Consider the following 72,089-nt stretch of genomic DNA (forward strand, 5'->3'; position numbering starts at 1 on the left):
GTATTCTCCTTTCTGCAAGAAAGGGAGGTTTTATGGCAGGCTGCTTTCTTTGGGATTTTTTTGGGGGATTTGGTTGGAAAGAAACAATAGAATATTCGTGTTTTTTGGGACCTAATAAGGTTTAATGTCTCTTTATGGGGTCTGTTTCGAATTTGTTTTGTAATTATCGGTTAGGTACTATTCTTTTGGATTGGAAGCCCTTTCTTTAGGCTGGCTTCTTTTGTTTGGGCTGTTGTTTTTGTATGCCTTTGTCTTTGTTGTTGTTTTCATTTGTCTCAATGAAAAGTTCGGTTTCTTATTAAAAAAAATAGTGATCCATCCTCTTTATCCCCATATAGATTCCTTTCTGCTATGACTCTCAAAGTTCCATTTTTCTAACTTCAAATGTGCCATGGCCATAAAATTCTGGAACAAGATCCTCCAATCAAAGGATTGGTCAACCACCCTGCCTATTGACATCATCGATTTCCTCTCCTTTGTTTTTGTGGGACACCCCTTCAAGAAAGATAAGGAGACCATGTGGAAGCATTTTATCCGTTCCTTTCTATGGATTTTTGGGAATGAAAGAAATCATCGGCTCTTCCTAGAAAAGGAGCTCTCTTTCAACACTCTTTTTGATAATATCCTATTTACTGCTATGTCTTGGTGTAAATCATCTCCATATTTTCAATCTTATAGCTAGCATGACCTCTCTTTGGAGAAGTTTTCTGTAACTCCATTGGTCTTTGTGGGATTTTCTTCCCCTCTTGTAATTTCACACATCAATGAAATTGTTTCTTATAAAAAAAAAAGAAAAAACTTCAAATGACAGTTTCCAATTTTCCTCCATTTAGCAGATAGTTCATCATGGCTCAAGACTCTACCGTCTTCCTTCTTCAATAGAACTTTATCTACTTTGAATGGGTTAATCAAACAACTTTAAGAATATTTTTCTTTTAAAGCCAAAGAAATCTTCTTTTAATTATCATGGGCGCAGCATTTTGAAACCAGCATCATATTGTCCCAGTCGATTTCCCACACCTCTTTTTCCTTCTGAACCCAGTGATCAGAGTTCTTCTTCTCCTTATGTACTGGCAGATTGCTTTCCTTTCCTTCCACACGATTTGCTTTAGTTACCTTTGCATATGTTTTTTGGTTGCTCGAATGTACTAATCTCTGGTCTTCCTTCTGTTTGTCTGAGAAGTTTCTTTGCATATTCCAAAAACTCAACCATCCATTCTTACTAGAACCAACCATCCATTCTTACTAGAACCAGGCGGACTTGATTCCTTCCCTGGTGGTGGGCCAAACAACACATTCTAGATACCATACTTTATTAATTCTGAGTTTTAAATGCGGCAAGTTCCAAAAACATTCTATTTTGATAAAAGAAACTAAAGTGAACTGGAATCTATAGTAAATTGACCAAATGGTTCTCAAACAATAAAATTTGAGATGAATGCAGAGGCATCGGAACTTTTCTACTCACATCCTCAACCATAAAAATATCATTTTCAGCCCAAAACGCAAAAGAAATTTTTATCAACACGGCAGCTACAAATCTCCATCATACTAAATTAACTGAGAGCTGATTTTTTCTACAACACCCTGAAGAAATCAATCTAAAACAGGAGGAGGCTCTTCACCACGATCTTGATGAACGGGCTGCAATCTGATAACCTAATAGAGAGGGGGAGAGAGAAGAGAGCATACTTACCTTTCACTAGTACACCGTGTTAATGATACCTGACCCAAGCTCATATCTCTCTTTTCGTAAATTGCTTCAACCAATTTGTTTTGTTTTTTTTTTGGTGTTACATTTAGGCACATGGTGCTGATCTCAATGCTGCTGTGAATGCATATTTCAATGAAGGAGATAGAAGTTCATCTGTAAAGTATGCTACTAGTTCAATTTCATTCCATGTTTTTCTTTTCAGAAGTTCTTTTTTGCTTTAAAAAGGGATTGTTACCTATATATTCATTTTTTTTTTATCTAACAAAATTCTTGATGTTGAACTTGGAACCATCTTCCCATTATCTCCAGCGCACGTCAAACCTCTGTTTCTGGTGAATATGATTTCATGGACATTGATGATCCAGTTGAAGTTGTACCCCAGGGACCTACTCAGTCTCTTCTGTCTACAGCTAGAGAGATCATGAATCCATTTTCAATACTTGATCAACATCTCCACCAGGGGTTATTTGGCAGTGCCTCTGATTTTACAAGTTCTGCTCCAATTGTGACTCATCCAAGAGAAGTGAGAGAGATTCCCATAGAATTTAGAGATGGTAATCGTCCATCTGGCCAATCTGGCCATGTGCCGACAATTGAGGATATCACTGGCACTATAGATGTTCATGGTCCAGAGGTTCATGGAAATGTAGTAATTGATGACAAGGAAGATGAAGAGGCTCCAGTCACTTCTATAGCACATGCACCAGATTTAGAGCATCGGGCTATTGAGAGTAACATATCTCATGACAGAAATGTTATATCCAGTGCCTTTGAGAGTGACGAGTTTCAGGACACAAATGACATTGAGGAAGAAATGATTCGTGCTGCAATTGAGGCTTCAAAGAAGGATGTTGTGCAAGGTTATGTAAGTGATCAGGTAACTACACACAGTGTATGCTACGCAATAACTCTATAAACATGCTGGATTCTTTTTATTTTCTGTGGAGTCATTGCAATGTGTTGTATATATTGATTTGTTTTTTATCTTGATCCAGGATTTAAGTAATCTTAGGCCTCGAGAACATCCTTCTCACTTGAATGATTTTGAATTTTCACCTGCTGATTCATCTATCAAGGTTTGTTCTCATCTTATGCCTCTATTATCTTAACTTCTACACCATCTTATGGTTAACTTGAATTGAAAATACAGCCAGATGAAGAATTCCCTAAGCTAGGGGAGAACATTGGAGGATCAAAAGTAGAAGCTTCTACGTTAAATGGAAGGTACTCTTTGTCAACTGTGCTGGTTAGAGTTGATGTATAGTATTATTTACCAACTTGTTTATTATGAACCTACTGAGAATGGGAGTCTATACTTTGTGCTATGCTGTTCGAGAAAACAGTCTGATGAAGTTACATTGGAAAAACTTAGGATGGAAACGGGAAGCACCTCTGCTCAAGATGAGGTTGAAGACCTAGAGCAAGATAATTTAGTTAGGCATCGGTCCAAACGCAAGTCCTCTGGCTATGTTGAACCCGCAAAGGAGGTTGAAGCTGTTGATGTAAGCCTTGCATCAAGTACAAATCCTCATGATACTAGTGATAATCCACAGCACAATGGGAATGCCTTTCATTCTGATGAGGTATAGAGTTTAGCGTGTCCATGTTTTAACCTTAAATTTCTGTGTCGTTAAAATGAAAGATTTTTCATCTCGGTTGTTGATTTGTAACTATCCATTTTAACTATTGATGCTTCTCTATGAAAGTGGGGTGGAATTTCTTCAGAGGAGCATGATGAAGCAGTCATGCTTGAGGCTGCTTTATTTGGAGGTTCTGAAGGCAGTTCATATCGATTTCCATCTGCACCTCACGATTTCATGAGAAATCAAGGTTCATATATACAGCCTGCCCCTCGCCCTCCTTCGCCCTCTTTAGTAGCTCAGCGTTTGATAAGAGAACAACAGGTTTGGCTTTTGTGTTTCAAGTGGAAACTATTCATTTGGTTATCAAATACTATGTGCCTAATTGAAGGTCACTTACCCATGCAGGATGATGAGTATCTAGCAGCTTTACAAGCTGACAGAGAAAAGGAACTAAAGGCCATAGCAGAAGCTGCAGCTGTTCTTGAAAAAGAAAGACAAAGAGAGGAAGAATCCGTCAGAAATTGGATGCTGAGAAGGTAGTTCTGGCCATATCTGTAGCTTTCTGTTGAGATTTATTTTCCCATCCATTATAATAAATTCACAGAATACTATATATATTTGAGAGATAACTCCACTATGTATTGTTTTTGGTATGTTTGCCTCTTCTGCTGCTCTCGTGGAATTCAGACTCAATTCACAGTTCATTATACTCTAATCTCTGCATACATAACATCTTACTGCTGATTGTTATATCATATGAACTGTATCTTCTAAAGCATAAAGGACAAACCAAACTCTTCACTTTGGATCGTGCCTGTGTTTGACACATCAGTTACTCTTCTATTTGTTGGACACGTGTTGGATATTAGTTGCTGTCAAATTGAACACATGTTTGACACTAGTGCAATGTATCCCTAACACTTGTAAAGCATGATAGAGCATGGAGCATTTCATTTGCTGTCAAATAATTGTTGGACAATTCAACTAAAAATGTTTACACTTATATTTATTTATTTACTTTTATAATAAATGGACGTTAAAAGAAATCTAGGAAAACATAATAAATTTAAGAGTGAAAAACATCATACTTGATTTTAGAAAATATAAATGCATAATCATTATTCACTCTGGATTTTTTTAATAGATGTTTATCTTTAGAAAAAGGTAACTTGTTTCTCCAACCACTCGAAGCAGTATTGCATATTTCATTACATATTCAACACTTCTTTTACAAGGTCTCTTCTCTTGTATGAAAATATCATCAACTACAACATTATTAGTGTGAGAATCATCAAAATGCATAAAAGTTCGGAGGTAAAACTACCATTTTAGTCTTGAGTTTTCACTCAAGGTCACTTTAGTCTGAGCTTTCAAAAGTTGCACTTTAGCCCCTAAATTTTGAGTGGTAGGTTTAAGAAGACCCTTCACTAACAAAATCGTTAGTCTCATTGATGGAAAGCTAACTAGGCTTTACAATAGGCTGATGTGGCAAAAAATTATATAAATCTTTTTTACTCTTCTTCTTTCTTCACTCTCTCTGTTTTTTTTCTTTCTCTCGACTGCCCCTCTCCTTCTGATGCCTCCTCCTCCCCCTTCTGACACGTCCTCTCCTACTCTTCCTCCCACCCTTCTGGCACGTCCTTCTCTTCCTACTCCCCCTCCCATTGAACCTAATCAATGGCAAAATACCTGATAGAGCTTTTGCATTGCAAACCCTGACTTCCTGACTCATAGCATTTAGAATAACAAGCAAATAGCATTATTGGTAATCTCACAAGCCTTCTCCGGTTGGATATATCATCTAATGGGTATTCGTGAGAAATTCTTAATGTATTTTACACCAAAAAATTTTATGTACTTTGTTGCAAAGGTTAATTGGTTTAGTGGCCAGATTCCAATTCCTTGTCAAGTTCTGCTTCACTCACTGTCCTCAAATACTTTATGTTTGGTTTCTAATTTGCATTTTGCATAGTTTGAACTTGAAGGCCAAAATAATCTGACTTTTGTTAGATTTTTTGGTGTGTTGAATTTTCTTTGAAATAGAAATAAACCCTGTGGAACACAAATCTCAAATACTATAAAGTTAAATAAATAAAAATCAGATTTGGTCTATGCAGATATGAAGAAAGAGTGTACTTAAGTGGGTGTGGAGAAGGAGATGAAGTTGCTTGTGGCAGTGACGGCGTAGGGCCTAGATTTGGTGTGCTATGGAGGATGAGGAGGAGACAGAAGGGGGAGGAGGGGGACGACGATGAAAGGAGGGGGGCCTGCGATTAGGGGGAGGTATAGGGGAGGGGAGACACATCAGAAAAAAAAATATAAAATATATTTTTTTTTTGCCATATCTGCCACATCAATCTACTATAATGCTTTGACATTTTTTCCTCTGTGACACTAATGGTTTTGTTAGTCAATATACTTTTTTTACTATTATCATTTTTGTTTTCTGAAGAATTGTAGTAACTTGATAGAAATGAGCTGGTAGTTGTCATTTTCTCTCTACACAAACTTTTAGCACTTTCTTGTTTATCCAAACGATGCTGTTTAATGGTCCAAAAATAGTATTTGGGCTACATTAGCATGGTGCAAACGATCACTCCATGATTGTTTTCTAAATCGCAGGAGCTTGAAAGACACTTAGCAGAAATAGAAGCTTCTCTTCCCAGTGAACCAAGAACCGATGATGAGAATGCTGTGACACTGTTAGTGCGCATGCCAGATGGCAGTCGCAGGGGCCGTCGGTTGCTCAAGTCTGATAAGCTACAGGTGAATTTAGTAAAGGTTGGCCAAAGTTGATACCTATTCTATGCTCCCTCTTTATCTAACTCGATGGTGATATGTTTTGTAGTGTCTCTTCGACTTCATTGATATTGGCAGAGTTGTCAAACCTGGCTCCTACAGATTGGTGAGTACATTACATATTTTAAGATGAGCGAAGTGCCCTGTTTCTCTGCCAAGATTTTCTTTCCTCCTAGACAGTCTCTGAATGCTTGTGCTTATTTGAGAGTAGAAACAAAATTTGGAAGGGGAATGATTTGGGTTTACCTTCTCTTTTGGTTCAAAAGTTTAGTCTCCATAAACTTTCAAACCCTAAACTTTGCATAAAGAACCAGGAAATTGTTTTAAAAGAATCCTAACATAGACCTTGTTTATTTTTACGTGAAGGGTAGACATTTACCCGGACAATTATTTGAAATAACATGTATCTAAGCTAAGATCAAAGCCTAGAGATGGAATTTAAACGAATGATGGAGATTTCATCTGATATATTTCTTTATCCATGGAACAGGTGAGGCCATATCCTCGACAAGCCTTTGGAGACGGGGAGAGGTCTTTAACGTTGAATGAACTCGGACTTAACAGCAAACAAGAAGCTTTGTATCTGGAGTTGATTTAATGGTTTGGCCAACTGTTCTACCGGTTCAGAATCGCTGAAATTAAATGATATATACATGAAAATTACATCTTCCTCTCTGTTGGAGCTTTCTTTGTGTGGGTGAAATAGAGATGGCATTTGAAGGTATAAATAGACCCATGAATGCAGAATAATGGTCTTGAAGTGCAAAACATTTGAGCATTGTGCCGTGGAGATCTTTATGCAGCTTTCTTGTTTATATGACGATTTTAGGAATCATATTGAATTCTATGGCTGCTTTGTATATTTAGTAGTTCTATTCATTTTAGAAAAGGAACATTGCATATATATTAGATGGCTAGCCACAATAGAAAGCCTTCCATTTAGAAAGCTCCATAAAATGGTTTTTTTTTTTTTTTTCCTCCTTTTTTGCCTTTGGTTCTTTACATTGTTGATGTTATCATATCCTTCGGAGGTTTGGAAAGTCGGTCACAAAATTAGCTCTTGGCATGGAAGGAGGAGAGGGGACATAATAGGGCACAGTGACCTATATTTCGGTCACACCCGGTCTCTTGCGAGTTTTTTTAGGCGTCGGTTATATTTTGGTCACACCCAGTCTCTTACAAGATTTTTAGGCGTTGGTTACTAAGGAGTTTTGTTCTTATTCATTAGCTCTTATTATTTTGAATTGGAGTTCCTACACAGTAGTCAGCTTTTGGGTTTTTTTCCTTTTGTATGCCACTGTGGTCTTTGTTCTCTTTCATCTTTTCTTGATGAAAGCATAGTTATATATATATATATATATATAAACATAGGTGGTCTTAGTTTTGTTGCAGACCCTTGAGAAATCAGCTCTTCTCTTGTTTGGAGGACTCTTCTTGTCCCAACCTTCTCTGGTGTATATCTTGTGTAACAACTCCATGATTCGAGATCAAAATGAGCGTATTTAGACTAAATTTGGGTTCATGTCACCCATTTATAGAAGTGTTGAGTTTTAGGAACCCTTTTGTTTTGCCATACCACCACTATGCCGATTAATGAGAGCTACGGTGTGGTGAATCCTTTCTAACCCTGGAGTGTAAGATCAAGTTGGACTATTTTAGCTCAAATAATGTCTTAGAGGATCAATCTTGATCTAGGATCGGTATGGCCATGCTAAAGATTGGTTTTCCAGCTTCGTTTTGTGGAGAGGGAGGGGTAAAATGAGCCATTAGGAGACGTTACTCGAGTTCGAAGATGCAATTCAATCACAAGTTTTTGTCTAATGAAAGTGGAATTTGAGGTGAACATTTATGCGTGGGACGAGCCTCGAGCTCATTCTAAATTCTTTTTGGTACTTTAAACTTTTAAGAGTCTAGTACAAATTGGCATTAAGATTCAGGGGGCGAAGAAAAGAATGTTCTTTGAGTGATGGAGTTTTTGATTCAATCACCAAAAGAAACATTTTTTTTCTTCTTTTTTTTTTTTTTATAGCCAAACTAGCTTTTTATTCGTAGGCATGAGTACGTTTTCGTTTGACTATAAATATTACTTTTACTAGTGTATTTCTCTGTTTTGATATCTACTTTTTATTTTTAAGATCGTAGTCAGATTTTGAAGGCTGAAGAAGAAGGTTTTTGTGCAAGTGTTTTCTTGTACCAAAGAAAATGTTAAGAAAGCAAAATAAAATCGTTGTCAAATTGGGTGTAAAGCAAATTTGATTTCTGTTTTGTCCTAATATTAATTTTGATCTCTAATGTTGCCTTTTATCTTTCAATTTCTGCTTTAATGTGTTGAAAATTGTCAACTAAGTCGCTGGACATGGCAAGAAACCATTTTTTAGATTGAAAAAATGTTTTCTTATTTGGGAACTTTCAATTCCTGTAGTATGTGAAATTTCTCTTCAAATTCCTATGATGAAGATTACTTATTATTATTATTATTTTATGCTCTTGATGTAGAAATTTGCTTTGGAAGATTTTTGAATGACTTCTATGTCATCCATAATTAATTATTCAGCGTGATTGTCACTCTCATTATTATTATTAAGTATATAATGTTAAAAATATAAAAATATCAACCACATAATGCTTGCCATGCCAAAAACTGTCCCATTCTAGGTTTAAAACCCAATGTATTTTATTTGGGGTTTTGGGCTAAATAATCCTTTTACCGAGATAATATTGTTTTTTTTTTGTCAGTCCTGTCAAATGACCGTCCATGCCCTTCCCTTTCTTTTAGATTTTTTTCCCTCCATTATTTCCCCATTCTCTCTCTATTTTAAATTTATATTGTCTCTCTCTGTTTTCATTATCTTTTACAAAAACCCAAAATTTATATCGTTATTGAACTTCGATATTTCTCCTTGCTTCTCTGTTTACGATTAGGTCTCCTGCCTGGATCTAGAGTCTCCCTTCTGATATTGGAGTGGATTTCGTTCGAAATGTAGTCTATAACAACTGTCCTGCATTGGGTTTCATATGTTGTTATTTGTTCATTATACATGGGTTGCTAAAGCAAGTTTGAATTCGTCGTGCATGAAACCAAACAGGAGCGAGAGCGAGAAGCATTGAATAGTCAGATAGAGTAAGCGAGCACTAGATCGAGAGGTTGAGCCAGATCGAGATAATGCGAGAGTGAGAACGAGAAAATTTGCGGTGGAGAGCGAGAGAGAGGCTAATGCTGAGCGAGAGTGAGAGCAAGGGCTTTGAAAGACTTATCAAGATCGAAAGTGAGCGGGAGCGAGAGCAAGAGCGAGGGAAAAATAGGGTGAGATACCGAGAGCGAGACATTCAACCGAGCAACAATTTGTTGTTATTCATTTTGTTTTAAATTAGTTATTTCTTTTATTATATCCTTACAACCATGCTCACTGTCATCGGACTCGCAAAATGGAAAGGAAACTTGTTGACTGAGAATGAACGCTCCGAACACTCTACCCAACGGCGGCAGGAGATCAACGTCGTACATGGAAGACAGAGGGGCAACGAGAAAACAGAGACGTGAGTTCAATGTTGAGGACGAATTGAAGTTCCAACGAATGTGAGTGAGAGAAGATGGAAAAAAGGAGGGAAGTTTGAAATTTCATCTATTCGTACTACCCGAGGAAAGGGAGGAGCATGGACGATCATTTGGCAATGAGTCTGACATAAGCAAACAATTACAAAACATAAGTTTTTAAAAAAGTGCTTAGAATCAATAGTTTTTAAAAAAGTGCTTAGAAACAATATTGACTTGGTAAAAGGGCTATTCAACCCAAAATCCCTTCTTCTATTTGTGCTAAATTACAAATTTAGTTTAGTTTGGTTTTTTTTTTTTTTTTTTACATTTAAAAATGTAGTTCTCTGAAGTTTCAATGATGTATCTAAAATGTTCTTCACCTGTTATACATTTTTCGCAAAATTGGAAGGTCATGAATCTAAACATAGAATTGAAAGTAAGTAACCAAACTTGTAATTTACACTAAACTTTCTCTTTGGTCAAATTGAATCTTATACCCAAATAAAGGCTAGAATTTTTACTTTATGTTAGGCTTTCGTATGAATGATTATTAAATAAAATATCTTTGAGTGCAAAAGATTACAAAAATGGTCAACATGAGAATAACTAGTGGTAACTGGTATATACTCCTTCTCTTGAGGTCGAAAGTTCGATCTCTACATCCCCAAATCGTTGTACTAACAAAAATAATTACAAAAATTAGTGAGATTTAAGATAATTTTATGTTCAAATTAGTAGATGAATGAAACAAGAATCGAATATAAGAAGATTTTTGTGTTTTTTTCCTTTTCTTTTTTTAATTGAAATTACTAGGTCGAATTTGCAACATGTGTAAGTCTAAAAGTGCAGTTTGATTGAATGGAAAATGTAGTATAAAAATTAATTAATTTTGCATTTAAAGGTTGGATTTTTTTTTTTCTTTCAAAAAGTTAAAAGAACAAAACAGGTAAATTCAGCTAAATAAGATGTTTCATTTTATGTTAAAATACTGTTTTATCCTTGTACTCCCAACTTTGACTCATTTTAGTGTCGGTACTTTAAAAAGGTTTACCTTGATTCTTGTACTTTAAAAAATGGTTCATTTTAGTTTAATCCAAGTTAAAAACGACACATTGATGATGTTGCATTGACTTAGAGCTTAGTTGTCAAATAGACTGACTTTGGTTCATTTTGATCAAAACCGGTACAAACAGCGCAACGTCAATGTGTCACAGTGCTGACGGGCTGGCTGGTAGTACGATTTGGTGGTAGAAGTGAGGCTTCGGCGATACCGATGACAAAATTGGTGTTGAGTTTGGCATTTGGGGAATTCTTTTGCACAAAGTGGGGGTTCCTGGAGCTCTCTGTTCTCACTCTCTTTGCCTAGGTTCTGATCAAAATTAATCTAATTAAGCTTATTTGGAAATTAAATTTGACGACTAAGCTCTAGGTTAATGCCACATATTGTTAATCGTTTAACGGTAGGTTAACAGCAAGAATCATAATGAATTATTTTTAAAAATAGATGGACCAAAATGAACATTTTCAAAATATATGAACCAAAATTAAAAGCGTAGAAACCAAAAAAAAGTATTTTTATATGATTTTTCTTAAAAAAAAAAAGAATATAAGCTTCTAATTGATCAACAAATTATTGTTTTTCAACTAATGTTTTAAATTAAAAATTCACTAATTATAAAAGAAAGTGTTACAGAAAAAGAAAGCTCATTTTTATAGTAATAGAGATGAAAAATAATACAAATTTTGGAATTATAAAACTTTTGAAATTCTATTACAAATTATAATTAAATAAAAAAACTTAATCAATAATTAGTAGATTAATTATTTAATAATTAATCTACTAATTATAATTAACTATTGAATTTTTTTGTCAGAGATTGATGCCCTGACCAATCGAGCTAGTATAAATTATAGATGAAAGATAACTTGCTAACAAATTAAATGTTTTTTATTACAATCTTTGTTGCTTGAGATGAAATCATCTAAAGAAGAACCATTACAAACATGTATGAGAAATTCACCATCGGTATCTACTCAATTATATTTACATTCACAGTTTTGCAAAAGTTTGATAGAGGCTCACAAAACTAACCTATTTTCCAAAATACTTTACCAACACTCCATTTTGATCTATTTTCCAATTTGTTTGTTAATTCAAGGAAAGTACATTGTCGCAACGTCATCGCGACACGGAACGGCCGGCGTCATTCCCTGAACAGTCTCTTTCGAGATAAGAGTTTGGAGTCGCTACCAATCATCTACGAGGTGTGATTGATCACCTATTTTAAAAACATGGTCTACAAAAAACAGATTTTAGGTTCGGGAGTCGACTGAGCGTAGGGAAGGTAGCACCCTACTACACCCATTCGAACACGGTACCATATTTTATCATAAATTATCCTATTATATGATTTGGTCCAAAATATATATATATATATATATATATATATATATATATATATATATATATATATATATATTTGTGTTTTTATTTAAATGTCTCATATTATATTAATTCACATTTTGTAATAAGATATGAATTAATAGGTATAAATGGCACGAGGGCCATTAGAAAAATTTTGACAGGAAGGTTCCAATTCCCGTCATTGGAGTTTTTGAAATAATCATTTAGTAAAAAAATAATAAATAAACAATAATTTATTTTATGGCACATTGAGACTTAAACTTGTGATATAAATGTTAACACTCAAACCTCTTACCAATGCAACACCTTAAGATCCAAACTAAGTTTCCTTCTACAAATACAAAACTTTTAATTTATTTTTTAAAACTAAAAAAAACTTATGAAGATTTTTACCTCAAACAAATAAAAAAATAACTATCTTTTTATTTATTTTAAAAGTTCATTTTAATACATTTTTTAAAGTTGAGTTTTATAACTTTTCTTTGTTCAAGTCATGCTACTAAATATTTGAAAATTTGAAAATAATAATAATAATAATAAAATTTTATTCTAAAACAAACTTCTATCCTAAAATGATTTTTTTAAATCTTCCTTTTATATCTCCTCTCTTAAAAAACTCTGCAAAAGAGGATCTCGTTTAAAATTGAAAAAAAAAAAACAAAAAACAAAACTATGATGTCAAACTTAGTGAAAAAAAAAATATATTTACTTTTACACTTTTAAAAAAAATTATTTAAAACTTGGAACAAAATGTTATTTTTTTAAGCTTTATTTATTTACCTTAATTAAAGAAAAACTATTTAATTTTAAAACAAATTCTATTCATCAAAATCTTATTTTTAAAGCTAAAAAAATTTAAAAAAAAAAACAATAAGATTCACCTGAAAACTTAAATTTAAAAAAAAAATTATTTTCCACACGGTACTACCAACAAAGACAAGACTAAAATAAAATAATAAGCCAAAAAAAAAAATCTACCCTCAAAGTCTGCAATTTTTACAAATACAGCTCGTAAACCCTTCCACAGTTAGCAACAAAAAAGAAAAAAAAATAGATAGAAAAAAATATAAATAAATACAATCGTCACAAACGTCGCAAACGTAACTGAGCCCACCTTGCTTACCTATGTGAGAAATATTATGGGTCTATTAGTTGGAGTGGGAGCGGATAGAGTCGTTGAGTAAAAGGATTATGATCCACGAGGAGGTGATTATGGTAGAGTTAGGGGAGAGGAGTAGAAATTTCCTTGTTTTCTCCTTCTTTTTTCCAAACTAAACAGAACCCTATGAGTGCAAAAAAATAATGGTAAGCTGCAGAATTGAAGTAGGAAATGTGGTACTTTTGGTGGAATCAAGACTTGACAAAATAAAAATCTTGTAATTAAAATTAATATAAAATAAAATAAAATCTTTAAAAAAACAAAACAAAACTAATTGATAAAACCTTTTTCTCTTCATAAAAACAAATCTAACTTGAAACTTTATTTCATAGAAATAAAACTAACCAAAATAAAATAAGATATAAAAAAATAGATAAATAACAAATAAGTGAATAAAATATAATAATAATAATAAAATCAAATTCTTTTTTAAAATAAAATCTATTTTTTATTTAATTAAAACTTTACCTTAAAACCAATAATAAAGTAAAGTTATGTTACTTTTAACCAAACTAAATAAGATAAAACTTAATAAAAATAAATAAATAAATAAATAACAAAAATTAAGCCGGACCAAATACGGTGTTTACACAGCTTACCCCCCTTTGTGTATTCTTGAAGAACTGAAAGGGTAGACAAAGGAAAAAGACAAAGTATTTGGGAGGCAAAAATTTTATTAAAGGATGCAAGATAGAGACAGACCCAGCTTGACACTAGGCAGGATGTCAAACATGCAAAAGACCTCTACTTGACGCAGGCTTTAACCTCGTTATTGGATCGGGTTCTATTTCACAAACATGATAAGTGCAATGGACCTGGCTTGACACAGGCTTCGACCTCGATTTTGGATCGGGTTCGATTTAACCGAAGAATAAAAAAGCAAAGGACCTGACTTGAACACAAGCTTCGACCTCGACTTGGATCGGGTTCGATTTAATCGAATGATAAAATGCAACGGACCTGGCTATAACACAGGCTTCGATCTTGACCTGGATCAGGTTCGATTTAACCTAATGATAATGTAATGGACCTGGCTATAACACAGGCTTCGACCTCCAACTTGGATCGGGTTTGATTTAACCGAATGATAAAATGCAACGGACCTGACTTTAACAACAGGCTTCGACCTCGACTTGGATCGGGTTCGATTTAACCGAATGAAAAAATGCAACAGACCTGACTTTAACAACAGGCTTCGACCTCGACTTGGATCGGGTTCGATTTAACCGAATGATAAAATGCAACGGACCTGACTTTAACAACAGGCTTCGACCTCGACTTGGATCGGGTTCGATTGAACCGAATGAGAAAATACAACGGACCTGGCTTTAACAACAGGCTTCGACCTTAATCTTGTCGATTTAACCGAATGAGAAAATGCAACGGACCTGACTTTAACAACAGGTTTCAACCTCGACTTAGATCGGGTTCGATTCAACCGAATGATAAATGCAACAGACCTAGCTTTAACACAGGCTTCGACCTCGACTTGGATCAGATTCTATTTAACCGAATAAATGTTTGATCACAAAAATGACCAAGCTTGCGAGTTTGGCTTTAACATAGGCTTCGACCTCAACTTGGTTCGAGTCGATTTAATAAAATGAAAAAATGCAACTGACCTGACTTTAATAACAGGCTTCAACCTCGACTTGGATCGGGTTCGATTTAACCGAATGAGAAGGACCTGGCTTTAACAACAGGCTTTGACCTCGACTTGGATCGGGTTCGATTTAACCGAATAAGAAAATGCAACGGACCTGGCTTTAACAATAGGCTTCGACCTCAATCTTGGATCGGGTTCGATTTAACCGAATAAGAAAATGCAACGGACCTGGCTTTAACAATAGGCTTCGACCTCCCGATTTAACTGAATGATAAAATGCAACGGACCTGACTTTAACAATAGGCTTCGACCTCGACTTGGATCGGGTTCGATTTAACCGAATGATAAAATGCAACGGACATGACTTTAACAACAGGCTTCGACCTCGACTTGGATCGGGTTCGATTTAACCGAATGATAAAATGCAACGGACCTGACTTTAACAACAGGCTTCGACCTCGACTTGGATCGGGTTCGATTTAACCGAATGAGAAATGCAACGAACCTGGCTTTAACAACAGGCTTCGACATTAATCTTGGATCGGGTTCGATTTAACCGAATGAGAAAATGCAACGGACCTGACTTTAACAACAGGTTTCGACCTCGACTTAGATCGAGTTCGATTTAACCGAATGATAAAATGCAACGGACATGACTTTAACAACAGGCTTCGACCTCGACTTGGATCGGGTTCGATTTAACCGAATGATAAAATGCAACGGACCTGACTTTAACAACAGGCTTCGACCTCGACTTGGATCGGGTTCGATTGAACCGAATGAGAAAATACAATGGACCTGGCTTTAACAACAGGCTTCGACCTTAATCTTGTCGATTTAACCGAATGAGAAAATGCAACGGACCTGACTTTAACAACAGGTTTCAACCTCGACTTAGATCGGGTTCGATTCAACCGAATGATAAATGCAACAGACCTAGCTTTAACACAGGCTTCGACCTCGACTTGGATCAGATTCTATTTAACCGAATAAATGTTTGATCACAAAAATGACCAAGCTTGCGAGTTTGGCTTTAACATAGGCTTCGACCTCAACTTGGTTCGAGTCGATTTAATCAAATGAAAAAATGCAACTGACCTGACTTTAATAACAGGCTTCAACCTCGACTTGGATCGGGTTCGATTTAACCGAATGAGAAGGACCTGGCTTTAACAACAGGCTTTGACCTCGACTTGGATCGGATTCGATTTAACCGAATAAGAAAATGCAACGGACCTGGCTTTAACAATAGGCTTCGACCTCAATCTTGGATCGGGTTCGATTTAACCGAATAAGAAAATGCAACGGACCTGGCTTTAACAATAGGCTTCGACCTCCCTATTTAACCGAATGATAAAATGCAACGGACCTGACTTTAACAATAGGCTTCGACCTCGACTTGGATCGGGTTCGATTTAACCGAATGATAAAATGCAACGGACATGACTTTAACAACAGGCTTCGACCTCGACTTGGATCGGGTTCGATTTAACCGAATGAAAAAATGCAACGGACCTGACTTTAACAACAGGCTTCGACCTCGACTTGGATCGGGTTCGATTTAACCGAATGATAACATGCAACGGACCTGACTTTAACAACAGGCTTCGACCTCGACTTGGATCGGGTTCGATTGAACCGAATGAGAAAATGCAACGGACCTGGCTTTAACAACAGGCTTCGACCTTAATCTTGGATCGGGTTCGATTTAACCGAATGAGAAAATGCAACGGACCTGACTTTAACAACAGGTTTCGACCTCGACTTAGATCGAGTTCGATTCAACCGAATGATAAATGCAACAGACCTAGTTTTAACACAGGCTTCGACCTCGACTTGGATCAGATTCTATTTAACCGAATAAATGTTTGATCACAAAAATGACCAAGCTTGCGAGTTTGGCTTTAACATAGGCTTCGACCTCAACTTGGTTCGAGTCGATTTAATCAAATGAAAAAATGCAACTGACTTGACTTTAATAACAGGCTTCGACCTTGACTTGGATCGGGTTCGATTTAACCGAATGAGAAGGACCTGGCTTTAACAACAGGCTTCGACCTCGACTTGGATCGGGTTCGATTTAATCAAATAAGAAAATGCAACGGATCTGGCTTTAACAATAGGCTTCGACCTCAATCTTGGATCGGGTTCGATTTAACCGAATAAGAAAATGCAACGGACCTGGCTTTAACAATAGGCTTCGACCTCCCGATTTAACCGAATGATAAAATGCAACGGACCTGACTTTAACAATCGGCTTCGACCTCGACTTGGATCGAGTTCGATTTAACCGAATGATAAAATGCAATGGACCTGACTTTAACAACAGGCTTCGACCTCGACTTGGATCGGGTTCGATTTAACCGAATGAAAAAATGCAACGGACCTGACTTTAACAACAGGCTTCGACCTCGACTTGGATCGGGTTCAATTTAACCGAATGATAAAATGCAACGGACCTGACTTTAACAACAGGCTTCGACCTCGACTTGGATCGGGTTCGATTGAACCGAATGAGAAAATGCAACGGACCTAGCTTTAACAACAGGCTTCGACCTTAATCTTGGATCGGGTTCGATTTGACCGAATGAGAAAATGCAACGGACCTGACTTTAACAACAGGCTTCGACCTCGACTTGGATCGGGTTCGATTGAACCGAATGAGAAAATGCAACGGACCTGGCTTTAACAACAAGCTTCGACCTCAATCTTGGATCGGGTTCGATTGAACCGAATGAGAAAATGCAACGGACCTGGCTTTAACAACAGGCTTCGACCTCGACTTAGATCGGGTTCGATTCAACCGAATGATAAATACAATAGACCTAGCTTTAACACAGGCTTCGACCTCGACTTGGATCAGATTCGATTTAACCGAATAAATGTTTAATCACAAAAATGACCAAGCTTGCGAGTTTGGCTCGGACGGAAGGATGACCTTGAGGATGAGCTAAAACATGTTGAGCAGGAGACCTTGGATAGTGGCAAATGATGTCTATATATAGGCGAGGTCTCTTACAGAATTCTCGACAAGGCCTAAACGTCTCTTCAATGTAAGCGCGAATCACGACGTGCTGCATGGAGTTTGTCGGAATATGTGTCTGAGTAAGACGTATCTAGGTCGGTTCAAACAAAGAATGGGAACGAGACCAAAGGAGATCTTGGTCGACTCGGTCGTAACGGGTGTCGACTTGGTATATAGTCAAAATATCGAGGTGATAAAACTTGGCTTCATAGCTATCTCCAACAGATAAAATGTAATTTCCAGAAAAGGCTGAAGTTATTTGATTTATTAGGAAGTTTTTGACCTGAGTGCAGGGTTTAGAAATCCTTTTAAACTTGCTAAGTGCAAGAGATATGTACTTACGCATGACGATAAGACTAACAAAAACCATGTGTTCATGCAAATGCGAACTTCCAATGGCAGTATGCCCTACTTATCGTAGGGGGAGTCTGATATCCGAGCGAAAGGTCAGACCGAACAAATTCATCCTAGTGACCAATACTACACTACGTAGGTATCAGCTGTGGAGTTGAGGCGTCGGTCGGTCCTTAGAAATGGTCGTAGTGACGTAAGGAGTTAACGACCGGAATACCCAGAGATCATAAAGAATGGGATAGGAATGAAGGCTGTGGAAAGCTGCACTCATATTAAATTGCATCCCCTTGTAGAGCTCATGCCAGAAATAGCTAATGAAGATCGGGTACCCTGTCGCTGATAATTGAATATGGCCTATCAACTAGCTCTAACTCTAAAGGTTGAGGAAAAGCTAAAGAAATCTGTAGGAGGCTCCCCGAGAAGCTGTTGCGCTACCTCTGGCGCAACTATCTTATGATGGATGGGTGTATCTACAACTGTGTATTGCCCCAATGTCATGAATTGATGCTCCATTTTACTTTGCATTTATTTTTCTCACTTGAAAATGTGTGACAACATATGATCTGGTTTTTATTTAGCCAATGAATTTGATCTTCAATGCATGATGCAATTATGCATATGCCTACTAAAAGCAAGAATGCAACATGTATGCATGATACTAATTTTTGTTTTAACAATGGAATGTGATTATGAATCACTTTTTACTCAAAAGAAAGGAACAGACAAAGGATTAAGCTTGAAGAACAAGACGAAAGAGAGTTGGGAAGAAAATTTTAGATATGAATAAAAGGCAGTCAGAATAGGGAGATGCTTGTACGACTACACGTACCAATTCATGAAGCAATAAATCATAAGAGCCTAATGTTATTTATTACCTTAAAAGTTCTCAAGGTAACGTGGATAATTTTGGACGTTTACCACACAATTAGATGGGGCATGCTTAGCAAAAGGCTTTTATGGTAAGTAGGCAAATATTGATATTCATCACAAAAATTGTATATGACAGACTGAGCAAGGGATTTTTGCAGTAAATGGTCAACTCTCAATGTTGGTCATATTTACCATATATCGGTAGGCTCGGCTCAAGGTAGATTAGGCTCAAAGCAGGCTAGGCTCAAGGTTTTATATGGAGTGAGTAATTTTGGACTCCCGCCTCAATAGGCATTTTTGCCCCAGCATGGATATTTAGTGATTTACTGGTTCACACATGGGAAGAAATAGGGAGGCAAACATAAAGTTGCTTTGAGTTATGGTTTAACCTGAGAACAAAGCTTTGTAAATTGGTTGAGTTTTGAAAAAGATTATATCTCATTGAGAACCTTGAAAGCATTCACAAATTTTTCATTTTTTCATTTTTCATTTCTTTTTTCACTTTTTTTTTCCCTCCAAGTGACTTACTATGGTTGGTTTATGATTCTTGCTAAGGTCTCCACTAACAAGAATTATAAGAGTAAACCATATAAAAATTATCATTGAAAAATTCCAAAACATGTAATTTCATTTTTATCGAGAGCATTTTCAAAGAAATCATTTTTTTGTTCTTTTGTTTTTCAATCAATGATATGATATGATATGAGTGATGAATGAATGAATGTATGACTTAGATTTTTTTTTTTTTAAAGAAAAATAGCTCAATTTCCACACACTCACATTCTTTTTTACAAGTACTTAGCTAAATCATGGATGACTAAAGCTTCATTGCCATTTTAACACTAGCAAGCAATCTCAAAGATGACTTCAAATAAGAAATAGACTTTATTGATAGTGGGAAAATATTAGATCCACATTGGTTTCCATAGTCTCGTGAACTCATGATTCTAGTGCTTCATGTGTGGACCATCTTCCTTTGAAAATGTAAGTCATCCTGCCTTCATTAGAACTTTCACTTTATGCTTCAGTGAAGTACAGTTCTCAGTCGAATGACCTATAGCTCCTGCATGGTAATCACAACGAACATGTGGGTCGTACCACTTTGGATAAGGTTGTTGTAATGGCTCTACGGGTACGGGAGCTAATAGATTACCTTGAAATAATTGGGATAACAACTCGGTATAGGATATTGGGATCGGATGAAAGCTCTCTCGCTTTAGTTGTCTCCAACTACTATGATTGTCCGGTAATGTTAACGATCTTAGTTGTGGGTCATACTACAGAGCCAATGAGTTTATGGGTACTGTAGAAGGATTGTATACCGCAGATCTTTGTTGGTGCCTCCACTTGCGCTTCGAGATTACTACTTGGACTTTATTTTTCCTTTTAGTAGAGTTTCTATTTGTTTCAGGATGTGGCTCTTTATTAATTAAAGGCACTAGCAGTTGTTCTGTTGCTTCCCCCATCTTTGAGCATATTCTTTCCCTGCAGTTCCTTCAGCATTTCTACTGGTAGCATTTTCTTTTTCTTTACCTTTTAAATTATTTGAGTAATTGGCCTTTGATGTTTTCCATCTTTGAATGTGAATTCAACCTGGCAGTTTGTAGGAACTTGTTGGCCTTTCTTGGAAAACTAAGCTTCATGTGACGAATTATGCTGGGGAAGCCTTCTGTTGATTGACAAAGAGGTGGGTCCACCCTAGGTGATAAATTGTTATGAGATTCGACTAAATTGTTAGGTTGAGAAATGTCCCCAACAATATTCTTTAAGACATTGAAAATTTCTGTGATTTGCCCCTGAATCTTATCAATGTCTTGTTTCATCTTCTTTAGCTCAACATCCTGCACCTTCATGACCTGTTCTTGAATCTCGTCTCTTATTTTCTTTAGCTCAGCATTCAATTCATCCATGACCCGCTCGTGGATTTCGTCTCTAATTTCTTTACCTCAGCGCTAAATTCTTCCATGTTATGCTGCTTTATGTACCTTGTATATAAGAATAGTAAATATGTGGTTGTTGAGCTGTTTTTTCTAAGAGTTTGTGTTAATTATGATGTATTAAGATTTTGATTTTTTTAAGATAGAAATTGATATGCATGAGACGATGTGATGCAAATGTTGGATCACAAATTAGGGGAATTTTAAATGATTATGCGAAACAATGCATGCGAAATATTGCGTCATTTTTTTTTATATATACTTAGACATATGAAATGATACATTAGAACGATAAATTTTTTAATTTGTGATATAGACATGTAAAATGATGAACAAAAAAGATAGATATTTTTAATTTATGCTATGGACATGTAAAATAATGTATGCAAAAGATAGTTGTTTTTTTTTAAATTTATGCTATGGTCATGTAGAATGATGCATAGAAAGAATATGTTTTTTTTTAATTTATTTTCTTTGAGGAGGAAAAAGATTGTTATCTAAATATGCTACAAATTGCCCCAAGATAAATTAGTACATTCTAACTGCATGCAAATGTAATAGTAGACTCTAGTTCACCCTAAGAGAGAGAAACATGAATATGTACATAAAATTAAACTCTAGGGTTATAAAGCTGAACTCCTAAATTTTCGATAGAAGTGAATAAATTCGAAAGTTTTTGGTGGGCCTACATAGGGACGTTTAAAATCCCTTTGAAAGGCAACACTTCTACCAAAAACTTAAACAAATAGCTAGGAAGAAGTAAGATAATGATTTTTTTATTCTTTTCCTTTATTTTTTTTTTAAAAAGTGGTTCATTTAAAACCTCATGGTTAAAACTCCAAATCAACCCTAAATTTTTTATCAAAACAAACAATATGCCATGAACAACATAACAATCGACATAAATGTAATATGAATATGGTGTGAAGTTATGTACTAATGCATCCTAAAGGGTAATGGCCCCTAAATGTTCCATATGCTTTGGCAGTATGGTCGACTTGAGTGGAGAATTTCATGCACCTGCACGGAAACCGAAATTCCACGAAGGTTACACTACTCAGTCTCCGATCTAATCCTAAAAGGTAAAGCCCGGGTAGGAGCTTTGTGAATGTGTGTGAGATGCATGATGATGCAAAATAAAATAAAAATACAATTAAATGAAGAAAAAAAACAAAAAAAAATTGGTTACCTATTTTAAAAACATGGTCTACAAAAAACAGATTTTAGGTTCGGGAGTCGACTGAGCGTAGGGAGGTGTTAGCACCCTACTATACTGTTCGAAAACGGTACCATTTTTATCATAAATTATCCTATTATATGATTTGGTCCAAAAAAATTATATATTTGTGTTTTTATTTAAATGTCTCATATTATATTAATTCACATTTTGTAATAAGATATGAATTAATAGGTATGAGTGGCCCGAATGTCATTAGAAAAAATTTGACACCTCGAAAATATTGGAAGATTCCAATTCCTGTAATTGGAGTTTTTGAAATAAACATTTAGTAAAAAAATAATAAATAAATAAATAATTTATTTTAGGCACATTGAGACTTGAATTTGTGATATATGTGTTAACACTCAAACCTCTCACTAATGTGCCACACCTTAGGATGCAAACTAAGTTTCCTTTTACAAATACAAAACATTTAATTTATTTTTTAAAACTAAAAAAACTTACGAAGACCTCAAACAAATAAAAAAACAACTATCTTTTTATTTATTTTAAAAGTTCATTTTAATACATTTTTTTAAGTTGGATTTGATAACTTTTCTTTGTTCTGGCCGATTTCCCGTCGCGTTAGCGTTTTCCCAGTGCGCGAAGCCCCAACGAGGAAGATGTTAGTGGTTTTCTCATTGGGTCAATAATCCCAATCCCTCTTTTTGTGCTACTCCTACTCCTAGAGCGGGAAAAAGATAAGAAAACGCGAAGCGTTCTCTTGGTTTCCCAACCTCTTGCTTCTAAAGGCTGCCCTCTCTCGGCTGGATGTTGGTCCAGCCTACTACGAGGATCCCGTATCCAGCAACCCAACCTAAAAAAAGGGCATAAAAAAGCCTTATCTAGGTTGGAACTATGAAGCTGACCTTATTATTATTCAAAGGGTAAAGGGCTTTTTCATCTGGTGCGCAGGAGCGCACTTCTGTTTTCCCTTTACTAGACTAGTGGGGGGTCCCGTGGTTCCTATATCGCCGCGTTTCCCGGTCCTTTTCTTTTAGTGCTTCGACCCGAAGCAATAGCTTAACAAGTCATGCCCCTCTGTAAATATTTGAAAATTTGGAAATAATAACAATAATAATAAGATTTTATTCTAAAACAAACTTTTCTCCTAAGATTTTTTTAAATCTTCCCTTTATATCTCCTCTCTTAAAACTCTGTAAAAGAAGATCTCCTTTAAAATTCAAAAAAAAAAAAAAACAAAACTCTGATGTCAAACTTAGTCAGAAAAAAATTATTTACTTTTACACTTTTTTTAAAAAGAAATTATTTAAAACTTGGAACAAAATGTTATTTTTTAAAGCTTTATTTATTTACCTTAATTAAAGAAAAAATATTAATTTTAAAACAAATTCTATTCATCAAAATCTTATTTTTAAAGCTAAAAAAAGATTTTAAAAAAAAAAACAATAAGATTCACCTGAAAACTTAAATTTAAGAAAAAAAATTGCCCCAATTTCAACCTCCACACGGTACTACCAGCAAAGATAAGACTAAAGTAAAATAAGAAGCAAAAAAAAAACTACCCTCAAAGTCTGCAAATTTTAACAAATACGGCTCGTAAACTCTTCCACAGTTAGCAACAAAAAAGAAAAAAATAGATAGAATAAAATTATAAATAAATAAATACAAACGTCATAAACGTAACTGAGCCCACCTTGCTTACCTATGTAAGAAATATTATGGGTCTATTAGTTGGAGTGGAAGCGGATCGGTTCGTTGAGAAAAAGGATTATGATCCACGAGGAGGTGGTTATGGTAGAGTTAAGAGAGAGGAGTAGAAGTTTCCTTGTTTCTTCCTTCTTTTTTCCAAACTAAACAGAACCCTATAAGTGCAAAAAACAATGGTAAGCTGTAGAATTGAAGCAGGAAATATGACACTTTTGGTGAGGTGAGATGAAGACTTGACAAAATCAAAAATCTTTTACCTAAAAAAAATCTATTTTTCTTAATCTATTTTTTTTTAACAATCAATTTGCAAAAAGAAAATATTTTTAATTAAATTCTAAATATTACAATAATAATAAAACAAAATAAAAAATAAAATAAAATCTTTAAAAAACAAAATAAAATTAATTGATAAAACCTTTTTCTCTTAATAAAAACAAATCCAACTTAAAACTTTATCTTATAAAAATAAAACTTACCAAAATAAATAAGATATTTAAAAAATAGATAAATAAATGAATAAATAATAACAATAATAATAAATCCATTTTTTTAAAATAAATCTATTTTTTATTTAATTAAAACTTTACCTTAAAACCAGTAATAAAGTAAAGTTACGTTACTCTTAACCAAACTAAAGAAGATAAAACTTAATAAAAATAAATAAATAAATAAATAACAAAAATTAAGCCGGACCAAATACGATGTTTACATGCATCAACCAAACAACGGAAAGTTTTGCCCCCGTGTCGATGTTGAGCACCTTGACACGTCGACATGTAGCTCGACATTTGAAACCCTGATTGTAACCAACTTGAAAGTTTATGAACTAAATTGTTATAATTAAAATTTAAAGACTAAATCGTTCGTTAATTCAATGAAATTACACCCACCAAGCGTGACATTTTAACTTTAATATTTCTTCTCACATAACCAGGCTAAGTATTTAAATGATGGAGAGAGATCACTCACATGAAAACACAAAAAGAAGACTAAATCAATGGGATTGAAAAGAAGAATAATGAATGAATAGTCTGAACTTTATTATATAAAAAGAAGTGGAAAACCTTCAAACAAAAAAGATTACATCACAATGGAAAGAACTAATAATCAACACTTACATAAAAGAATTAAAGAATTACAACATATAATAAATAATATGGACTCAACACTGCCCCTATTGTGACAACTCAAACCAAAAGAATGAAAGAATAATCTTTGTGTTTTCTCTCTCTACCCTACAAAGAATTCCCCTCTCTCTCTCCTCTGTATAACAAATTACAATGAAATTCAATCAAAAGAAGAAAAAAAATTTGATGATCATGTTCATTTTGGATGGCTAAATGAAGATAAACTTGCTTCTGCTGGTGCCCATGCTGATAGTGTGTAAATTGGCTGTTCTTCCCAACTTAGCCTAATTCCTTCTGCTCCTCCTTCTTCTCCAATCTTTTCCACATTGAATCCTGAAGAAGAAGAGTACATCTTCAGCAGGAACTGGCTCTGAAGAAGTTCCCGGTCGACGCGAATCCCGACGCACTGCATTCCTCCTTCCTCCTCCATCACCTTCTTCCATTTCTCAAATCCACATGTCTTTCATACCTCTCCCTTCCTTCACATCCTATCATGTTCCTTATCTCCCTCCCAAACATCTCCTCTATCTTCAACCGCGCCGAGCTCTCCGGTGGGAGGCTGGCAGCGTCCACCGAGTCGAAGATGGCTGCGTAGTACTTGAGTGTGCTGGCTACTCGGGTCTCCAACCTCGGCTCGTCGTGCTCCGCTTCTTGCTCCGCCATCACTACAATGCTTGGGTTTGTGCTTCTGATGAGCCCCAGAAAGTCCCTCAATGCTCCCCCATTCCCATCATACAATGTCTTGTGAAATTGGAGAATGCAATTCACTCCCACACTCTCTTGCTCCTTCACATGAAGCATCCACAGCCTCACATCCTCCAATCGGTCCACCACCGCATGGAACTCGAACGGTATTCTCAATGCTTCGGCGAGCCCCGCGAGCCTGTCTCCCGTCTCGTTCAGTTCCTGCTTCGACTCGCCGATCCCGGTGATTCGGACATGGCTTGGAGGGTTTGCTCTGGAAGCCAGACTTTGGAACAAGCTGGGCCATTGCAGCCCTTGCTTGATGTCGAAGTCTATGATGTGGACTCTGTCTTTCCCTTCAAATGCTCTCAACAACATCTCGTTCGCCGTGAAGTGGATGAATTTCGGGATCGGGCTCACCTCGTTCAGAAGCCGTAACGCTGTCCCGCAATCGTCGTCGATCCGATCGAAATCCCGGGGCGTCGTGATGTGGAACACCTGAGGCCAAACTCTGGTGACCCGAAGAGCCAGAGCCTCAGTGTAATAAGCAATCAAACGGGTGATGGGAGATGGCCCTCTTGGAGATGCAAGACTCCCAAGTTTATCAATCAAATGGTTGATCAATCCAATGTTCTTTGATCCAATTGCTTCCACACAGGACATTAGAAGACTGATGAGCTCAAATCCTTCTTCTTCTTGCCTCTGATGATCCAAATTGGAGCCCTGATGGTGATGATAAGAAGGATTTCTTGAGCTGCCATTGCCAATTTCTGGTGCTGCTGCTGAAACATTCTCTGTTGTTATTCTTGTCCTCAATGCAAATCTTTCACTTTCTGATGAAGAACTAGAACCCGAGCCGGAGCCGGAGTCGTTGTCAGCTTTCACGTGGCTGGTTTCTCCGTCGTTTCGTCTTCCCAAATCGGCGAACTCTGCCAAAAACGACGGGGGCGAAGAAATGACTTCACTTCCAGGAAGAAAGCAGAGTGTTTCCTCGTCCCCGTCCGGTTGGTGAAACCAGAAACTCCCGGCACCGCCTCCGAATTGGCTCAGAATCAGCCCTTCCCTGCCGTCTTCTCTGCTCTCCCTCTTCCTCTTGGCGCTGCTAATGGAAGACTCATCATCATCATCAATCCCAACCTGCTCTGCAATTCTCTTCAAGTTCTTACCTTTCCTCTTCCAAAACTCTTGTTTGATCGGCTGGCCAGTGGCGGCCAAGGGCGGGAGCCTGATGCTCTGCTTCTCGACGGAGAGCGCGACCGGGCGGATCGAAGGGGAGCGGGCAGCAGCAGAGGCGTCTTTCGAGCGGGAAAAGCTGCAGGGCAAATCCAACCTCTGTGTGCTCATTGAAGAGGGTAGCTGCAAATGGCAGGCTTGGAACTGCGGCTGTGCTTCACTTCTCAATCGATTCCTTGGCGACAGCAATGTTGAACTAGAACACCCAGCCAACATCCTCTATCTTCTTCCAACTTTTTTTCTTCGTTTTTCTAAAAGAATCAACAACCCCCACCACCCTATTTTTCTCTTCTACTCTTTATAATCCAAAAATATATAACCTTTTTCTCAAATGGGTATGAACCAAAAAGAATGAAACTACGTGAGTGTGTGGAAAATTTCAAAATCGTATGAACAACAAAAAAAAACAGAGGAATCCGATGAAAAACCAACAAGAAACAGAGGAAGAATATCAAAACAAATACTCCGTTTGAAACGTGTGTCCTAAACAACAAATCCCCACCCGAAATCAAACAAAGAATGAAAACTAGATTACAAGAACGCTGCCTAGGAAAAGAAAATCATCGGATTCCCAAATTCTCAGAGGAAGAAGTTCATTGGAAAAAACAGAGGAGGGTTTGCGTACTTACAAAACGATGAACAGAGTTGAAGAAACATACTTGAGAGATGGAGGAATCGAAGCGAAACGTGAAACCCAGAACAGATTTAGAAGCCATCATCACAGCAAATCCAAATCCCACAGAACCCTTCAACCAAACTGAAGAACAGAGAGGAAAATCATAAGTAGAAGTTGGGGGGGGGGGGGGCGGTTTTCTACAGTGGCGAGACAAGTTCAAGTTCAAGATCCATTACCTGTGTCTGTAAAATTTCTCTTCTTGTTCTTGATGTTGTTTTTGTTGCTGTTCTTCGTTCCTTTTTCTTCTTGATGGGTTGGTTGTGTGACTGATTTGATATACCAGCGCTGAAACAGAAACCAGGGAGCAGCGGGGAAAAGGGTATAAGGACTGTGGGGAACTTTGATCGGAGGCCGTTGGATTTGGATCGAATGGCGGAGAGAGAAGAGTGTAAGTGACCGTTGGAATATGTCGGTGGAATATGACCGTTGGGAACGCCAAGGGAATTTGGTGTACGGTCCTCTCTTTTTCTTCGTGCACGCTACACGCACGTGACTCTCTGAATAATTTCTTTCTTTTTTAGTTTTTTTTTATTTTTTTTATTTTTGCCGTCCATTTACATAGACCGACCGTTGGGGTACGTTACAATCTTTTTGTTTTTTTTTTTTTTTTACTTTTCACTCGTGGATTTACCGTCAACTTTTTTTAACGACTGACACGTGGCATCGCTATAAGTGAAAAACAATCCATAAAATTTAACAAGTAAGAGAGATTAAAAAAGAAAGACTTTAAAAAAAAAGAATCAACTGTTAATTTTTTTAATGATGGTCGTAAAGAGATTGATCTTTAAGAATAAAGAGTGAAATATTCTCTATCGAAAACTAAATTGGTATAGTAAATTTTTGTATTTAGTATTTATTTGGTTTCTAAAATTTTAAAATGAACTCTTTTTTTTTTTTGAAATATTAAAATGAATACTTTAATTTTTCATGTCTTGTGATGAACATTAGTTTGACTAACAGAAAGATTATGTGACTTTTTCTTTTTTTAGTTAGACTTGTTAGCTTGACCAATTATATTTATTTTATTTTATTTTCTTAGGATTCAACCATGTGAATTAGCATGTTCTCATCTTTCTTCATTGATTTTGATAATTGTAATTAGTATATTTTTTATTTTAATGTAAAAAATATAGATTTAGATATATAATCAGACAAATAACGTATATATTAATTGATTTTAATATCAATAATCACTGATTAATTTAGATGTTGAACAGTGATACTCATGAAAATTAATAATTATGAGTATTTTAAGAGTTGATCAGTTGGGTCGGGTCAAGGAAAATTATGTACATGATTCGATTATCTAGTTTATACAAGGAAAATAACATTTTTGGTGTACTTATTTTCGAAAGTAATGATCTAAAATAGTTAATTTCATGCAAAACTGTTTTCAAATTTTTCTCTCCAGCCTCTTTTTTTTTTTAAAATTATAAACATATAAATTAAATGTTTCTATTAAATTATTTATAAAAATCAATATATTGTTTTAAATAATTATTTAAGATAATAAATAATATAATGCTAACTTAAAATTTTGACATTTAACTATTTCTAAGAAAAATAAATTATTTTTTATAAAAATAATTGAAATAAATATAGAAAATTATTATTATTTTTTGGATGGAGATTTATTGTGTTTCAATTTATAATTTTTAAATAAAAATATATTTTACAATACCAGTTATAGCACATATACTCTATTTATTATGCGTTTCTAAATTAAGCTATTTTATGTCATTCTAAATTAATTAGGAAGCATACTCCAAAAAAATAATAATAATTAGGAAGCACAACTATCAAGCGTATTATTAGTGCGCTGCTTGCCGCTGCACATTAGCAGAAAAAGTGAGTGAATAACGAGTCCAATAAGTAAGAAGTAAAACGAGCCTAGTTTAGCAGTAATTGACATATATTGTTGGAAATTATAGGAAGAATTAGATGAAAATGATTGTTGTGCCATTGATGACCCACTGCCTTGAAAGCAATTTCGGCACGACCATGGTGCTAAATTGTATATAGCCGATTGCTCCCCAAGGTTAACACAACACCCAACTCGAACGTGTACTGATCAGAGTGGATTGGAATCGAAAAAACTAACTCAAAATTTTGTAAAGAAACAGAGAACATATCGAAATCATTTTTGTAATAAAATCCTTCTTAACCAGAACAATCTATATATATGAATGAGAAATATTAAACATAATTAATAGACTCAATTAATTTATAGCTGTTATAAATTAATGTCATGAAAACCAAATATTTAAGTATAAAATAATGGTTATCAAAACACAATAAACATAGTCTCCAAAAAAACCAATTTACTTTGTAAAATATATTTTTCCTGATCATATGAACCACATATTGTGTATAGAAAAAATGAAATAAATACGAAAAATAATACAATCATAAAAAACATGAATTATAATTATTCTTTGAAATCAAATACTAAAACTCTTATCCCAACTGCAATGCTATACTTTTATAAAACAAAAACTAAATATATATTTTAACCTCTAATTTAAATAGTTTCAATTTTATTCCTTTAACCTTTACCATTTTTCAATTTTATAATTCCTATAAAAAATGTTAAAATTAGTTAATGATAATTTGATATGACGTAAAAAAGACAAAATTTTAAAAGAGAATAAACTTATTTAAAAGTTAAAAATTTCTAATTCCTCCTCGAAATTTACATGAGGAAAGAAATTTCAACTTTTCTGAGTTTAGATACACAAAATCAAGTTTTTGTTTCTCAACAAATTTTAAACTAATTTATACATTTTTAAATCAAAGATATATTAGATAAAAGTGAGTGACACATGTTCATTTTTCCTGCACAAAATCATTAGGCTCATCCTAACTTTATTTTTTAATATTATCATATGTTTACATTTTTATACTTTTTTTTAGTACAACATATGTGATGGGGATTGAACTTACAACCTTTTGGTTGGAGATACAATTGAGCTAGGCTCGCTCTAGAATTTTTATATGTTTACATTTGTATACTTATGTGTATGGATAATTGGATTGATTCTCCATAGATATTTAATCATATAAATTAGAATTCTTTGTTTTAAATACATACACCTATAGTATTAAATATCTGTCGACACGTTGACATTTTCATTAATATTTCTATGTATTTATTGGTTCGATATCGACAACTCTATCCTATTACAAAAGGGAAATCGAAAATATAAAAAATATAAATAAAATTTCACTAATATATATTTAATAATATTATTATTTTTTGTAAAACTGAAATTTTCTCTCGTCCCTACCCGGTACAACCCTAGACCTAATAAGTTGTGTAGGTTGGTATGAACAAGCACACACGTGTAGACTTTTCAATTTTCACACGGCTATAATCGCGTGGTCTAAATTGGCAATTCGAGATTTTTTTTTGTTTATTTTAAATTATTTATTATTATTTTGACGGTTTAAAGGGAGAGAGAGAAAATATTATAATAATAATAATAATAATAATAAATAATGGTCATAGAAGGCCTTCCAGAAATTTTCCATCCCACGCTTTGACGTGGCAAAAAAGTACTATTGAAGACGACATGTCGTAATGATCTTCTGTTGTCGTTGTCATGTGTAGTAGTGCATGTCAAAGGTATTATGTTTTGTTGGTTAATTCAAAATCTAGGATTCTTTTAGGAAGGATGGATTATCATACTAGAATTATAATTTAAATTCACATCTTTTTTCATTTTTAAATTACAAAAATTTACAAGTATTATTAAACATGCATACAATAATCATACCGAAAATTTTTACCATCATTAGAGGTTCGAATGATCTCCACCTACAGATGTTGTTTCAATTTTTTTTAAAAAAAGGGGAAAAAACTTAGAAGCTATGTTAAATTACAAGTTTAGTCATTAAACTTTATAGTTGTTGTTTAACAGACTCTTGAACTTTTAATAAATCCTTAAATTTTAATTTTGTATATAATAGATTTCTGAACTTTAAAAAGTGTACTGTAGATCTTTAAACTCTTAATTTTGTGTATAATAGGTTCATGAACTTTAAAAGTATCCGATAGATCCTTAAACTTTCAATTTTAACTCTATGTCAAAGGAACAAAGTCTCTCATTTATTTGATATTTCTTAAAACTCAGGAATCTAATAGAATTTTGTGTCCAGCAAGTTTGAAAGTTTTAAAAATGAAAAAAAAAACACAATCAATAAAAGTTACAAAAAGTTCAACCAACAAAATACTTAAAGAAAATGCTCAAATTTAATCATTAAATTACTCAAATCTAGCCATTGAAACTAAACAAGTAAAAAAAAAATCCAAACTCAACAATAAAATGCTGAATTTACCAACATGTAAAAGATCCTAACACCATTAAAGACAAGAAATGGAAAACAAAGGGCAGAAAAAGGACTATATATTTTGGAGGATGTCAAGTTTGGTTGGAAGGAATTATATTTTTAACAAAGTTTAGAGATACAAAAATGGGAAAAGAAATTGTCAATCATTGTGGGTATTTAAAATTCTAAGTTCAACAAAGATTTTTAATTGCTTGAGATTTTTCTTCTTTCCTTTTTTTTTTTTTTTCCTTTTTTTAAGGATATATATTTCAATTGCCTGAGTTGGAAGCTAAATTGTTGACTTCCTTTGGCTGTAATTTGACTTTGGCAATGGAAATTAAATGTTGGGTTTTAGAAAACAATAATGTGTGTGCCCACCCAACACTAACACACCAAAGAAATTTCATCCCCATTTCTAAATCATTGCACATGAATTATACAAGAAATTAAAGGGGGTCTACCTAATGTCTCTCTTGAAAATAACGTTTTCTTCGTGTCTTTCACTTCATGAATCACGCGTTTCATTGAAATTGATAGAATAGCAAAAATCTATTTTACTTTTTTTTTTTAATTTCTGTTGAGCAAGAATCATTTCACACAAAACTCTTGGATCACTGTGACTAGGGACAATCCCACGCTCTCTATGGCTAGGAGCCACTGTTCCTGAGTTTTTTGTAAATACAATAAATGGAGGTGAGAGATTCGAACTCATGACCTATTGGTCAGACTAGAAGTACCAATTATCGCTAAGTTAAGTTCATCTTAACCTCTCTTCCTACCTAAGTTATTCCAACATCCAATGAATTATAAATATTTTTCAGTGTATTGATATAGTCTGTAACCTAGTTTTTCAGACATAATTAAGCAAGGGGAAGAAAGCAAAAAGAAATGGGATCATCAAGTACATCCATCATTCATCATATTTTTTTAGTTTATTAAAGATATCTTTTTTGTCTCTGATGTAGATTCAAATCTCAAGTCGATTACATATCATTATATTATATTACATGAAAAATAAAGGTTCGAGCGTGTATGACTAACAACAATATAATATGTTTTTGAACGTATTATGACAATTGGATTCAGAAGCTATGAGCACAATCAAGGAGAGAACTCAACAAAGTTTCAATGTAAAGAACTCGAAAAATATACTTGTTGAATCGTGAGGTTGGATATTTATTAGAAACAACAATTAAATGTGTACAAGTCTCTTATCAATAAGAGATGAGCAGTGATCTCAATCTAGATTATGCATGTGCTATCAAATAGGAGTCATCTTATGAAAAAAAATCTTGTAATTGTTTTTTTCTTTTTTCTTTTTTTTAGGAGTAGATGGTTGAACTTACAACATTTTTTATTGGAAATATATACTTAAAAATCTAGTATATGATCGAGAGTAGAGTGGGTTGGCTAATAGCCTTATAGATCATAACCTAATTACTTGATATTATCTCCTTCAATCCTTGGTCCACATAATTATTTCTTATTTTGTATTTTGTCTTTGATAAATTTAAAAATTGACGTTATAATATAGTTTACGATAGTTTTGAAATTCTATATTTTAAAATGTTTATTTCAAATACATAGCAAAATATATATATATGTATGACAATATATATATATATATGTATAACATTAAAATTGTCAACTTAGCATAGATTAAGATATATATCTCTAACCATAATGTCGGAAGTTCAAATCCTCACTTCCCACTGTTGCTTTACGAGTTTCAATTATACTATATATTTTGATAATAACAAACTTTATTTGTTGATATTTTTTGTATTTCAAAGTATCTATGGTGTGAGACCAAAGCTTTATGAATCACTAAAATTTGGAGTTCAAACGAAGGCAAAACAAGTTTGGGAGGAATATGAACTAATGGACCAAATAGCTAGATGTTTGACATGTGAGAATTGTGTTTACGGGATATACAATATGGTGGATGATATTACATAAATGTACATATTTTTGTTGATGTGGCATTCGATGCGGCAGTGTAGACGAATCATGTGACAACACGTTGCAAATTGAGCTGGCGGAATGGTAGGCACAAGCCGACCGGACGAGTGAGAGGACGATACAAGATGCATTCAAATAAATTCAATAATTAATAATTTCTACCTTTCCTTTAATTTCCAAATCTCTCTTGATCCCCACAATTTCTCTAAATTACCACAATTTTCTTTTTTCCTTTTTGTTATATTTCCTTATAATCTGAACATTTCATCGTTTTTTCTATAGATCTAATGTCAAAATATAATCCTCGAAATTCTATTTAAAATCACTAAATTTATCTTTCTCCTCTCCAATTTCTTAATCAAAATATGTTTTCCTTTCTTTTTAACCCTCCAAATCTCTAAATTCTCAGACTATCAGATATCAAAATTTTGCAATCATTGTCATGTGGGAGAGATATGATTAAAATAAATATATAAATATATGAGTATATTTTGCATCTTATCACACAAAATAAGATAATAAGTAATGATTCAACCGAACATGACAATGGACAAATAAAAAAATTCAATGAGTTTTTGTCATTAACACTATACTTAAGCCAATATAAACATATAACTCAGTGGATAAAATACTCATTACCATCTCTAAGATCAATGGTTCAATTTCTCATCTTATGAAACTAAAAAAATAGCATAACGATATTTAAATATCGACATAACTTAGTGGATAAGACACCTATTACAAACAAAAGTCGATGGTTCAATTCCCACCTCCACAACCGTTAATTTAGCGACAACAAATAACATACATAAGCAATGATCAATCAACCAAATAACCGTGAGTAGCTACGATATTACAAGTTTCTTCCTCTTTCCCGAATCTATAACTATCATTTATTAGTATTCATATGATTCCACCTCAATTCCAATTGGCAACGAGAGGAGTAGTTCATGTCTATTAAAAATTCTTGTTAGGTCCCTTATCCGATTAATGTGAGATCCTTAATATCATCAACATGTTCACTTTCAATGGCTTCTCGTATCAAAATACAAATTATCAAAAGTTGAGTGCCTTTTTCCGATAAATTAAGAGCAAATGATGATATATAGAAGAATCAAACCTAGCTAACACATATTAAACCAAATTTCAATGGGATTAGTACATTGATAGGTTAGTTAGAGACTATAATTACATAAAAGGATTGAATGGTATAAAATTTACACTTTTGTCATGAAACAACCCCATTTATGATGGTACCCATCACCCAATTTACTAATATATCCTTTCGTATCTCAAGCTCAATATTAATTAATTTTTAAAATCTAAAATTGGCTACTTGGGAGGTTACATTTTAAATCCCTTAAATTTTACCTAATTAAACTTTTTAAAAAGTAAAAAATATCAAATCCCAAAATCCTCCAGACTTTTCTTCTTCTTTTATGGTTATGTTTCCGTCAATTCCTTCGTCTCCGTTCTTCTTCGTCGTCGAAACAATCCGTCTAGCTTCTCCTTCGTCTCCGGCCGCACGTCCATTATTTCCATCCGTTTATCCCGAGGTTTCTTTTTTGTCGCCGACCGGAAGATTAGTAAGTTATTTGCTTTGTTGGTTAATTGTAGAGAGATATAGTCGTATATACTTTATAGCCAGATATATGTTACATCTCCATATATGTGTATGTTATAATGGCTATAGTTTATATCACCATTGTTTAGTGTATGTTGCTTAAAGTTTATAGTCGGATATAGTTTATATTTCCATATAACTGAAAAGGTAGTTGGATATAGTTTATATTTAGGTAGTCGGATATATATATATATATTGTAATATTATTGAAATTTGGCCTAAAAAATTGTAATAAAATGAAAAAATATTTGTAATAAATTTCATTATTTAGTAGAATATATCAAGGAGTAACTTTGAGGATTATGATAATAATTGAATATATTAAGGAATAAATTAGGAAATTACGAGGAGGATTGATTTAGGTCCCACAATAATTTAATGTTTACATAATCAAATTTAGAATATTAATCTTTTGCATTTAAATAAAAGATAAATTATAATAAATATAAATATCATAAATAAGGATAAATTTGGTATTTGAAAAAAATTTTAAATCCAAAAATCTAAGACGGTAAAATTGGTAAACATGAAACATTTGTGAAAATAAATTTACAAAAATAACTTATTCTAAGGCATTATCTCAATTTCAATAGAAGAATAAACTTGGAGACGGAAACGGAATAAAGGTAGGATTAGGAATAATAATAATAAATGTAGTTCTTAATCCTTATCCTAAACCAAACTAGACAACTGTACTGTTTGATAATAAAAAGGAAAAATCAATGGCTGAATCTCAATCTAGTACGAAACCGCAGGCTTCCAAATTTAATTATTTTGGAGGAGAAATCAGCCAAAAAGATTCGACGAATTGCACCAAAGTCCACTCAACTCCACAACTAAAATGGCCAAAATTCTTTCCATTTCGTTAAAATTCAATATTTTTTCTTGATGAACGCCAAATATCTAGTCACCCTCTACTTTCCGTCCATATCATTCCCCGCTGTCGTCCTTCACTTTCTCAGGAAACAAACAGCCGCTGGGTTTTCACAAACTGACAAATCCAAGCAACCCCAGATCCTCCACTCCGTTCATTTTCCCTCTTTTCTTATAGAATCGCACCCCCTTTTCCTTCTTCTCCCATGTTCTTCGTTTTTCTGTGATGGGTCTGAATCTTTCGGTGTTGTTTCGGCTGCATAATGGTTCTCCGGCGCCGTTGCCGGAGCCCGGGCTCGGGGATTTGCCGGAGAATTGTGTGGCGGCTGTTTTGGGGTACTTGGGTCCGCCGGAGATTTGTAAACTGGCGCGGTTGAATCGGGCGTTTCGTGGGGCTTCCTGGGCCGATTTCGTTTGGGAATCAAAGTTGCCCCCGAATTATGAGGCGATTGCTCGTCGGGTTTTTGGGGGTTTTGATTTGCCCCCGGATTTGAGTAAGAGAGAGATTTATACGAGGCTTTGTCGCCAGAATCCGTTGGATGGTGGAAACAAGGTAATTCGTCTTCTCCTTCTAGGTTTAATTCGACGATTTTGCAAAATTAGGGGAAACTTTTTGTTTTTTTTTTGAATTAGAATCGGTGGGTTCTGTTCTTGTTAGTCGTATGAGATCTTATACTGTGATTTCTGATGAATTTCTGGGAACGATGAAGAGGAATTTTCGAAGATTCGTTTGTTGAATTTTCTGTTTTCGTTTTCGTTTCAGAAAGTTTGGCTGGATAAACTTTCAGGCGGTGCTTGCTTGTCAATTTCTTCGATGGATTTGATGATAACTGGGATTGATGATCGGAGATATTGGAATCGCATCTCGACTGAAGAATCAAGGTCAGTTAGATTCATCAGAAACAAGTTTTGAAACTGAGCTAATTGGTTATATTTTGATTGCCTTGGAATGAATCAATCTGTGGGACTAGGATGTGGAATTCTCTGTTTGTTTCTTATCATTGATGTCGAGATTGGTGTTGAAAATCGAAACGATTCGTGCTCGAATTTCACGGAGTATGATCTTTGTTATCTAATCTTGATGTTTAATTATTTGCCTCCCTCTTCTCCATAGGATTTTTGTATATCTGTCTGTTTGAGGAAGCATGGTTCTTATGGAATGTTGTTTTTAAACCAAAAATTCCAAGTTTGGTAAGAACAATGATTTGCCAACCAATATTTGATTGGTATATATGGATGCTTATCGAATCGTTCTATTGAATTTTCGGAGGTACTAGTGTCATATCGATATCGTTTTTCTGTAGTGTTCTTGATGAAGTCTTACTATCTCACTGATGGTTGAAGAGCTGATGGAACTAACGGGTCCATATAATATAAGTTTGTATCATCAATGGAATATGATGCAAGATGTCACCTGTTCATAAGTCTTGTACTTCTCGTGGCACTCTCGGGATTCTGTTGCTTGCACGGCTTGCTCCGTTGAGCGGGAACTGATATCGGTTTTCCAATTTCTTTCCTGTAGATTCCACACTGTTGCATATCTTCAGCAAATATGGTGGTTTGAAGTTGGTGGAGAGGTAGACTTCCCGTTTCCACCGGGAACTTACAGCCTATACTTCAGGTTGCAGTTGGGTCGTGAATCGAGGAGGTTTGGCCGTCGAATCTATAACCTCGAGCACGTCCACGGTTGGGACATAAAGCCCGTGCAATTCCAGCTTTGGACTTCCGATGGTCAGCATGCCAAGACTCAATGCTATCTAAAGGAAGCTGGTAAATGGACTCTGCACCACGCAGGTAACTTTCTCGTCGATGGTCAAACCGAATCAACAAAGATAAAATTCTCTATGACACAGATCGACTGCACGCACACGAAAGGCGGTCTGTGTTTAGATTCAGTGCTGATTTACCCGGTCGAGTGTGAGCAGAGATTGAAGCGTCGTTGACTCAGGTCTGCATTTTGGTATAGTAGGCAGAAATTGTGTAAAAATATATATAATAGGTGAGTGAGATGAGAAAGGAGGTTGATATTTTTGGTGAAAGCTTCTTCTCAAATGACTGGCTTTCTGTTTTTGTGTAAGCCTAGAGTTGTTTGCTTGGAAAATGAGGCAATGTTATTATAAAATTGTGGCTGATTTTTTTCATTAATGTATATTTGTTGCCAGATGAATAAGAAGGGCTGTGTGAGAGTGGTTCTTGAATTATTTTTTTTTTTTTTTTATAATTTAAATTCTAACTACGCCGGTCTGCATAGTTCAACTGGTTAAAACGTATTCTTACGAGATCACTTTTTTTTCTCTCTACTTTGTAAAATATTAATTTTGATGGGGGATGTTCTCAGTCCCTGCACCCGCCTCATTTTCCATTTTAATTCTACTCGAAATTTATTTGGATTGGCGTTTTGATACCTATATTGATAATTAGATCGTGAAATTTACCTTTTAAAGATTTGTTGTATCATGATGTTCTTATAAAATTTAATAATTTTGCTTTTCAAATGACATTAGAATTTAAATTTTAACTAAAGTTTTACCATGGATAATGAGCTTTTAATTCGAATTAATAATAATAAATGGGAATAATTCTCCACGAGAACTCGATCCCAAGAAAATCCCAAATTTTATGGGAAATTTTGTGGGATAGAGAATGAAATGGACTCCCTTTAATGGAGGATGTGACAAGTTACAACACTCTTAATAATTACAAGAAAAATGTTTTTTTTTTTTTTCATTTTTCTCTCTCCTAGAAAGAAGAAAAATAAAAAATTATCTTCCTTTTTCGTTTCCATTTGTTCTACGACACAATGATTTTAGAGACATCTCCAACTTTTCTCCATCCCAACACCATGACCAAAAATATAATTAGACACCTTTTTCTTCGCATAACAATTATGAAGTCATTTTTGTTTCTATTCATATTTATATTAGTACCAACTCCATGAAAATGTCGATCTAAAAATATCGATAAAGTGTTGATGTAAATTCATAATATTTAAATTGAAAATAGCATTCCATAATTTTTAACTAAATTAAAAGTTCTTATTATTAATATTATGTCAACACTAATGATATTTTGTTCAATTTCTTTCTACATTTAATCATCTTTTTAACAAAATAATGAAAATGTTAATTTACTCCAGACTCATAAATATATGAAAATGTTGATTGAAATATTGAGAGGTTGACAGAAATATATTACCCTTAATGTACAAATAATATATATAAATGGTAAATATTATTGAAGAATCTTGTCAATAGGCAAAATTACTATTTCAATTTACCGTCCATCCACTCGTAGTTTTCTTACTTTACATGTTTTCTTTAGATATCAGTTAATTGTCTCACTCTCTCGAGTAGAAGAAAAGACATATCTAAATTAGCAAAAACTACAAGGACTAAAATGGTAATTTACCTTTAAAAAAATGGTAATTTAACATATTTGAATAAATATTGATATTTTGATGACGTGTCTTGTTTTGCTTTACACCTACTCCTTTGTCCCTTAGCCTTAAAATAAAAGGTGAAATGTCCATTGCAACGTTATAAGTTGGAATAATTTCTGACATTTGATAGATGTGAACTTAAATGGTCCTCGTGGATGCCATGTCTTTTACAAATAATATACAAACAAAAACAATTGGTGCCTCTTGAATCATTAAAAGTTCAGAGGCCTCACTTTTTTGTTTTGAAAATTGAAATTTGTCGAAGCTGTTTGGTAATGGTCCGTTTCTTATTTCTCGCTCCCAATTTTCTTAAGAAATTTAAGTATTTTACAATTAACTTTATTTCTTGTTTTTCATTTTTTTTGGAACATTCTCACAATTATATAGAAATTTTATAAATAATCGAAATAAGTTTCTAACCTCTTTGGACCAAATGAGCCACTCGATGGTTAGGAAAAAACTATTTTAATCTTAATCATTAGTTTCTTCTTCTTTTTTTTTTTTTTAAATAAGTTAATTAACAAAAGTTTGATATATATATCATTTGTTTATTTATTTGGATCAAGAGATCCTTAGACAAACTACAAGTATTTGAAGTTCACTGTAGTAAGTTAGGTAGTGTCGGGTTTTCAAATGGATTTAAGTTCTTAGATTAATATAAAATTAACAATAAAGACAAATTATTTTTACCGAAAGTTTTGGGCAAAAATAAATATTTAGAAAGATGAGGGACAACACTAAAACACTTAAAATTCATGGATACGAACTATCAAAATAGGATATACTTATTTTTTAAAAAAATTAATTATCATGAAAAAGTATTCTTAAATTGTTAGCTAAATTTAAAAAATAGAGACAAACTTTAGGAAAAAAAGGGATTTTGTCACATATCCTAGTCTAGAAAGACTTGTTCAAGAATCAAAATGCATACTTGAAATTCATGTGCTGTAAACTACTTTATGATTTTGATTCAAATGTCTTGTATTTTTTAAATTAATATGAAAAAGAAAATCAATGAAAATACCATAAAAAAAGATCCTTTAAAATAGTTCTAAAATTTGATTTTTTTAAAATTCCAAGAAGTCATGAATAGAAAATATTTTAAAATTAATCTATAAATTTATTTTTTCTAAAATAATAGACCCAAAAGATTATAAATTATTAGAAAAATTCTAGGATCATATCTTTTGTTTTTCCTCCCTTAAATTTCTGGACAATGGTCCACCTCGACATCACTAAATTGATTAAGACATATTTCCTACCAAAAGATTATGGTATCGAATCTCTCGTTAACGAAAAAATAAAATAAATATCTCCAACAAATGGTTCCTCCCTTTGTAGAGTTGTGTGATTGAGATGCTTTACGTTGGGCTTCTTTGTAAGGATGGAATTGATGGGTAGCATTTAATTGTCTTTTTCCCTTTATAGAAATAAAATGTCTTTTTCTATTTTCCAAGATTTTTTTGGTTGAAATTGTTGATTAAAACACTTCATATATTGATAGGAAATTAAGCTATATGTCCTTATTTACACCCTTAAAAAAAGTCAAAAAATTTATAAATCCAAAAAGTGGCCACCCAATTTTCAGGATAGATTTCCCGGGCTTTTCATTTTTACCCTCAAAGTCATATCAAATATCTCAAAATTATTACCAACACCAGCTCATTAGTAATTGATATGGGTTGATAGATGATTTTCAAAGAGGTTCACGTGTTCCTCGAACGAATAGTTTCGACAACGATTAAATGAGCCTGCAACCAGAAAATTACTCGACGTGGGTGTGGTTCCTGCCTAATACACTTCGACGTGCAAGTTAGTGATCGGAGCAAATAGGAAAAGACACTAGGGTTTAGTACAAATTTTTCACTTATTTGGTGAAGGTGAGCCAAGTAAAGGTGGTGCTTCCCTTTTATAGGCTCGGATGGTCGACTATGAAGGACGGTGGTTGGAATGACAGGGGCAAGTCGGGCTGTACAGCATCTAACGGGGGTGTATGCTGCCGACAATTAGTGGATGGCGCCTTTGCTTGTGGGTCTAAAACCTGTTGCTGTCCGGTTGTGGTGCTCGACGTGCTCCCCATACAGTGGGAGTGGAAGCACGCCCTCCTGCCACTGTAATGTACGACGGATAACTGTCTGTGGTCCCGCACCTCGCAGCAACTAACGCATGTCCTGCTCGATTTTACCTTCAACAGACATCTACTATTCTTCTTTAAGATCAGAGGCTCGAATCCATACCTCCAGTTTGTTGTATTCAAAATTGCTTTCTAAGCTATCTTAGATTTTAGGTTATCAAAATCAATTTAACCTTCCTAGATTTTCGATTTTCAAAATCTTCATCGGAATTATTTATTCGTATTTTAATAATTAGTTTATTCTAATCATTATCAATTTTTTTGTAGCCTAACTTCTAAGTTTGGAAGTTCAGTAATGTTTTCACTCCAGACGATACCACATGTTGAATAAATGACTTCTCAATTAGTCATAATTCTATAAAATAGTACATCAGACTAGTTTTAAATGTAACCCTTCATAGTCAAAACGAGCATAACTCGAAAGTTATACATAATAACTTCTTCAATCAAGAGGGCGTAAGTTCGATCAATCACTTCTGCATGATTTTGATGTCGTTCAATAACATTACATAGGAAAAAAAATATATTAAATTTTATGCCGAATCTAGAAAACACAGAATTTTCAATTTGTTCTCCATAAAATTTACGCAGTCTCCCCCTCTGTACATGATATTTACAAATTACATGGTCAATTTTTATACTTTAATTTAAGACTTGTTTCGATTGGTTTTCTTAATTTTAAATTTTGCAACGGATCATTTCAATACATAATTTATGACACATTTACCCTCTATGATATAGGGTAACTTATTTACTTGTAACTTTTTACCATATACAATGGAATTGATCATTTTTTTTTTTTTAATACCTTATCCTACATTTCACTTTTCTATCTACTCTTACCTTTCTAGTCTATATTAATATACGCCACATATTTTGTTATGGAGAACAAAAACGACCTGAAACGGGACAATGAGTTGAAGCCTGAGATCATCGATTGGGGGAGACCGGCCCATGACGTAACGGGCCGGCCCAAAGAACGACCTAGCGCCGGGCAGAGAACGAGGAAAGCGATCGGCGGAGAATTAACCGGGCCGAGAAGGCTCGGTCCCGACCCCTGCTCGGTCTTGACCCCTGCTCAGCCCACGGCCCAACCCATGAATCTCCTGCCTACGATCTACGATCCACGCCGAATTAGGGTTTGACTACGGAAGTTCTGGAATCATCTTTACGGCTATAAGTAGCAGTGAGATCCAACCCTGAGGAGGCAGGTGACTAATCCTTAGCTAATTATTTTCTCAACTCTCCCTCGCTAACTTAAGCATTGGAGCCCGTGTGACTAAGGTCACACCGGTTTAGATCGGTTTGATTTTGCAGGTATCGGTTTCCTTATCATCGAGTTTGGTGTATGCGAGAAGAAGAGTCGGAGGGTCAAAATTCACGCATCAACATATTTTAATATTTACTCTTACCCTATTCTCTTATGTATACTGGATTATATACACCGTTACGTTTTACCATGTCATTTTTTCCTACCTTTTTAACTGCCTTTCTTCTTCTTATCTACCTTTTTCCTTGGCAGATAGGAGCTTCCAAAAATTGTCAAATCTATTATATTTGCCCATTTTACATATTCATGTGACTCTAACGTTATCCAATATTATATTAGACTTTGAAATATTATGAACTTTATCTCAATGTTTATATTATTTCATATTAGGTAACTAAATAAAGTATCGAAACCGAAAATCATCCATATAAAAAAATAATCTAAAAGCATAACATATCTTAGAAGCTTATTGGTCCAAAGGGGTTAGGGTAATTAAGAGAGGGTGGGTTCTCAAACCCCATGATGACCACCTAGATTTTTCGCATAATTGACAATGTGAAAAATCAATAGAGAAAAGCTGACTGATGACCATCCCATTACAAATTACTCTAACCTCTGAGCTAAGCGGGCTCACATAACAGAAATGTTACATCCATAGTAATTTACTAAATTACTGGGATCTAATTAGCTGTTCCTAATTTATATGAATATAGAATCTAATTTCAAATAAATATTGAATATTGGAATTGTTCTAATTATAGAACATAATAATTAATATAACGATTACTAGAATATAGCGATAGCAAATTTTTATCTATGGATGTGTATCAATAATTAATGTGTTAATCTCAATTAGATAGCTGTTATAGGGAGAAAATAGAGATCAGGCTAAGCAACCGAAAAGAGGAAAGAGAGCCGAAGAAGGAGCGGACCTGGAGAGAGGTAAGCGGGTCGGGGTCTAGCGACCTAAGCCGGCTGTAGTCGATCAGACCTCGGCGCCTAGAAAAACAAGCATGAAAAAAAAAAGATTTTGTTATAGGGGCAATTTCGTCAAATTGAAATGTCAGAAACCCATAAAATTCGATTATCCAAATCTCAATATGTAATATTTTTGGTCATTTATCAAAATAACTTTCATAATTTGGTTGTTCATGCTCTTGGCCATATATTGATCTCATTATGGGCTCCTACCGGTGAGAACTCAATCGTCTTGACTTCCATGATTGGGTTGAATTAGTTCAAATATTTCATCGCAGTCAAAACTCCGTTATGTATATTAATATTTTGTATGAGGTAGAGTTGTGTAACTTCAAATGTCTTTAATTAAGATGGTTAAAAAAGTCACTACCCAAAAATTATAAAGAACTAACCCAATCTACCATTTGAGTTTAAGGTTCGGTTAGAAATATAAAGCAATTAGAAGTGTAAGTAAATTTTAAATTAATAATAAATTTATAAAAGCTTTTATATATTATTGCATTTGTATAAGAGGAGCAATGGTTATTACCCAAGATAATTAATTTTAGGGCAAAATAGAAAAATAGCATTTGTAACCTCAAATGCCAGAAAGGAAATAATGTTTTGAACTTATTTGATACATAATATTTCCAGTGGAATTATTCTGAGAATTAATTGTGTAAAAGTTCGTTTGGTAACATTTTCATTCTGTTTCTATTTTCTATTTTTTAATAAAGAAAAATAAAATTGCAGGGTCGCAACAAACCTGAGTCGAAGAACTATAAAACAAGATGTTTGTTTATGTTTTAAAATATTTGTATAATTTTGAAAATTATTTCTAAAAATAGTCAAGGGGTAAGTTTGCAGTGCCACGTGGAACCCCTATACCAAGAGGGCCTGTAGGTCGCATAGGACAAATGTCGAGCATACGATAAACTCACCCAATAGAGTGTTTGGTGCGGTATTAGGTGACTACCGGCCTAGACGCTATCGCACCATCCTAAAATGACAGGAAAATGACGTAAAATTTTGGGAGAGGTCCCCACACCTCCCCATCGTCTTCTTTCAATCTCTCTTTACATATGTAAATGATATGGACTCCTAAGAAACGTATGTAACATCAACTGCGCAACTTCTACGGTAGAATTCTTAGGCTAAACCTTGCACAAAGTCTCTAAAGAGACATACATCCAAACAGACTATCGATTCTTGTAATTACTCTTCGTGCTTCATATTCGTTTGCTCCCACCTCGAATACTAACTAGGAATCTGAATATAATCCGCAAACCACCACATCAGTACTAGATTTATACGTACGTGATACTTATATTGTAGCCACCCAAAAATTGGTATCGACAGAAACAATTACTAAACGTTGTTTATGTTTTTAAAAAATTGAAAAACACCGTAAACTGGAAACAAAAAACGATCTAACAGCCTAAACTATTAAAATAATTTGGGCTTGAGCTGAGTAATAAAATAGACTTGAACAAAACAATACTGAGGTTGTATAACACTATAGGGCTGAAATAATGTGAAGGGCTGAAATGGGCTTATATGTTGATTTTGACCTGGAACAACGGTAGGAATGGCTAAAATAAATAAGACGTTCTAAAAAATGGTCAAACATATGTACATAAATGGTTAAACCACATTTTTTTAAATACTAATAAATATTTTAGACCAATATACCCCTGTAACAAAAATTAGGTATACATGCTAAATTTTAGGAATTTATTTGATAGAACGATTAGGAAGGAAATCAACTGTATCTAATAAAACAATTCACAAATCAAATTTAGACCATTTAAAATTGATACTCTATATTTTAAGAGGAGATATTGAAAATAGATTTTAAAATTATAAAAAATGATAAATATGAATATTTATAGGAAAATTTATGAAAATTTAGTATCTCTAATTTGAAGAGGTTGGATTTAGGGTTTATATGGTAGCAACCCCTCCTTTTTGCCCCACATCCCCATCTCTCCTCCAACTTACATCTTCACCTATAGTCCTCCACAGGCCCACTCGGGCAATTGGTCAATCATGTTCCGGTCAGTTGCCTCCGTCCGATACCGATCAGTTTCGTCCCATTCCGGTCAGTTTCTCCCCATTTCATTCAACACTCTAGTTGTCGATGTATGACTCGTCACCCAATTCCGGTCCGTGCGTCGTCGTCGTTGAGATCTACCCCACATCTACCGACAGTCCACTGTTGTCTAGTTACCTCTTCAACATCTAAGTATTTTGTTTTGATTTTCAGACTTTGAACAATGGAAAACTATGAAAGAAAAGGTCTAAAAGCTTGTTATTTGACTTCCCGTAATTTAGGAATAATTTTAAAATAAAAAAATATATGTGGGACCGACTACATGAATGTGTCATTTAAAATCAAATTTGAGAAGTATATTTATGTAAGTCCAACTACTTTATATAGTATATACATGTTATTGGTGACCTTCTAATTTTAATATTTATTCAATCAGTATATACATGTATTGACCTCCTAATTTTGATATTTCTTCAATTAGCATATTTATGTATTTACCTCTTAATTTTGATAATGAGTTGCATTGAATATACATGTATTGACGTCCTAATTTTGATAATTGAGTTGAATTTTGATATATACATATATACATATACTGACATCTAAAAATTTTGATAATTGAGTTGCGTTATGATATATAATGTATTGACATCCTACTGTAGACAACGTATTTGATCCGGCTCAAATTTAATTATTATTTAATTTTACTTTATTAACTTTTTAATAAAAAAAGGAGTTTTTTTTATATAATATATTTGTCTTTTTAAAAAAAACTAAAATTAAAAGGGAAAAAATAGCTAAAATGATTGATTTAAAATGATTGATTTTATTTATTTATTTGAAGGTCTCTTTTATTAATTAAGTTAAAGGTGAATTTTTCAAAACTAACGTGCAAATTTGAAATCTTCTTGGTCTTTTCTTGCACTAGTTTAGCTCCCAACCTTTTATATCTAAAAATATATTTTCTTTACCCTATATAAAGGGAGTCTTTTAAGTGTTTGTAGGGACACCATTCGTGAAAGAGAAGGATGAATCTTATCCCCATTCTCTCACTCCTCTTGCAAACTCACTCTTGGAAACCATCACCTTCTTCACCCACTCCCATAGGCCCAAAACTTCACCATTTTTCCCATCATTTCGGTTAGAAAAATTATTTCATATGGTCTTGAATTTTGATCATACCATTAGCACGAAGACTTTCCCTTTTCATAGACAAATGAAAAATAAAAACAATATTGGACGGCCAAGGGAAAGGAAATTCATCTCTCTACAATCTCACAACAATCATTTGTCTTCCCCTCTCTTTCTTACTCTCTCACGAGCTCTAGCGGCAGTAGGACCTAACGGCGACCTTCAGCGGTGGCTAGACTCGACAACTCATTTTTTGAGTGGCCCTACACAAACTCTGGCGACTTCCATCATTCTAGTAATTGGTGAGTAAAAGTAGATTTCTGAATTTTTTTTTAAGAAAAGAAACTAAAGTTTCTTTTAATAAAGAAAAGGAAATCTATTTCTTTTTAAAGTAAAAAAAAAACCTTTTATTAATAAAGTTTTTTTAGTTTTAAAGGAGGAAATCTTTTAACGAGATTTAAATAAATTTTTGGTAAAGAAAGCTAAAATGTTTTGCAAATAAAATTTGTTTTTTTTTTTTGAAATAAAAGAGTTTGTTTTAAAAGTGAAAACAAATAAAAAATAGGATTTTAAAAGAAACAAATTGTTTTAAATAAATTTTTGAAAAGAAAATAAAAGATTTTGATAAATATAATTTGTTTAAAACAAAAACATTTTATTTGGTAAATCAAAATAACTTTTAAAAATAAAGAAGATTCGTTTTAAATTTTGAGTTTTTTTTTTAATGCAAAATAAATAAAATGTTGGTTTTTTTATAAACAAAATTAAAATAAGGTTCCTAAATGATTTACTTTAGAAAAAAGAGCAAAAAGTTTTTAAAAATAAATTTTGATTAAAATTGCAAATGTTGAAAATGTTGAATTTTAAAGTAAAATCTTTTTTTTTAAGCTTCTTCCTCTTTTTAATTTCTTTTTAGATAGTAGTAAGATACTTGTTTTGATTTTAAAATAGATGTCTTTAATGTTTTTTTAAGTTTAGTTTTTAAAAGAAAGAAAAATCTTTTTGAAGGAAAGTATTAAAAGTAAAGCTTTTTTCAAAATATAAATTTTGCTCGATAAAATGAAATTTAATTTCAAGGTAAAAGAAAAATTTGAGGTTTTTAAAGTAAAGATTCGTTTAAATGTTTTTTAAAATAAAGTTTTTAATTAACATGTATTTTTAAAAAGAAATTATAATTTACATTATTAGTTGTTGGCATAGAGGTAAGAATCTTGAGTAGTTACACTTAGGTCCCAAGGTCAAACCCTTATGTGCTCTTTCTTTTATTTGTTTTTTTAAATAATTATTTCGAAAACCCAATGACGTGAATTAGAACCTTCTGGTTAATTTTGCTAATGGCCTTTGCGCCACTCATAATTGTTAATTCATATTTTATCGTAAAATGATATTTCTTTTGGACCAAATAATATAATAGGATAATTTATGACAAAATGTGGTACCGTTTTCAAATAGGTGTTCAGGGTGCTAACACCTTCCCTACGTTCAGTCGACTCTCAAACCAACAATTTGTTTTCGCAGACGTTGTCTTTATTTTTAGGTGATCAATCACACCTGGCAGATGATTGGTGGTGACTTCAAATCCTTATCTCGAAAGAGACCCTTCAGGGGATGATGTCGATCGCTTCGCGTCGCGATGACGTTGCATTATCCATGCATCTCACACAAATTCACAAGCCTCCTATCGGGGCTTTACTCTTAAGATTAGATCGGAGATTGAGTAATGTGACCTTCGTGAAATTTCGGTTCCCGTGCAGGTGCATAAAATTCTCCACTCAAGTCTACCATACTGCCAAAACATATGAAAGATTTGAGGGTCATTATCCTCTAGGAGGCATTAGTACATAACTTCACACTCATATTCATATTACATTTTATTTTTGTTGTGTTATTATGTCATATTGTTTTTTTTAAATAAAAAATAGGGTCAATTTGATCGATTTTTAATCCTAAGGTTTTAAATGAACTATTTTTTTAAATAAAAAAAATCATTTACCTTATTTCTTTCCAGCTATTTGTTTAAGTTTGGATAGAAGTATTGCATTTCAAAGGGGTTATAAATGTCCCTGTTGTAGGCACATAAAAAATTTCAAACTTATTCACTTATTTAGGAGTTCGTCCTTATAACCCTAAGGTTTCATTTCATGCGCATATTGCATTTCATGCGCATATTCATGATCTTCCCTTCTGGGATGATTTATAGTCTAGCATTACATTTACATGCGTTTAGATTGCATATCATATCACTTGGGGGTAATTGGTAGCACACTTTTTTTTTTCTTAAAGAAAATAATTATAAAAAAAACCTAGTCTTCCCATGCATCATTCTGCATGTTCATAACATAAATTAAAAAAAATATCTGTCTTTTGCGTACATCATTTTACATGTCCATAGCATAAATTTATAAAAACTATCTTTCTCATGCATCATTATTGCTTGTCCATACCATAAATTAAAAAAAATATATATCTAAGGCATTGTTTCGCATAATCATCGTCTCATGCATATCAATTTCTATCTTAAAAAAAAAATCAAAATCTGTGCATTCTCCATTACATCATAATTAACACGAACTCTTAGGAAAAATAGCTTAAGAACCACATATTTACTATTCTTTATATACAAGCTACATAAAGCAGCATAACATGGAAGAATTGCATGGTCGCAACATAAGAAATGCTGAGCAAAAGAAAATTAGAGACGAAATCTACGAACGGGTCATGGAATAATTGAATGTTGAGGTAAAGAAAATAAGAGACGAGATTCAAGAACAGGTCCTGGAGGTGCAGAATGTAGAACTAAAGAAGATGAGACAAGAGATCGATAAGATTCAGGGGCAAATCACAAATGTTTAAAGAATATTGTTGGGGGCATTTCTCAACCTAATGATTTAGTCGAACCTCATAATAATTCATCACCTAGGGTCGACCCACCTTTTTGTCAGTCAACAGAGGACTTCTCGCAACATAATTCATCACATGAAGCTCAGCTTTCCAAGAAAGACCAACAAGCTCCTACAATATGTCAGGTTGAATTCACATTCCAAGATGGACAAACATCAAAGGCCAATTACTTAGATATTTAAAAAGGTAAAGAAAAAGAAAATGTTACCAATGGAAATGTTGAAGAAACTGCAGGGAAAGAATATGCTCAAAGATGGAGAGAAGCAATAGAACAACTGTCAATGCCTTTTAATTAATAAAGAGCCACATCTTGAAACGAATAGAAGCTCTTTTAAAAGGAAAAATAAAGTTCAGGCAGTAATTTCGAAGCACAAGTGGAGGCACCAACAAGGATCTACGATATACCATTTTTATATAGTACCCATAAACTCATTGGTTCTACAGTATGACCCATAACTAAGATCGCTAATATTACCAGACAATCATAGTAGTTGGAGACAACTAAAGCGAGAGAGCTTTCATCCGATCCCAATATCATATACCGAGTTGTTATCCCAATTATTTCAAGGTAATCTATTATCTCTCGTACCCGTAGAGCCATTACATACACCTTATCCAAAGTGGTACGACCCGCATGTTCATTGTGATTACCATGCAGGAGCTGTAGGTCATTCAACTGAGAACTGTACTTCACTGAAGCATAAAGTGCAAGTTCTAATGAAGGCAGAATGACTTAGGTTTTCAAAGGAAGATGGTCCACACCTGAAGCACTAGAATCATGAGTTCACGAGACTATGGAAACCAATGTGGATCTAACATTTTCCTACTATTAATAAAGTCTATTTCTTATTTGAAGTCATCTTTGAAATGGCAATGAAGCTTGAGTCACCTATGATTTAGCTAAGTACTTGTAAAAAATAATGTGAATGTGTGGAAATTGAGCTATTTTTCTTTTAAAAAAAAATCTAAGTCATACATTCATTCATGCATCACTCATATCATATCATTGGTTGAAAAACAAAAAAAAAAAACAAAAATTGTTTTTTTTTAAAATGCTTTCGATAAAAATGAAATTACATGTTTTGGAAATTTTCAATGAAAATTTTTATATGGTCTAGTCTTATAATTCTTGTTAGTAGAGACCTTAACAAGAATCATAAACCAACCATAGTAGGTCACTTGGAGGAAACAAAAAACAAAAAAGAAAAAAGGAAAAGAAAGGAAAAAAAGTGAAAAAATAAATGAAAATAAAAAAAATGAAAAATTTGTGAATGCCTTCAAGGTCCTCAATGAGATATAATCTTTTTCAAAACTCAATCATTTTACCAAACTTTGTTCTCAGGCTAAACCTTAACTCAAAGCAGCTTTATGTTGGCTTCCCTATTTCTTCCCATGTGCGAACCAGTAAACCACTAAATATTCATACTGGGGCAAGGATGTCTTTTGAGGTGAGAATCTAAAACAACGCTGTAAAATCTTGAGCCTAGCCCGCTTTGAGTCTAACCTATCTTGAGCCTAGCCTACCGATATATGGTAAATATGGTCAACATTAAGAGTTGACCATTTACTGTAAAAAAATCCTTTGTTCAACCTATCACATACAATTTTTGTGATGAATATTCATATTTGCCTACTTACCATAAAAGTCATTTACCAAGTCTGCCACATCTAATTGGTGGTAAACGTCCAAAATTATCCACCTAGTGTTATCCTGAGAAGTTTGAAAGTAATTGAAATAACATTGAACTCCTATGATTGACTGTTTCATGAATTCGTACTTGTAGTTGCTCAAAATTTTCCTACTATGACTTCCTTCTTTCACTTTATATTGTTCTCCTATCTGAATCATTTGTCTCTTCTCTTTTTTTAACTAAAAGTGATTTTAAGACTGAGGATATTATTTTGGAGAATTGGAAAGTTAGCGACCTGATAAATAGTCTCAAGATATCAGTCTCCTTTGATGAGTTTTGCTTGGGATCAGTTTCATCATGATACTGAAGCAGCATCGACAAGGAAATAATTTGGAACAACGGTCAAGGTGGCAAAAGGCGACTTATACATGATCAACGTTTTACATGTGATTGTACCATATTTTGTTTGTAAAAAAGATTAGGTCCGGCCAAAAGAAACAAAAAAAGAAAAGACAGAGAAAAGAAAAAAGAAAGATAAAAAGGTCGTGACCATCTTTTAGTTCAATGAGTGGGGCAATCAACGTAGATCAACGATATCAGTTTCAAAGGTTTCAAGGTTCTTTTTACAAATCTCCAAACTGGGGCAAAGTCGAGAAATGCTATGTTGGGGCAAATTTGGTAATTGTATTGTACAAAGCTTTGAGACAAATACCATCTTCAAACTGAGATTGTTACATTGCACAAAATCTTTCAATTTTGAGAAGTTTTGATCAACAATCACAAAGTGTACTCTACAACATCCATAAAGAGCTACACTTTGAGAAAGGAGAGGTCCATTGCATTCAAACGTGGACTGCATCAATTGCACGTCGAAGCTAAAGCTAAAAAGATGGCTTTACATTCAAAGTGGACCACAACAACATTTCCATGAAAAATAAAATGCGGCTAGAAAGATGATTTCATCAAATACTCAAAAGAGGGGCGAGATCGATGAGATGAACTCTTGGGGAGTTATGCAACCAATTATCAAAGTTATTTGTCAAAAGAAATTGGATCACTGCTACTCTTCTATTCATTTGATTATAATCTCTTACCCAAAGCTTAAAAAAACTCAATCTCTTATTGTTCCAAGATTTGACAAAATATCCATGAATTCTTTGTTTCATTTTCTTTAAAAATGAAGTCTGCTGACTTTTATTCATCGTCAAACTTTATTACAAAATCATGATTTCTATCATCCATTGCTCCTAATGTTAAATCCATTTTCTTGTAACCGATCTTCTTGTCAATTATAAGGTTAAGTTTATGAAGCAGTTTAATCAAACAAGATGTACAATGCTATGAATTACTTTTGATAGTTCTCTAAACAGGCACATGAGTTACCTCTACAAAAGAATCCCCTGCCAAACTTGATATAGTTGAGAAGTTACCTTGTATATCTCCTATTGAGTGAAGGCATTCATTAAAAAAAACAAAAGGAAAAAAGAACAATTGATGTGTTTCTTCCAATGTCGACATTACCTTTTCGCATTTGATTTTTTGCTAAATAATTGCTAATGAGAAGGATGAGAGTAGACAAAAAAGTAATATCTTTGTAAAATATGGAAAAACTTCTTGTTCCTCAACCATATTTTCACAAATCATGCATTCACATCACTTGCATACATATTCTTAAAAAAAAAAAAAATTCATATCATGGTTAGATTATGAAAATTTAAGTATCATGCATTGTGCATTCATAATCACATTCCATTGTCAAAACAAAAATTAGTATCATGCACACATGTTGCATTCTAGCTTTGAGTAGGCATATACATTATTGCATCATGCATTGAAGATCAAATTTATTGGTTAAGCTAAATAAAAAAACAGATCATATGCTGCACACATGGTCAAGTGATAAAAATAAATGGAAAATAAAATTGAGCATCATTTTTCATTCATGACATTGGGTCAGTGCACATTTGTAGATGCAACCATCCTTCATAAGATAGTTGTGCCAGAGGTCGCGCAACAGCTTCCCGTGGAGGCTCCTGCGGATCTCTTTAGCTTTTCCTCGACGTTTAGAGTCAGAGCTAGTTGATAGGCTTCACTCAACTGTCAGCGATAGGGTACCCGATCTTCATTAGCTATTTCTGGCAGGAGCTCTTTCGTTTACAAAGGGACGCATTTGAATACGAGTATCGTTTTCCATCGCCTCTATCTCTTTCCTATCCTTTATGATCCCTAGGCGTTCAGTTTGTTAACTCTTCACGTCGCTACGGTCGTTTTTAGGATCAACCAACGCCACACCTGCACAGGTACCTAGGTAGTGTAGTGTTGTTTCCCAGGATGATTTGGATTGGTCTGACCTTTCGCTCGGATGTCAGACTTCCGCTACGATAAGTACTCCATACTGCCATTGGAAGTTTGCATTTGCATGAACACGTGATTTTTTTAGTCTTATCGTCATGCGTCAAGTGCATATCTCATACACTTAGCAAGTTTAAAAGAATCTTTAAACCCTACACTTAGGTGGCACATCCTTATTAGAAGAGAAAAGTTTTATCACCAAGGGTATTTCGATTGTCTACCAAGCCAGCGTCCGTTGTGGTTGAGCCGACCAAGATTTCCTTTGGTCCCATTTTCATTCTTTGTTTGAGTTGACCTAGACGTGTCTTGCTTAGCCGCAAATTTCGACCTATATATAGAAATCATTTGCCTCTATCCCAGGTACGCGAACATTGTATTTTCTCTCGAATACAACTCAGATTCTTCCTAACTTGGGCTTCGGAGTGTTTTCTCTTGCAGGTCCCCTACTCAGCAAAATTCAGCTCATCCTTAAGGTCATCATTTCGTTTGAGCCGGGCTCGTCAGCTTGGTATTTTTTTGTGATCAAACATTATCATGAGTTAAATCGAACCCGATCCAAGTTGAGATCGAAGCCTGTTGTTAATGCTAGGTCCGGTGCATTTTATCACTTGATTAAATCAAACCCGATCCAAGTCGAGGTTGAAACTTGTTGTTAAAGTCAGGTCTGTTGCATTATATCTTCGGTTAAATCGAACCCGATCCAAGTCGAGGTCGAAACCTGTGTTAAAGCCAGGTCCGTTGCATTTATCTTCACTTAAATCGACCACAATCCAAGTCGAGGTCGAAGCCTGTATTAAAACCAGGTCCTTTGCATTTATCTTCGGTTAAATCAAACCCAATCCAAGTCGAGGTTGAAGCCTGTTGTTAAAGTCAGGTCCATTGCATTTTATCATTCGGTTAAATCGAACCTGATCCAAGTCGAGGTCGAAGCCTGTTGTTAAAGCCAGATCCGTTGAATTTTATCATTTGGTTAAATCGACCCGAACCAAGTTGAGGTCGAAGCCTATGTTAAAGCCAGATTCATTGCATTATATCTTCGGTTAAATCGAACCCGATCCAAGTCGAGGCCGAAGCCTGTTGTTAAAGCCAGGTCCGTTGCATTTTATCATTTGGTTAAATCAAACTCGATCCAAGTCGAGGTCGAAGCCTGTGTTAAAGCCAGGTCCGTCGCATTTTATCATTCGGTTAAATGGAACCTGATCCAAGTCGAGGTCCAAGCTTGTTGTTAAAGCCAAGCTCGTTGCATTTATCTTCGGTTAAATCGAACCCGATCCAAGTCGAGGTTGAAGCCTGTGTTATAGCCAGGTCCGTTGCATTTTATCATTCGGTTAAATTGAACCCGATCCAAGTCGAGGTCGAAGCCTGTGTTCAAGCCACGTCCTTTGCTTTTTTATTCTTCGGTTAAATCGAACCCGATCCAAGATTAAGGTCGAAGCCTATGTCAAGCCATGTCCATTGCACTTATCATGTTGTTTAATTCAAACTCGATCCATATATCAAGTACAAGTCATTTGCATGTTGGGATCCCGCCAAGTCCATCTTTATCTTACTTCTTTGAATAAAAATCAAGGCTTCCAAATACTTTGTCTTTTGCCTTTGTTTACCCTTTTAGTTTTGCAAGGATACACAAAGGGGGCAAGCTGTAGACATCGTATTTGGTTCGGCTCAAATTTAAATTATTATTTCATTTTACTTTATTAACTTTTTAATTAAAAAAAAGGAGTTTTTTTATATAATATATTTGTGTCTTTTAAAAAAACTAAAATTAAAAGGGAAAAAATAGCTAAAATCATTAATTTAAAAGAAATTGATTTTATTTATTTATTTGAAGGTCTCTTTTATTAATTAAGTTGAAGGTGAATTTTTCAAAACTAACGTGCAAATTTGAAATCTTCTTGGTCTTTTCTTGCACAAGTTTAGCTCCTAACATTTTATATCCAAAAATATATTTTCTTTACCCTATGTAAAGGGAGTGTTTTAAGTGTTTGTAGGGGACACCATTCGTGAAAGAGAAGGATGAATCTTATCCTCATTCTCTCACTCCCTTGACAAACTCACTCTTTGAAACCATCACCTTCTTCACCCACTCCCATAGGCCCAAAACTTACCATTTTCCCCATCATTTCGGTTAGAAAATTTTTTCCATATGGATCTTGAATTTTGATCATACCATTAGCACGAATACTTTCCCTTTTCATAAGCAAATGAAAAAAAACAATAGTGAAGGGCCAAGGGAAAGGCAATTCATCTCTCTACAACCTCACAACAATCATTTGTCTTCCCCTCTCTTTCTTACTTTCTCATAAGTTCTAGCGGTAGTAGGACCTAACGGTGACCTTCAGCGGTGGCAGGACCCGACAACTCATTTTTTGAGTGGCCCTACACAAACTCTGGCGACTTCCGTCATTCTAGTGATTGGTGAGTAAAGGTAGGTGATAACTCTCCAAAAGAGAGTTATTTGTGCAAGAATTCATATAAATTAGCTAAGGATAGCGTCACTAACACCCAATCTACACTGATTTTGTGCAAATAATGTTTCAAATTCACTAACATCCCTATATTTGCAAATGATGTTGATAGTTATGAAAAATGGCCTAATTTTTGAATGTTTTGTTGCAGCATTGTTGATATTGCAGCATCGGAGTCAAAAAGGCAAAAAAAGGCAGAGTTGACATTTACAGCTTTTACCCGAGAAATTACTGCAATAAAACAGAAAAATACATGAAATTAAGAGGGGTATAAAAGCTTGCAATTAGAGTTGCCTCCAAAAACTCTCCAACATTCCCGATCCCATCACTTCACTCTCACCTCAAGAAAGCTCCCAAGAAACCATTAAAGAAGACAACAAAGAGAGAAGAGCTATTGTTATTCTTCACTTTCGTCTCCTTTTGTACTCTTAAGTGCACGGTTTTGTATTTTCTTCTTTTCTTTTCTTGCATGGTATTGAGTAGCTAAGTTTATTTGTAAGGGGGAGGATGTTGTGAACTTGTTCTTGGGCTATAAACTTTGCTTTGGCTTTAATGATGGTACATATACTAAGTTGAAGTTGTTTTTAATGTTTTATTTTCAGTGTGCTTGGCCAACATATTTGAATATCTTCTTATTAACTCTTGGAAAATTGTAATAGGATGTGTTTGGCTTCAACTCGTGCTAGATCTACTTGAGTTTAGAGTGTAGATACTTAGGAATAAGGCTCACCTAGCAAGGTTATAAACTGAGTATATATGCTGTCAAGTTTGTCTAAAAACATGAATAGCAAAAAATTTGGAAATCTAGAAAGATTTCATGTCTGTTTGGCCAGTATATCAACATCGTTAATGCTACAGCATCGTTAGAGTAGCCCAGAAAAAGTTACACAAACTCTTCCTCCTTACCCTTTTAAATATCAGTAATTAACCTCTTGTTTGCATATTTTTCTTTAATCGATTTCGTTTTGCTTGTTTCTGTCTTGTTTTTACTCAACAAATCATAAATGCACTATTTTGCTTGAGTTCCTTTAGTTTTTCTTGTTCAAAACATATTTTGTTAATTTGTTTATTTTCTTAAGTAATTGTCAAAGTGTTTAGTTATCAATCCCTGTGGAGACGAACTTTTTATCACTGGCTACAATGGTTGTGTAAACTTGCACAAGGAGTTCTAAACCGTAACCAACAGTATGTTTCTGAAGTTTTTTTTTTTTAAGAAAAGAAAATAAAGTTTCTTTTAATAAAGAAAAGGAAATCTATTTCTTTTTAAAGTAAAAAAAAAAACCTTTTACCAATAAAGTTTTTTTAGTTTCAAAGGAGGAAACCTTTTAACGAGATTTAAATAAATTTTTGGTAAAGAAAGCTAAAATATTTTGTAAATAAATTATTTTTTTCTTTAATATAAGAGTTTGTTTTAAAAGTGAAAGCAAATAAAAAAATAGGATTTTAAAAGAAACAAATTGTTTTAAATAAATTTTTGAAAAGAAAATAAAAAATTTTGATAAATATAATTTGTTTAAAACAAAAACATTTTATTTGGTAAATCAAGATAAATTTTACAAACAAAGAAGATTTCGTTTTAAAATTTGAGTTTTTTTTAATGCAAAATAAATAAAATGTTGGTCTTTTTTAAATAAAAAGTCTTGTTTTAAAATAAGGTTCCTAAATGATTTACTTTGGAAAAAAGAGCAAAAAGTTTTTAAAAATAAATTTTGATTAAAATTACAAAGTGCTAAAAATGTTGAATTTTAAAATGAAAGTTTTTTTTTAAAGCTTCCTCCTCTTTTTAGTTTCTTTTTAGATAGTAGTAAGATATCTTGTTTTGATTTAAAAATAGATGTCTTTAATTTATTTTTTTTAAGTTTAGTTTTTAAAAGAAGGAAAAAATCTTTTTTAAGGAAAGTATTAAAAGTAAAGTTTTTTTCAAAATATAAATTTTGCTTAATAAAATGAAATTAATTTCAAGGTAAAAAAAAATTTGAGTTTTTAAAGTAAAGATTCGTTTAAATGTTTTTGAAAATAAAGTTTTTAATTAACATGTGTTTTTAAAAAGAAATTAAAATTTACATCATTAGGTGTCGGCACAGAGGTAAGAATCTTAAGTAGTTATACTTAGGTCCCAATTCGAACCCTTATGTGCTATTTTTTTTATTTGTTTTTTTTAATAATTGTTTCGAAAACCCCAATAATGGAAATTGGAATCTTTAAGTCATTAATTTTGCTAATGGCCTTTCCGCCACTCATAATTGTTAATTATATTTTATTGTAAAATGTGAATGAATAAATATGAGACATTTAAATAAAAGCAAAAGAATATTTTCTTTTGGACCAAATAATATAATAGGATAATTTATGACAAAATGTGGTACCGTTTTCAAACTGAGTGTTGTACGATGCTAACACCTTCCCTACGTTCAGTCGACTCCCGAACCAACAATCTGTTTTCGCAGACCTTTTCTTTATTTTTAGGTGACCAATCACACCTTGTAGATGATTGGTAGCGACTCCAAACCCTTATCTCGAAAGAGACCCTTCAAGGGATGACGTCGGCCGCTCCACATCACGATGATGTTGCGACAGGTACTTACATGTATTGACCTTCTAATTTTAGTAATTAAGTTGCATAGTGATTGTTGACTGATAAATTTCAGCGAATCACAAATTGCCACGTAATTATAATGACAAAATTATATGTCAAGGTCAATTAAATAATGTCACATATTATTTTTGGGCATTTGAATTCGACAAATCAAATTATGTTATGGCCATATGATGACATAAGTTGATCTAATAAGATTGTGCGACATATGGCATATAAATTGGTCCAATCAAAATTTGTCATGTCTATTTGATGACATAAGCTGACCCAATTCGATTGTGCTCCTAGAAAAGGATCAACATCCACCATCTAGAACGGATCAAAATCCTCACATCCTCCATCCCATCATGCAGAGGATCAAAATCCTTCATTCTCCATAGGATCAAAATCCTCTCTACAAATAGGATTAAAAACTCTTTGCCCTTTGGAGATCAAGGAAAAGCCAAAGAAGATCAAGATCATCATCAACGATCAAGATCAACAAGTCCGTAAGGCCTAGCCAATCAATATCCTCAAGCTCGAGGCCGATCAAGATCATCATCAAGCCCGAGGCGATCAGGATCATCATCAAGCCAGAGGCGATCAGGATCATCATCAAGCCAGAGGCCGATCCAGATCATCATCAAGCCCGAGGTCGATCAAGATCAACAAAGCCACCAATAGGCCGATCAAGATCAACAAACCGCCGATAGGCCGATCAAGATCAACAAGCCGCCCAGAGGCCGATCAAGATCCACAAGCTGCCGATAGGCCGATCAAGATCAACAAGCCATCGATAGGCCAATCAAGATAAACAAAACCGTCGATAGGTCGATCAAGATCAACAAGCCTCCCAGGGACCAATCGAGATCCACAAGCCGCCGATAGGCCGATCAAGATCAACAAGCCACTGATAGGCCAATCAAGATCAACAAAGCCGCCAAAAGACCGATCAAGATCATCATCGAGCCCGAGGTCGATCAAGATCTCCATCAAGCCATCAACAAAGCCATCGATAGCCGATCAAGATCAACAAAGGCGTCGATAGGCCGATCAAGATCAATAAGCCGCCGATAGGCCGATCAAGATCAACAAAGTCGACGATAGGCCGATCAAGATCAACAAAACTGCCGATAGGCCAATCAAGATCAACAAAGTCGCCGATAAGACGATCAAGATCAACAAGCCACCGATAGACCGATCAAGATCCACAAAGCCACGGATAGGCCGATCAAGATCAACAAGCCACCGATAGGCCTATCAAGATCAACAAAGTTAGCGATAGGCCGATCAAGATCCACAAGCCGCCAAGAGGCCGATCAAGATCCACAAGTCGCCAAGAAGCCGATCAAGATCAACATGCCGCCAAGAATTCAAGGGAAAGAATCAGAGGATAAATATTAGAGATTGTACGAGCCCCCAAATATCAAATACAAATTGTATTTTGTCCACGAAATATAATTTCTCCAAAAATTTAGTGTGAACAATGATATATACACGTATTTCTAAATTTTAATAATTCTTCTATTGGTATATACATTTATCAAACTTCTAATTTTGATAATTGAGTTTCATAATGATATATACATGTATTGCCCTTCTAAGTTTAATAACTATTCAATTGGTATATACATTTATTGACATTCGATTTTTAATAATTCATCAAAGGTTTAAAAGGATGACAGAAAGTTTGATGAGAATGAAAGGGTGAATGACGAGTCTACAAATGAAAAAAAGAGAAATAAATCAACGTCGAAAAAATATTCAGAAAATTAATTTGATAATTTGTGCTCAAATAAGTCCACACAATCTATTGTTGCAAAGAGAGAAGGGGGACTTAGAAGAAGATACAATAGAACAATGGTAGAACGATGAGATGTGAGACAAAACAATGACAAATCATTTAAATTAACTTAAATCCAAAACAAAATAATTAAAATAATTAATTTAAAACCCCTTTAGTGTAGGAAAACAATTTTAATTCAAAACAAGGTTGTTAGGTAGTTGAATATAAGAAAAACACAAAAAACCATGAAAAAAGGGTATTGTTGGAAAATCACCATATTTTGTAAGACTCTTAAAATGTCCTTTAGCCATTTGTGCAAAATTTAAAACTAATGGCTATTTTTTAAAGTGCGTGCCAAAATTTAGCCATTCACTTAAATTTCCCTTTTGTCAGAAAAGTGATCACAATGTTTAACTATCATTGAATTAATAATTTTTTAAATTTTCATGATATTTTTAAACTGTCAAAAATTTATAAAAATTTGAAAATTAGCATTTTTTCCTGTTCTCGACTCAGTGAGTCCTTTCTTCAGTGATGAACTATTGGCACCAGTCCTCCATTTTGTCTATGTGGATCGAGGAGAAAGAGGGCTAGACAGGAAGAGGATTGTAACATGAAAGAAGCAAGGAGGTGGGTGGCTAACCCGATGTACTATCTTATTATGAGTTAGTATATTATTATGCGTAGTATCTCATTGGACAATCACTATGTCTATGTTCTTTCCTGTCTAAAGTATATATCCACTTACAAACTTATAATAATAACATAACTCTTTTTTTTACTGTTCAAAAAAAAAAAAAAATCAAAGAAAAAAAGTTTTGAAGAACGATCTATAAAATAAAACAAAAACAATCGACAGCTTGATTCTTCAATTAGTAGTTCTTCTAGAGTCTACTTCTTCCCCATACTACGAGTAGAAAATGTAAAGACTACCAAGCGAGACTTACCATATTCATGTGAATTATGTCCCAGCATGAAGGTTCCAGATCCAAGTGGTATTATCAGGACCTTTAGCTATTGTTCTCGAGAAATGACTCGGTCTGGCCAAGTAGGCCTCTTTTTCAAAACCTCCTTTGGAAAATGCATTGGCTTTCACTTGACATTGGAAGATCCAAACAAGCAAAAAAATGCACTTTACAGACGAAAGGTAGATGTTCATTATTGGCGAATAAAGAAAGTGCAAGCTACACAAAAACAGAGGAGGTGTTCATGCCCGAAACTTGTGGGGCCCTATCTATTCCATCTCTCAAGCCCCGAAGAAAACCCTCCCCCCTTCGGACTCCATATTGTTAGCATTAATAGTTTTGTTATTATTATAATTTGTCTTTTAAGGGTAGATTAGTTTTTTCTTATTTAGGGTTTACGACTTATATAAACCTATACTGTGTATTTCAATACAACTTAATTGTTAATAAATAGAACCCTAATTATCTCCCTATGTTTTAATGGTACCAGAGCCTGATTTTATCGATGCTTGTAGATCTCAGAAGATGAGAGGGATGAAGGAACAAATTTTGGCGGCGAATGGGTTGTCAGATCAATCAGAAATATCAGAACAATTTGTTGCTTTTGTATCGTTCAATTTTGGCGTCGACGGCACAAATTTGGTAATCCATTTATAATTTGGTATTTGGTGATGGATTTATCACAAATTGATTTTCAATTGGTGATTGGTAATTACCGTGATTCAGTCGAAAATCAGTGGTTGCATTGTTTGATACTTTAAGAAAATCAGGATGGGATTTAGTCACAAATTGATTTTCAATTATTGATTGCAGATCACAAATTGATTTGCGTCAATGTGTTGTGATGGCAAGGGCTTCGATTTTGGTGATGAATTTTAACTTTGGATTTTGGTATTTTGACTTTATGTGATTATAGAGTGTTTTTCTTAGTGACAATTTGGTGGTAAAAAAAAAAAGAAGATGAAAAAATAATTGGGATTTTGATTTTGTCGTTATGTCAATTCATAAGGACGATTCTCTTCAATTAATTAGTGTACAATTGGATGGTAAAAATTACTTATATTGGAGTTATGTTACGAAGAATTTCTTGCGTGGAAAATCTATGTGGAGTTATGTTACGAGTGTTCGAGTTAAGCCTAAAGACACCAAGGCAAATGATTATGCATCCTCATTGGATACTTGGGAGGCTGATAATTCGAAGATTATCACGTGGATAAATACTTCTGTTACACACTCCATTGGTGCTCAATTAGCAAAGTATGATACTGATAAACAAGTTTGGGATCATTTGGCCAAATTGTATACTCAATCTAATTTTGCAAAACAATATCAATTGGAGACAGATATTCATGCATTACAATAGAATGATATGAGTATTTAGGACTTTTACTCCTCTATCTCAGAGTTATGGGATCAGTTGGCATTAACATAATCCTCAGAATTGAGCACATTTGAAGCTTACATTGCTCGGAGAGACTCACAGCGCTTGATCCAATTTCTTATGGCTCTTCGTTATGATTTTGAGCCATTGCGTGGGTCAATTTTACATCGTACTCCTCTCCCTTCTGTTGATGCAGTGGTTAGTGAACTATTAGCAGAGGAGATTTGTCTTAAGTCTCAAAAAGATAAGAGCACACCTCCTCAGAGTCAATCCGTTTTTGCTACTTCACAGCGATCTTCAACTGGTGTCATACAGAAGAATTCTCACACAAAGGTTTCTTATGACGAGTGTGCGTTCTGCAAAAAGAAGGGTCATTGGAAGGCTCAATGTCTGTTGTTGTTAAATAAGGTGGGTAAATCGCAATAGAAGCAGCAACAACAACAACATCATCCGCCATCCTAGCAGCAGCAGCAATCTTCGCAACCCACTCCATGGACATATCGACCGCTTCAGTCCAATAATGGAGTGGCGGCCCCATCTTTGGATCCCTACATGTTTGAGTAGTTTCAGAAGTTCATGGTTTCATAGCCTCATGCTATGTCTGCCTCGTCTTCTAAAGGTTTGTCATCGTTTGATACTTCAAGTATATTCTCTCCCTTATTGGTATTGGATTCATGTGTCTCTCATCATATGTCTCCTAGTTTGTCATCCTTTGTTTCTTTGTCTTCTCATTCTTCTGTATCAATTGTGACTGCTGATGGCACTTCTATGCCATTAGTAGGTGTCGGCACAATTGTTATTCCTTCTGTGTCTCTCTCTGATGTTTACTATATTCCTAGTTTTACTTTGAACCTTGTCTCTGCTAGTCAATTATGTAAATCTAGATACTTAATTTCTTTTTCGTCTTCCACTTGTTCTATACAGGACCCGCGATCTCAGAAGAAGATTAGGACAGGCTGTAGGCTGGGGGGACTATATGTTTTGGATCAACTCAAAGTATCAGGTGTTGCAGCTTATAGTGTGGATTCATCCTCCTTTCGCTTGAGTAGTTCATCTTCAATTTTTTATTTGTGGCATTCTCTTTTAGCTCATGTTTCTGCATCTTGTTTGCGTTTCTTAGTGTCTACAGGAGCTTTGGGATATTTAGACAGTCATGATATTTCTGATTGTTGTGGTTGTAAATTTGCAAAATTCTCGGCTTTGACTTTTGATAATAGTACTTCTGTTTCTCTTTCTCCATTTGATCTTGTCCATTCTGATGTGTGGAGGCCGTCTCCTATACCCACTAAAGGGGGTTCTAGATACTACGTTTTGTTTATTGATGATTATACTAGTTATACTTGGGTTTATCTAATGAAACGTAGGTCCAACTTTCTTAATATTTTCAACAACTTTCGAGCTATTGTAAAAACTCAACATTCTACAGTCATAAAGTGTTTTCGTTGTGATTTGGGGGGTGAATATGCTTCTATGAATTTTCCCATTTACTTGCTTCGAATGGGACTTTACATTAGACCTCTTGTATTGACACTCCTCAGCAAAATGGTGTTGCTTAGAGAAAACATCACCATCTTGTTGAAACTACCTGGTCATTTTTGTTATCAACCGATGTTCCAAACGAATTTTGGGGGAAGCGATTCTTACCACCACACATGTGATGAATATAATCCCGACGTCACATAATTTAGGTCTGTCTCCCTTTGAAAAATTATATGGACATGTGCCTGATTATTCTTCATTGCATGTCTTTGGTTGTACTTGTTTTGTTCTTCGCCCACACGTTGAGTGCAACAAATTGTCTCCTAAATCGGCCTTATGTGTTTTTTTGGGCTATGGTATTGGTCAAAAGGGATATCATTGTTTTGATCCAATTAGTCAAAAAATGTTTGTCTCTTGTCATGTTGTGTTTTTAGAACATATTACTTTTTTCTCTATTCCTGCTAGTTCCCATCACTTGTCACATTCAGATCTCATTCACATTGATCCATTCCATACTGATATTGAAGAAGCTACATCCATTACTCAGGCTGCTCCTACTGATAGCTCAACAGAATCTAGTACATTGATTATTGACAGATCCACATCTCACTCTCTGCTTCCTATGGCTGCTCAATCATCTCCTAAGGTCGCGGATGTTCCTCTACTTCGTCGGTCCACTCGAGTTCGTAAGTCCACTAAACTACCAGTTTTGCATATTCCTCTTATTCTAGATTTTTTGCTTCTTTTGTTACTTCAATTCATCATCTCTCTGAACCTTCATCTTTTAGAGAGGCTGTTTGTGATCCACTTTGGCAGAATGCTATAGTTGAGGAACTTACGGCTTTACATTAGACTCACACATGGGATTTGGTACCACTACCATCTGGAAAACGTACTATTGGCTCTCGTTGGGTCTGTAAGATTAAAACTAAATCTGATGAATCTATTGAAAGATATAAAGCTCGACTTGTTGCTAAAGGTTACTCCCAAGAGTATGAAATGGATTATGAAGAAACATTTGCTCCTGTTGCAAAAATGACTACTATCCGTACTATGATTGCAATGGCTTTTGTTTGCAAATGGAGAATATATCAAATGGATGTCAAGAATGCTTTTTTGAATGGTGACCTTCATGAATAAGTTTATATGACTCCTCCTCCTGGTGTTGCTCACAAACTTGGTGAACTTTGTCGACTTCGTAAAGCACTTTATGAGCTTAAACAATCACCTCGTGCTTGGTTTGAGAAGTTCTCCACAGTTGTTACTTCACTCGGTTTTATATCTAATCATCATGATTCCACATTGTTTGTTAAATGTACAAGTGCAGGTTGTATTTTGTTGTCATTGTATGTTGATGACATGATCATTACTGGTGATGATTATGATTGCATAGAATCTTTAAAGTCTGATCTCTCTTGTTGTTTTGCTATAAAAGACTTAGGCATGCTGCGCTACTTTCTTGGTATTGAGGTCGTTTATTCTCCAAAAGGTTATCTCTTATCTCAGTCAAAGTATATAGCTGATTTGTTTGATTGTGCACGTCTCACTGACAACAGGACGTTGATACTCCTTTAGAGCCCAATGCCCGATATTCTTCGGCAGATGGTGTTCCTTTGTCAGATTCCAGTTTGTATCATACTATTGTTGGTAGTTTGGTCTATTTAACTGTGACTTGTCCCGACATTGCACACGCTGTTCATGTGGTTAGTCAGTTTTTCACTACTCCTACTACAGTTAATTGGTCTGCTGTTCTTCGTATTTCTTAGGTATCTTTGAGGCACTCAGTTTCAGAGCCTCTTATTTCCCTCCACGTCCTTTTTAGAGTTGCGCGCTTACTCTGATGCTGATTGGGCTGGTGATCCTACTGATCGCAAGTCAACCACTGAATTCTGTATTTTTCTTGGTAATTCACTTATTTCATGGAAGAGTAAGAAATAAGATGTTATTTCTCGGTCTTCTATAGAAGCTGAGTATTGTGTCATGGCCTCGACTACTTGTGAAATTGTTTGGTTACATTGGCTACTTGCAGATATGGACGTTTATCTTCGTCATCCGACTCCCTTACATTGTGACAACCCGAGTGCCATTCAGATTGCGCACAATTCAGTTTTTCATGAGCGAACCAAGCATATAGAGATTGATTGTCATGTCACTCGCCATCATCTCCAGCATGGCTTTATTAGATTGTCTTTTGTTCCTTCATCTCTACAAATTGTTGATATGTTTACCAAGGCACACTTTGCTTCGCGCTTTCGTTATTTATCTGACAAACTCTCAATGCTTATCGCTGTAGCATTGTGAGTTTGCGGGGGAATGTTAGCATTAATAGTTTTGTTAATATTATTATTTGTCTTTAAGGGTAGATTAATCTTTTCTTATTTAGGGTTAATGACTTATATAAGCATCATACTGTGTATTCCAATACAACTTGATTGTTAATAAATAAAATCCTAATTTTATCTCCTTATGTTTTCACATATCTCTTTTGACTCTATATATGAGGGTTCACCCACCCTGGTTACAACATTTTCCTTTTTATTGCGCCTAAAATCTGGAAAGAATTTACGTGCCTATTCCAACCAGGGAGAACAGGTCATTCGATAGGGAGATTTTGAAATTGCTAAGGCTTGGTTCAATCAAGCCGTTGAGTGTTGGAAACAAGCTATAGCACTTACTCCCAGTATGGCTAGGCTGAAGGCAAGGAATTCTCGTCCAACAACTGCTGGCTAGCTGTCGACGAGGAGGGGGTTCTTGGGGACTAAATCTCCTCCTTATCATACTGAGAGCTTCTCTTTCTTTCTCCTTCAAACACTTGAGTGCCTTTTCAAAACTCCAAGTGTGAAGTCTTTGTAAAAAAAACTTGAAAAAATCGTGCCTTAAGCATTTGTGATAGTTAAAAATTTTTCTATCTTTTTTTATTATTCATAAATATTATTGATGAATCTTGTTGGGTACGAGTTCTGGCCTGCCACGTGTCATACTCGAAGAGGTGAGTTGAATTAATGCGCAAGCGAAATATAGAAATGGACTCCAAAACGCCTAGGTAGGTGGTCAGGGGACCTGCGAGGCCGAGCCGACCTTGAGCGAAGTCCGTAACGTTGTCTCTTCCAAACCCGACAACACGCCGCATTTTTAGGGTGTGTCAGAGTTCCTGTCGAGCCCATCTATAAATAGAAACCCTTGCCTTAAATGCAAGGTACGCAATCCTAGATAAAATCGACAAGTTAGCTCGGACTATAACTAACTTACTCGTCGTAGTGCTAACTTTGTTTTGCAGGTCTCTTGAGTGCTCTGAGAGGGTGTTGGACAACGGCTAATAGCTCATCCTGTACGTTCCGATATACTACCTGTCCGAGCTCAGCGATTTCGGGCTTAAACATTTGGCGTCGTCTGTGGGGAGGACGACATACTTGGAAGTCAGTCTCGCTTTTGCAATCTGAGCTAATGGTCCAAACCCGCTCCCAGCAGTCACGATCTTAACTTTCGTCGATCCGCTCTCCAAGGAGGGATGCCGCCACCTCTCATGCCCATCCTCGCCTTACATACTCTCAGGTGGCCGGGACTCCTATCATAGAGCGACAGCCTCAGGCGAAGGTTGTCAAGGAGAATGGAGGTCGGTCCGCCACATCTGATCCCATAGCAACCTTAGACTTCCACCTCGCCTCAGAATAGTTTCCGCTGCTACAGCCTCAGAGGAACGAGTTGTCGCACCGTGTTCCTCGTCTCTACAATTGGGGGAAAATAGGTGCGCGTTCCGGGGCAAGCGCCGACGCAGGCGTAGACCCCATCGTGGTAGCTAACGTAATCGCAGAGCTTACGGAAGTCAAGGTGGGGCTTGAAGTAGTCAAGAGGGCAGCGAAGTGTCCGACTCTTCCGTCTCCAGAGATCTCGCCCGAGGAAAGGGGCCGATGCATCCGATCCAAAGAACGGAGTGTCAGCTCTGACCTTGCAGGGAGACCTGAGCTGGAGCACCCTCGCGAAGGCCACAACACCTGGGTACGGGCGGTGCCCCGGGAGCACAGGTACACAGCCACCCTCAGCAGGACCACCAGATAGAGGACCAATGCCCGAGGGTCCGACCAATCCAGACCTCTCAGGCGTCAATTGATAACTACAACGTCCGTCAGGGCCGAGGTGAGGGGCCACCAAGACGACGAAGGGTGGCACCCAAAGATCAGGAGTACCAGATCGACTTACAGTGGAAGAGGAGCCTGGAGGTCGATGATCGAGAAAGCTCCTCCAAAGGCGATCACTCATTTCGAGGTGGACCTCCTACGGGACCAATTTCAGAAGGAGATAGAAGATCTCAAACGGCAGTGCAAGCCCGTAGATCCGCATCGTGTGGTCGAGCAAAAGGAGCCACCTTTCTCCCAAGCAATCCTGGACGCTCCTATCCCGTCGAGGTTTAAGGCCCCGATCATGAGCTCCTATGACGGGTCCGAAGATCCAATCTCGTATGTTGAGGTGTTTGAAGGAATGCCGAGCATTCCAAATAGCTCTGAAAGGCTCGGCGAGGTTATAGTATCGACAGCTGAGACCCAGGTCAATTAACAGTTATCAACAGTTGAGAAGTTTGTTCATCAATCAGTTCTCTGTTCGGCAGTTGTTGAAGTTGCCACCCTCGCACCTCGAAACAGTAAAGCAATGGGATAATGAGTCCCTGATGAGTACATCGCTCGATTCATGGACGAGCACGTCAAAGTGGTGAGTTGTACCGACGACATCGCCATGATGTACTTCACCACAGGGTTGAACGATAGAAATCTGACGATAGAGTTCGGAAGCAGTCCGTCGGATTCCCTGAACGAGATGCTCGCCCAAGCTCACCAGTACATTGATGGCCTGAAGCTGTGGAAGGCCAATGAAGCCAGGCAAAACAGCCGTGGTAAATATCGGGACCAGAAGTCCCCTCCTCCCAAGAAGCAACGTGGTGATAATTGGAGCTCGTTTCGACGGGCCGACGACAACAAGAATAGAAGCCGTCGCGACGAGAGAGTCCCTTCCGACCATCGATGGCTGAAGTTCGATAGGTTCACTCCGCTGAACGTCTCAATCGCGGATATCTATGCGGCAGCTGAAGACACCGACTTGGAAGCGCTGTTCGCAACCCGAGAAAAGCTCCGGTGACCTTCAGAGAAGCGAGACAAGCGACTCTACTGTCAATTCCGTAAGGATCAGGTCGAGGATTTGATCAGGAGAGGTTATTTGAAGAAGTATGTCGGCAGCAGAGAAAGAGTTGAGCTAGAAGGATTAGCTCGGGAGAAGCGAGAAAGGTCACCGCCGCCCAGACGAAAGGAAGATCGTCCTGCCATTATAAACACCATTCACGGGGGTCCAAACGAGGGACAGTCAGGACAGAAAAGAAAGCCTCTAGCCCGAGAAGCAGTGCATGAAGCCTCTAGCAGGACAGCGAAGGGGTGCATATGCCCCATAACGACGCTTTAGTGATCGCCCCACTGATAGACCATGTGAAGGTCAGAAGTGTTCTTGTCGACGGCGGGGCGTCCGTTAATATACTGTCTTTCTCGACCTACACGGCTCGGGTGGGAAAGAAGACACTTGAAGCGCAGCCTGACACCTTTGGTTAGCTTCGCAAGGGAATCAGTTAGCGCGGAAGGATGTATCTCGCTCCCTGTCACCGTCGAAGGAAATCTGCAAGTGACCAAAGTCGCAGAATTTGTTGTAATAGACCGAAGCACGACGTACAACGCCATACTTGGTCGGCTTCTGATTCACGACCTTAAAGCAGTCTCATCCACTTACCATCAAGTGCTGAAGTATCTGACCCCGGCTGGAGTCGTAGCGGTCCGAGGATAGCAAAAAACATCGAGAGAATGCTACACAGCTGCAATGAAGGGGACCGCCACTTGTACAGCAATCATAGAGCTAGAAGCAACTGCGCCACCACATGCCGATTGAGGCAGAGCTCAGCCGCGTCACTCTAGCAGAAGAGCCAGAACTTGTCCCTTTGATGGGACTTGATAAGCAGGTCGGCGTCAGCAGTAGACTAGGGGCCGAGGTGAAGGAAGAGCTCGTCGATTTTCTAAAGGTGAATTCCAACGTGTTCGTATGGTCTCATGACGACATGTCAGGCATCGACCAGAGTATAATGGTGCATAGGCTTAATGTAGATCCTAACTATAGGCCTGTGAGGCAAAAGCGTCAGCCTGTCGAAACCGAGCGAAGTAATGTAATTTGTAAAGAAGTCTAGCAGTTGCCACGAGCTAATTTCATAAGAGAAGTTCACTACCCCGCGTGGCTATCCAATGTTGTTTTATTTAAAAAGTCTAACAGCAAGTGGCGTGTTTGTATTGACTTTACGAGCTTCAACAAGGCGTGTCCGAAAGATAGCTTTCCCCTACCTCGAATAGATTAGCTCGTCGACGCAACAGCAGGGCACGAGCTACTCTCCTTCATGGACGCCTACTCCGGGTATAACCAGATTCGGATGTACGCACCCGACCAAGAGCAAACCGCGTTTGTTACCGACCAAGGGCTGTATTGCTATAACGTCATGTCTTTTGGTCTGAAGAACGTCGGGGCAACCTACCAGCGGATGGTCAACATGATGTTCGCCAAGCAGATCGGACGCAACATGGAGGTGTATGTGGACAACATGTTGGTGAAGAGCAATCAGACGAGCTCGCATTTTTCCGACCTGGCAGAGGCATTCGGCGTACTTCGAAAGTATCAGATGAAGCTCAACCCGAGCAAGTGCGCCTTTGGGGTCTCGTCGGGAAAATTCCTCTGATTCATGGTCCACGAACGCGGAATTGAGGCCAATCCGGACAAGATAAGAGCAGTCCTCGAAATGGAGGCACCGAGGAATATCAAGCAACTACAGAGATGAATGGCCGTCTGGCAGCCCTGAATCGCTTCGTATCTTGCTCCACTGATAAGTGCCACCCTTTCTTCCAAATGTTAAGGAAAAATGGTCGATTCGAATGGACCGACGACTGCGAAGCAGCACTTCAGCAGTTGAAGCAGTACGTCAGCACGACCCCGTTGCTGTCCAAGCCACTGCCTGGCGACGTTCTCTACCTGTACTTGGCCGTGTCAGAAAACGCAGTGAGCTCGTTCCTAGTCTGGGAAGCAGAAGGGCGATAGAGCCCTATTTACTACACGAGCAAGTTAATGACCTAGGTTGAGGCTCGCTACCCCT

The 72,089-nt window shown here is 35.4% G+C and overlaps 3 protein-coding genes and 1 pseudogene across 4 annotated transcripts in view; 3 read left to right on the forward strand and 1 right to left on the reverse strand.

Moving 5' to 3' along the window:
* The window catches only part of LOC111013346 (plant UBX domain-containing protein 8), a 9,779-nt gene extending 2,821 nt beyond the window's left edge, over nt 1–6,958 (forward strand). Inside the window, 11 exon segments of the mRNA XM_022287777.2 lie at nt 1,804–1,874; nt 2,024–2,591; nt 2,710–2,790; nt 2,865–2,938; nt 3,087–3,297; nt 3,421–3,618; nt 3,703–3,805; nt 3,808–3,833; nt 5,920–6,063; nt 6,146–6,202; nt 6,587–6,958. Of these exon segments, the coding sequence (XP_022143469.2) occupies nt 1,804–1,874; nt 2,024–2,591; nt 2,710–2,790; nt 2,865–2,938; nt 3,087–3,297; nt 3,421–3,618; nt 3,703–3,805; nt 3,808–3,833; nt 5,920–6,063; nt 6,146–6,202; nt 6,587–6,694 (1,641 nt within the window). The 3' untranslated portion in view covers nt 6,695–6,958.
* A 17,958-nt stretch (nt 6,959–24,916) lies between these two features.
* On the reverse strand, nt 24,917–27,953 carry LOC148208724 (scarecrow-like protein 28 pseudogene; annotated as a pseudogene). Its single transcript, XR_015787068.1, has 2 exons — nt 27,794–27,953; nt 24,917–27,698 (listed from the first exon to the last, which is right to left on the reverse strand). The product of XR_015787068.1 is annotated as a scarecrow-like protein 28 pseudogene (transcript).
* An 8,375-nt stretch (nt 27,954–36,328) lies between these two features.
* LOC111013404 (F-box protein PP2-A12) lies at nt 36,329–38,606 on the forward strand. Its single transcript, XM_022287841.2, has 3 exons — nt 36,329–36,958; nt 37,169–37,287; nt 37,928–38,606. The coding sequence occupies exons 1-3, from the start codon at nt 36,632–36,634 to the stop codon at nt 38,346–38,348; spliced, it is 867 nt and encodes a 288-aa protein (XP_022143533.1). The 5' UTR covers nt 36,329–36,631; the 3' UTR covers nt 38,349–38,606.
* A 33,167-nt stretch (nt 38,607–71,773) lies between these two features.
* LOC148208725 (uncharacterized) overlaps nt 71,774–72,089 on the forward strand; it is a 1,056-nt gene continuing 740 nt past the window's right edge. Inside the window, exons 1-2 of the mRNA XM_088119168.1 lie at nt 71,774–71,995; nt 72,071–72,089. The exon at nt 72,071–72,089 is cut by the window's right edge and continues 740 nt beyond it. Coding sequence (XP_087975294.1) covers nt 71,774–71,995; nt 72,071–72,089 — 241 coding nt within the window. The remainder of the gene's footprint in view (nt 71,996–72,070) is intronic.

Source organism: Momordica charantia, assembly GCF_013281855.1.
Source record: "Momordica charantia cultivar OHB3-1 chromosome 10 unlocalized genomic scaffold, Mcharantia_2.0 BLBB01000010.1, whole genome shotgun sequence".
Taxonomy (NCBI): Eukaryota; Viridiplantae; Streptophyta; class Magnoliopsida; order Cucurbitales; family Cucurbitaceae; genus Momordica; species Momordica charantia.

What these genes read in the sequence shown, in the direction of transcription:
- LOC111013404 (XM_022287841.2), top strand. Translation starts at nt 36,632, where the DNA reads ATGGGTCTGAATCTTTCGGTGTTGTTTCGGCTGCATAATGGTTCTCCG. An exon ending in CGTTGGATGGTGGAAACAAG is followed by an intron (nt 36,959 to 37,168) that starts GTAATTCGTCTT and finishes TTTTCGTTTCAG; the next exon opens with AAAGTTTGGCTGGATAAACT. An exon ending in ATCTCGACTGAAGAATCAAG is followed by an intron (nt 37,288 to 37,927) that starts GTCAGTTAGATT and finishes TCTTTCCTGTAG; the next exon opens with ATTCCACACTGTTGCATATC.